This window comes from Solanum pennellii, chromosome 1 (genome assembly GCF_001406875.1).
Source record: "Solanum pennellii chromosome 1, SPENNV200".
In the NCBI taxonomy this organism is placed as follows: Eukaryota; Viridiplantae; Streptophyta; class Magnoliopsida; order Solanales; family Solanaceae; genus Solanum; species Solanum pennellii.
The window spans coordinates 107,088,414-107,157,706 of record NC_028637.1 but is presented as its reverse complement, the minus strand read 5'-3'; the positions used below and the strand labels follow the sequence as shown (position 1 = coordinate 107,157,706).

General features: G+C 33.1%; 8 protein-coding genes and 1 pseudogene across 18 annotated transcripts; 6 read left to right on the top strand and 3 right to left on the bottom strand.

Annotated features, from left to right (window-relative positions):
- Window positions 1-534: 534 nt before the first annotated feature.
- Window positions 535-4,717, top strand: LOC107012639 (UPF0496 protein At4g34320-like). Of its 4 annotated transcripts, XM_027919331.1 has the most exons (3): window positions 2,181-2,282; window positions 2,656-2,774; window positions 3,349-4,717. In XM_027919331.1, exon 3 carries the CDS (start codon window positions 3,392-3,394, stop codon window positions 4,502-4,504), a length of 1,113 nt encoding a protein of 370 aa, XP_027775132.1. In that variant the 5' UTR covers window positions 2,181-2,282; window positions 2,656-2,774; window positions 3,349-3,391; the 3' UTR covers window positions 4,505-4,717. The 4 variants fall into 4 exon arrangements, with proteins under 4 accessions (XP_015068019.1, XP_015068028.1, XP_027775132.1 ...); XM_015212533.2 differs by lacking the exons at window positions 2,181-2,282; window positions 2,656-2,774 and adding an exon at window positions 535-607; XM_015212542.2 differs by lacking the exon at window positions 2,656-2,774 and having other exon boundaries at window positions 2,170-2,282.
- An 814-nt stretch (window positions 4,718-5,531) lies between these two features.
- Window positions 5,532-8,839, bottom strand: LOC107011419 (probable 1-acyl-sn-glycerol-3-phosphate acyltransferase 5). 3 transcript variants are annotated; one of them, XM_015210929.2, is made up of 5 exons: window positions 8,522-8,839; window positions 8,099-8,241; window positions 7,239-7,986; window positions 6,963-7,093; window positions 5,532-5,977 (listed from the first exon to the last, which is right to left on the bottom strand). In XM_015210929.2, exons 3-5 carry the CDS (start codon window positions 7,808-7,810, stop codon window positions 5,568-5,570), a joined length of 1,113 nt encoding a protein of 370 aa, XP_015066415.1. In that variant the 5' UTR covers window positions 7,811-7,986; window positions 8,099-8,241; window positions 8,522-8,839; the 3' UTR covers window positions 5,532-5,567. The 3 variants fall into 3 exon arrangements, with proteins under 3 accessions (XP_015066415.1, XP_015066406.1, XP_027775125.1); XM_015210920.2 differs by lacking the exon at window positions 8,099-8,241 and having other exon boundaries at window positions 8,522-8,820; XM_027919324.1 differs by lacking the exons at window positions 8,099-8,241; window positions 8,522-8,839 and adding an exon at window positions 8,409-8,515.
- Window positions 8,840-14,476: 5,637 nt separating this feature from the next.
- Window positions 14,477-19,870, bottom strand: LOC107008204 (tyrosine--tRNA ligase 1, cytoplasmic). The gene is made up of 12 exons (XM_015207132.2): window positions 19,774-19,870; window positions 19,512-19,568; window positions 19,351-19,437; window positions 18,970-19,117; window positions 17,887-18,176; window positions 17,704-17,800; window positions 16,935-17,040; window positions 16,759-16,841; window positions 16,427-16,572; window positions 16,212-16,317; window positions 15,714-15,773; window positions 14,477-14,791 (listed from the first exon to the last, which is right to left on the bottom strand). The coding sequence occupies exons 2-12, from the start codon at window positions 19,547-19,549 to the stop codon at window positions 14,771-14,773; spliced, it is 1,182 nt and encodes a 393-aa protein (XP_015062618.1). The 5' UTR covers window positions 19,550-19,568; window positions 19,774-19,870; the 3' UTR covers window positions 14,477-14,770.
- Window positions 19,871-23,926: 4,056 nt separating this feature from the next.
- LOC107007899 (phospholipase A-2-activating protein) lies at window positions 23,927-42,127 on the top strand. 2 transcript variants are annotated; one of them, XM_015206734.2, is made up of 22 exons: window positions 23,927-24,142; window positions 25,218-25,549; window positions 26,561-26,664; window positions 26,911-26,979; window positions 27,464-27,524; window positions 29,789-29,928; window positions 30,673-30,862; window positions 31,288-31,349; window positions 31,709-31,797; window positions 33,353-33,425; window positions 33,520-33,579; window positions 35,240-35,386; window positions 35,507-35,545; window positions 35,628-35,656; window positions 36,308-36,394; window positions 36,784-36,949; window positions 37,874-37,951; window positions 38,172-38,308; window positions 38,797-38,873; window positions 41,295-41,364; window positions 41,511-41,576; window positions 41,691-42,127. In XM_015206734.2, the coding sequence occupies exons 1-22, from the start codon at window positions 24,083-24,085 to the stop codon at window positions 41,823-41,825; spliced, it is 2,271 nt and encodes a 756-aa protein (XP_015062220.1). In that variant the 5' UTR covers window positions 23,927-24,082; the 3' UTR covers window positions 41,826-42,127. The 2 variants fall into 2 exon arrangements, with proteins under 2 accessions (XP_015062220.1, XP_015062219.1); XM_015206733.2 differs by having other exon boundaries at window positions 35,625-35,656.
- A 1,200-nt stretch (window positions 42,128-43,327) lies between these two features.
- On the top strand, window positions 43,328-45,362 carry LOC107010374 (E3 ubiquitin ligase rnf-5-like). Of its 4 annotated transcripts, none has more exons than XM_015209655.2 (2): window positions 43,328-43,479; window positions 44,356-45,362. In XM_015209655.2, exons 1-2 carry the CDS (start codon window positions 43,385-43,387, stop codon window positions 45,008-45,010), a joined length of 750 nt encoding a protein of 249 aa, XP_015065141.1. In that variant the 5' UTR covers window positions 43,328-43,384; the 3' UTR covers window positions 45,011-45,362. The 4 variants fall into 4 exon arrangements, with proteins under 4 accessions (XP_015065141.1, XP_015065149.1, XP_015065157.1 ...); XM_015209663.2 differs by having other exon boundaries at window positions 43,368-43,479; window positions 44,321-45,362; XM_015209671.2 differs by having other exon boundaries at window positions 43,370-43,479; window positions 44,281-45,362.
- Window positions 45,363-49,231: 3,869 nt separating this feature from the next.
- Window positions 49,232-52,446, top strand: LOC107015203 (cytochrome c biogenesis protein CCS1, chloroplastic-like). Of its 2 annotated transcripts, none has more exons than XM_015215410.2 (7): window positions 49,232-49,625; window positions 50,428-50,647; window positions 50,738-50,849; window positions 51,130-51,405; window positions 51,569-51,691; window positions 51,778-51,861; window positions 51,949-52,446. In XM_015215410.2, the coding sequence occupies exons 1-7, from the start codon at window positions 49,322-49,324 to the stop codon at window positions 52,147-52,149; spliced, it is 1,320 nt and encodes a 439-aa protein (XP_015070896.1). In that variant the 5' UTR covers window positions 49,232-49,321; the 3' UTR covers window positions 52,150-52,446. The 2 variants fall into 2 exon arrangements, with proteins under 2 accessions (XP_015070896.1, XP_015070889.1); XM_015215403.2 differs by having other exon boundaries at window positions 49,233-49,625; window positions 51,521-51,691.
- Window positions 52,447-55,638: 3,192 nt separating this feature from the next.
- LOC107028240 (protein DETOXIFICATION 33-like) lies at window positions 55,639-58,479 on the top strand. Its single transcript, XM_015229283.2, has 7 exons — window positions 55,639-56,009; window positions 56,166-56,707; window positions 57,057-57,143; window positions 57,243-57,299; window positions 57,381-57,619; window positions 57,724-57,929; window positions 58,015-58,479. Exons 1-7 carry the CDS (start codon window positions 55,746-55,748, stop codon window positions 58,111-58,113), a joined length of 1,494 nt encoding a protein of 497 aa, XP_015084769.1. The 5' UTR covers window positions 55,639-55,745; the 3' UTR covers window positions 58,114-58,479.
- Window positions 58,480-59,641: 1,162 nt separating this feature from the next.
- On the top strand, window positions 59,642-62,039 carry LOC107002706 (annotated as a pseudogene).
- A 68-nt stretch (window positions 62,040-62,107) lies between these two features.
- LOC107002698 (4-hydroxy-3-methylbut-2-enyl diphosphate reductase, chloroplastic) lies at window positions 62,108-66,565 on the bottom strand. The gene is made up of 10 exons (XM_015200841.1): window positions 66,244-66,565; window positions 65,841-66,037; window positions 64,879-65,058; window positions 64,665-64,796; window positions 64,497-64,571; window positions 64,300-64,405; window positions 64,118-64,212; window positions 62,736-62,921; window positions 62,565-62,651; window positions 62,108-62,397 (listed from the first exon to the last, which is right to left on the bottom strand). Exons 1-10 carry the CDS (start codon window positions 66,503-66,505, stop codon window positions 62,332-62,334), a joined length of 1,386 nt encoding a protein of 461 aa, XP_015056327.1. The 5' UTR covers window positions 66,506-66,565; the 3' UTR covers window positions 62,108-62,331.
- Window positions 66,566-69,293: the final 2,728 nt, after the last annotated feature.

Sequence of the window (69,293 nt, the reverse complement as noted above, 5' to 3'; positions counted from 1 at the left end):
AGTAAGTAGAATATGTTCAATTAAAACCATAAATAAACTTTATATATCGAAAACAAGTAAATTATTTTCCAATTTTATAATGTGGTATCTTAAATTTGATGGTGAAGAAAATATTATTCACAATAAAAAGGTGTATTTGTAGAAATTTTTGCAATAATTGCATTTATGTCATCGCATAGGAATAAAAACTTCTTTTTTATCTTTTGACACCAAATACCCCATTCGTTTAATTTTCATTTGCATAGTTATTAATCGTGGAAATTTATGATGCATTATTTAACCTTTCTACCTAAACATTACGTACACAAAATTCAAAACCATTGCATTCAAACATCATAGTTGACACTTGTAACAATGACAACTGTTATCTAAACAACAAAAGAAGAACCAAAAAGATATTTAAAAAAAAAAGGGGGATAAATTAGAAAGCAACAACTTATGACTTTCATGGCAAGTCACTTGTCTTAGCTTGGTCTTTCACATAACTAATTTTGCCTATAAATATTGCTGCTTCCTATCATAATTTTTACCCAAAAAAACTACAGCTATACTATAATAAGCTACTTCTCAAGTACGATTGAAGATTTAACACACTTTGAGATCATTGGTAAGTTAATTTATCCATTAATTCCTTACTACATTGTGAATTAACGAATGATTTATCATCGATAAGCAACGCAAAACGAATGCATGCATTAGTAAAAGATTTGATGCTCCTTGAAAAACATCATATATAGCAATTAGCTAATCGAGACCTAAAAGAAAATGTAGCATCACTCAACGGTGTGAAGGTTCCTATACCTTTTTCTTTAATTTTACCAAGGAAAATGGTGCCTTTAAAACAAATTTTTTGACAATAAAATGTGTTGATGAGTTTGTCCCATGTATCAACATTCCTCTGATCATGACTAATATTTGGAGTTTGATTTAGATCTAATAATAATGTTGATTCTTATCGTAGTATATTACAGTTAGACTCATTCTATTTTTTTTTGATAAATGCATTGTTGGGTTCTCTTGTTATGTTGTCTTAGCTCCACTAATGGCAAATTAAATCTGAGCGACGTGCGTAAGTGGTACCAGTCTTAAAATTATTTCACATCAATTGTGAAAGAAAGGATGAAAATTTCTTTACGTGATCTGGAACAATTTCTTAGACTTTTTGTTCGATAATGAATAAGCTTAAATATACCATTAGAAGACCATAAAATAATCTCACTCCTAAAAAAAATAGTACCTTTAGAGATTATATTTTAAAATCGTCATTTAATCTTGGCCCCTAATAAATCTTATTCCTATAGTGGAAGTAAGTGTATAGGTAAAGGGGTGAGACTTTGAGAGTGGGATGATTAGATCATCAGTCTAGAATTAGTTTAAAATTATTTCTTTTCAAAAAAGTATTTTTTAAAATATTTCGACGAGCAATATATCAAAACACACCTAAAAGACACTAATACTAATTTGCATCTATGCATAGAATGAATGTATAGTTTTATATTATAATTTTGTTTCTTCATTTCCTTTCTACTCGTTTTCCGTTTCACCATAGTTGGTCAGATTAATTAATATTGATGAAACCATATAGTCCAAATTTGACTTTTTCTCAGCCCAATTGGTTATGGAATCCATTGCTTTGTGTTCAAGGTTGACTCTTAAGTACATCAACTACCCTCTAGATTATTAAATCAGTCAATATACAAGAAAATGTGCTACCCATCCCTGTAATTTAACATGTTATAGTTTGGTTGTTTGTTTTATATTTTAAATATTAAATTTATTTTTTAATATATTTTATAATAGAATATTTTTTTAAATATGCAGTGTCAACGTATAAGAATTAAAGTCGAAGCAAAGAACTTATGAGTCGTGGAGATCTGGAGAATGTAAAATGTAAATAAACTTTATCACTATCTCGTGAAAATAGAGAGCTTGTTTTCGAAAGATCTTTAGCTCAAATACATCAATCCAAATAAAAGAAGAAGAGCAAGAAAACATAGTACATTCATAAGAAAAACATTGTAAAGTCTATATGAAAGAAACAATAATAATAACATAATAAGATAGTAATTCCAAAAGACTACAAATGACAAGAACTACAAGATTACGATTAATACTGTGACATACACTAACAAGCTTGGTTTCGAAAATATATTTATTGAAACATTTTTTAAAAAAAGGACAAGGAAAAGGAACAAAAAAAAAAGACCCATGTTTTCTTGTATAGTCTCTCTCTCCTTTAACTCACTCTTTCTTTAAGCTGAAGTTTCACAGTTTCTTACTAGGTATCCTTCATCATTTTTCCTTGCTTTCCGCGTTAAATTAGAACTAACTCTGTTAGCATTTACATTTCTCTTTTCTCTTTATATATATGAAATTTTTTATACATATCTATCTAATCTACACTGAAAAATTAAGCTTGAACCACAAAGAACATTGCTTCCCGTGTTTTCCATCTCAAATTTAGTTTAATTAAACTCATGCGTGCAAGCTATTTGTTCTAATTTGTGTTGTGTCAACCCCAAAGCATTTTACTTGGCCCTTAACACTTTCATTTCTCTATAAGCTTCTTCCTTTATCCCTAGCCTTTAATCTTTATCTTCCACCTTTTTCTTTTATTTATAAATACCTGTTCTTTACCCCTCTTTCATTTTTCAGAACCCCATTCTTGAACGGAGTATCATAACTTGAAAGATTAGCTGAAAATTACATTTTTAGAGTTGCCCCATTTGAGATCTTGGATCAATTTGTTGCTGCTAGTTGGGGGGATATATGAAGTAAGAATCTGTTGGATAAAGTTTGGATCTTTTTCTGTTTTTGGGTATTGCATATTTAGGTGGATTTGTTCAGTTGATGCTGTTTCTTGTTTGTTTTGTTTTGTTTTGATGCTATGTTATTTTGTGAAAGTGATTGTTTTGGGGGTGGGACCGTTGTTTGGCATTCATTGTTTGTTCTCTAAACTCAGATTCTTTAATAAAGCTGAAAATCTTGAAAGTTTTACATGTATTTCAGTTGCCCATTTGTGATCTTGATTTATCTGTTGCTGCAAAGTTGGGGAATATATGAAGTATGAGTCAGTTGAGATAAACTTTGATCTTTTCTATTTATGTGTTCTGCATATTTCTGTTTGTTGTGTTTTTGGTTTAGTTGTTGCAGCTTCTTGTGTTTTTGTGTTTGATGTTATATGTATAAAAGTTATGTTCAAGTAGGAACTTTTTTGTTACTTTGTACCCATCCCATTATTTCCCTTTTGAATTTTGGAGTTTAGCTTAAAAGGGGATTATTTGTTTTGGGTTTCTGTCATAGTTTTATGTTGTGAAATTACATTTCTAAAATTTTGCATTGTTGCAGCTTGTGTAGAGATTTGTACTGAATTTGAGCTTTGAGGAAAAATATGGGAGGACACATGAGCAAAAAGCCTGGTGAAACTTCAGCTGCAATCGACAATCTGCAGTATAAAATTGAGCTGAATTCATATGAAGCTGCGTGCAGGATTGACACAGACTTACAATCCTTTGATACAAATCTACAAGCTCGAACCAGTCATGTTATCAATACCCTTGCTGATGGGGTTGAAGTTAGAGCACTTTCGTTTGATTCCTTGAGGGAAGTAACTGGATGCCTTTTGGAAATGAATCAGGAAGTTGTGAAGGTGATATTGGATTGCAAGAAAGACATATGGAAGAATCAAGAATTGTTTGAGCTAGTTGAGGAATATTTTGACAATAGCCTCAAAACTCTGGATTTCCTTGCTGCTTTAGAGAAATGTCTAAAACGTGCTCGGGATAGCCAGTTGCTGATTCTTGTAGCACTTCAACAATTTGAAGAGGAAAGTGGGGTTGAAGGGAATAGATATACCAAGACTTTAGAGGAACTGAAGAATTTCAGAGCTGCAGGAGATCCTTTCACAGAGGATTTTTTCCAAATATTCCAGTCTGTTTATACACAGCAAATGCTGATGCTTGAAAAGCTGCAGCTGAAAAAGAACAAGCTTGATAAGAGGCTTAAGTACATCCATGCTTGGAGGAAGGTGTCAAACATTATATTTGTGGCTACATTTGCAGCTGTTTTGATTTGCTCAGTAGTGGCTGCTGCTATAGCTGCACCTCCGGTCGCATCTGCTCTGGCTGCTGCAGCATCGATTCCATTGGGCTCAATGGGCAAATGGATAGATTCCCTTCTCAAGAACTATGAAGATGCTGTCAAAGGGCAGAAAGAATTGGTCAATACAATGCATGTAGGTACTTTTATCACAATTAAGGATTTGGACAGTATCAGGGTGCTTATAGATCGATTGGAAATCGAGATTGAATCACTCTTGAAGAAAGTTGAGTTTGCTATTGATGAAGATGCTGTTAAGGTTGCTATAGAAGAGATCAGGAAAAAGCTTGATGTCTTTATGAAGAATGTTGAAGATCTTGGAATGCAAGCTGATGTGTGTAGCAGGGATATTCGTCGAGCCAGGACTGTTATCTTACAAAGAATCATCAAACCCCCAAACCATTGAAGAAGATGCAGAAGGTTACAGCATGCTGAAATTCGCCTAAGCACTTTTAACATTTATCTGATTTTCATAGCTTGTGATGTTAAATATGTGAAAACTTAATCTGAAACATATATATCATGGTTAGAGGACTCCTTAACCTTTATGCCATGAATAATAAGTTTTTTATTGGATTCTTTTATAAAGTATATCAATAGTACTTCTTTTATGTGTTGTTCATTTATTCTTTTACATGAATAAATAACTCTCTACTATACATGTTAGTTTGATCTTCTGATACATGCTGAGGCTGCATTCGTCAATGCTTTTCTTTATTTTCTGATTTCATCATGGTTAGAGGGACAGTAGAAAATTTTCACTTTTTCAGGTGACACCATGTCACCCCTCAGTTCCTGCCTCAGTTTGGAATAATAAAATCTGATCGTTCTCTGAAAATGGAGAACTTACTCGATAGAAACATATCCAGTTTAGTTGAGCTTGTGAATTTCGAATAACAGATAGTTAAACACAAAATATGATACTAATCTTTCTTCATGTCGTACCTTCAGAACATTTAAGAGTCAACATGAGGACCATTGTTATTGTTATTAATACATGAGTCATGGTGATGGTCCCAAATCCTTTGAAGTTCTCATCAAGGATTTAGTCAAGAAAAGGAAATAAGAAATTTCTACGTTTAGTTTTTATAGCCAACATAAAAATAGTCAATACGTGATGAATATTCACCTCACAATATAGAGTTGAGAGTTTATCGGAAACAATATTTCTACCCCACAAAGGTAGGGGTAAAGTCTGTGTACTTCCTACCTACCCACAATCCACTTGTGAGTTGTGGGGTAATACTGGGCATGTTGTTATGTTGTAATAGTATTCACATCATAACACTAACTATAGAAACATGACTAGTAAGGATTCACATCACAACACTAACTATAGAAACATGACTAGTAAGGATTCATATAGCCCGAGGAAGGAACTTCAAGGGATCACAACAGAAACTGAATTCAACACAACAGCACAGGGAAAGTTGTACTAAATTAAGGCTCCCTATAAAAGGAAACTACATTCATAAAGATACAATGGGCGAAGGTCGAAAGTTGAAGTATGTGGCTGTTGTCAAGTATGCACATACAGAGGAAACATATATCTTGAACCAAATGGACGAGAAAAGTGTTAGATATGTACAAAGTGCAGTCGATGTTAGCACAAAGATGAAGTTTGCTAAACACTTGACTGTAGACAGCTCACTTTCTATTCCTTCGCGAGGGAAATGACCTTGTGAATGAAAATCAGACAGCAATTTGTCCTTGTCACAGAATGTATCCATCAACCATGAAGCAGCCTCATTTTCAGATTCTGGTATATCCGCAATAGCAATACAGCGAACGTGCATATGAACTTCAGCTGGATCAACCCCAAAAGCATTGTCCAAGAAAGAAGGGCAATGATGCTTGTAGCCAATTGTGATGTCATAAACTGAAAGAGCACGAAATAGACGTCAAAGAAGCATAATTGCTAGTCTCATTGAATGATCATTTATGGACTAGCAACCAAATGAAAGTATACTTGAGAGATAACTGCATGAAGAAATTCTGCTTAATTTGCATTTTAATGATAATAATCAAACCGATAGGAGATGGCCATGATGAATATAGCATGGCTTGTGCCTATCTGATTTTAATGTATATGCAACAAAAAGCATGGTATATTAGAAAAGACATCAAGACAGATATATGTTCGACAGTACTCTGCTCTCTCTTAAGTGGACTACCAGACAACAACAATTTATATCAAAAAGAGATAGAACTTCTATGTTTGATAAGTGAGGCGCTAATGCCACATACATCAGGAGAGTTCGAAAACAGCAAAGCTATTAAATCTATCCACATCGAACACCCTTGTCCACCCGGTCAGCTTTGACATGACAATCCTCTAATATACCAACTGAATCTTATCCACAGTACACCTACCAGTCTAAGAATGTTCCTAATCATGATGAGCAGATAATAACTTCACAGAGGAAAGCATGACTTATATTCTACCTCTATAATTACCAAATACCAGTAGAAGATGCGATGTTGCTCGCAAACAGAACATTAGATCTCCAGGAAAACGCAACAATTAAGTTACAACCAAATCTGAAGGCAATACTACTGAACCAAATGCAACAAAACACTGCCATATCTGAAGGCAATTAGTTATTGTACTGCCATTAAATTTAGTCCAAAAGCAGAATCCATCTAAATAAATCCATTAAATGCCTTATGCCCCCTTATTATTTAGGCAGGACAAATGAGGAAGTAAGAGCAAATACTTAGATTATCTTGGTGAGAACATGGAGGAATGACACTGGACTCAATTTAGCATCAGAAATATTAATCCTGCTTTATGGAAGGTCAGAAATAGGAAAACTATGATTAACATCAGCCAAATAGTTACACAAGGAAGAAAAAAAAATTACCTGCATCCAAGGAACCTCTCAATTCCTCCAAACATGCATAAAAACCCTTTCTCTTTGGAAGAAGTACATTGTTCAGGATCGGCAATCCGTTTTCAGAAGCATATTTTTTACTACGTATGCACTTCTGTTCTCTGTTTTAAAAGTAAGGAAGCCAGTAAGTTCTTTAACTAGTACTGGAGAGAAAATGCACTAATTTAGCATGCCATACGGGCACAATCTCAAACATAATTATATATCAGAATTTTAAATATAGAGTTAAAAGGGTATAGGAAATACGTGAAATCAGTGCCTTCTGGAAAAACAACAAGCCACAGTGGATCTTCAGGATCTTTATAGGTGCAAAGAATCTGACGCAGCTTCAATGCATCAGCCTCCCATCTTCTCTCAACAGGTATGAACTCCATGATATGAAAAACCCATCCAAACACAGGCAATTTCATCAAACTGCTCTTAAGTATATACCTGATTGAACCCACACATCCCTTGCGCAAAGCAAGATCCCACAAGTACATCCAATCAACCTCAGTTCGATGGTTTGCAATAACTAAGACTCGTTTGGCAGGTGGAACAGAATCTCCAGACATTACCACTTTGGTTTTGTTAATCTTTTCAAACCAAAAGGGCCACAAAGCTAACCAACATCCAAAAAAGAAGGATGTTCCCACTCTGCTATAATGGACACTGACAATTCGCAAGCCAGTAGCAGTCCAAAAGCCAAAATACACTAACACCATAAATGCAGAGAGTACTAACACAATTAGACAGAAAATACCCCTCATCATCCTCAGCGGGGTTAGATTACGGTGCCTTGGTTGCTTCCCAGAATCATCACCCATTTGAACATTCATGTAGTGGCAGATAGCAGAGTACGAGGACCAAAAAAGATAAACAACTTAAAATACAGACAAGTACAAAATTATGTATTTTCTGTTGAGCTTGAATCTGAACTTTCTCTCACAACTCATAAATCCATCACAGATTAGGCATCAAAATGTCAAACAAAGCCCTCCCTAACCTGCCTACCCTGTAAAAAATGAACAAAATGTTATTCTGTTAGTTAAACCGAAAGGAACAGCTCTACACTTGCTATAAACACATAAAAAATCAAACTTTGATATAAAAACACTGCTTTATACAGCAAGTATGATAATCTGTATTTGGTGTTGAGCTTAAATTAGAATTTCCTCTCATTCTGGGATAGGCATCAAAATGTCCCTCAATCCAAGTGGGATTTGGTCCATGTATCAAACAAAGACCTCCCTACCCCTGGTCCCATACACTGTAATACATGAACAAAATGTTATTCTGTTAGCTAAAACGAAAGGAACAGCTCTACGTTTGTTATAAACTCATCAAAAATTAAATCTTGGATGTAAAAACACTACAACTTAAACAGAAAGTTCAAGCTTTTTCAAGAAACACATACAAGAAGTGAGAAATGTAAACCTGAAGTTCAAGCTTATTCCTCATCAAAACACCCAATTCAGCAAAATCTTAAACTTTTCAGTAATCAGTAAAACATAAATTGTTGAACTAAACAAGAAGTGAGAAATGTAAACCTGAAGTTGCTGAAAACTTTGTTGAATTGAAGGATCCAATGTGGCTCGACTCGACTCTCAACGGTACACTTTCAGCGGAGAGACTAGTAGTGCCAGCACACTGTATGTGGAAATTGGGATTCGGGTCGGGTCGGGTCAGACCGTATCTAGTTGATGATGTGGGCCGGTCTTTTCATATAATGTCTAACAATTGCTTTTATTTTGTCCTCTCGGTGGTTATCAATGATGGCTACCTATTTTCTTTCAACCACATTCTCATTCTCATGATGGTGAGACTAATATTTTTATTTTATATTTATTTCGTTTTGCCGCATAATTATTTGTTGATTCAATTTAGGTTAGTTTAGATTGATTTTTGAAGAAAAAAAAGACTTTTTATTTTTTTTTATACATGCTAATGAATTCAATATTCATAAAACGATATTATACCTCAGAATCCTTGTACTTTCTTTATCCATGACGACATGTGAATTTTTTTGCCTAAATGACATTTTATTAGAATGAAAACGAAAACAATAATTGAATCTAAAAATGACAAAATAAAAAAATTGGCTCTACATTCACACGATAGAGATAAGATTTTAGTATACATTATCTTATTCAAATTTCATTTATAGAACTACACTAACTATATGCCCTTAAAACTAGATAAATATGCCAAACTTAGGAGCTGAACTATCTGGAAATCACCATGCAAGTGAAATTGCAATTGATAAAATTTAAATATGTGGTTCGGTTATTTCAATAACACAAATATAAGAAAATAGTAAATCAAAAATGGTGTTTAAATTTCTTGTGAAACCAAAGTTACTGAAAGCATGGTGACTAGAAATGGAAGAAATAATGGCATAAAAAATAGATTTCCCTCGTGATTTATTCAACAATGTATCACTTAGCTTGCACTGATCTAATTGCCCAGAGCTTTTTATTTGGTTCTGAATATTTGACATTCCTTTTCAGAAAGTCCAATAATTAGTTGGTTGCCATTAACATCTTAGAAGATTCCACAAAACCTTTATTACTTAGCTTTCAACTTTATGGGAATATCTCGATTGATGAAATAGTAGTTGTTCTTGTTTTTCTTTAGTAGCTTTAGTAGTTCCTGCATTTGTCATGTTTTAAGGATGATCTACAAGTGATAGTTAAGTTCTTATTTTGCAAGGTGAAATTAAAAGCAAGTTCATTCATATAATTCATATAGTATATTATGGTGTTCTCTTTTTACTTTGTTTAAGTATTGTAGTGTGCATATTACATAAAGTGAAGCAGCCATCACTTTTTTTTTATTTTTAGTTATTTTATTTTCAAATTTAATCATAATCGAGCTATATTTCAATAATAAATGGTATAAGCCCATGCAAACACGGGCTCAAGAAAATTTGTTACCATGTCATTACTAAGCTATTACTTAGCTTCATGAACAATAAGTTTATATTCATAATTATTTGTAATAATATGGTTTATGGTTGTCCTTAATCAAATCCTTAGATTTGGAGTAATTATTGACTTATCGTCGTCTTTAAAGCAGCTTCAAACCTAAACTGTATAGGTAGTTGTGTATCAATGAGAAGATGAAGTCTGTAACGCAAATGAAGCTCATTATCACTTGTCATAGTATACTTTTCTTTACGTTAAATGAAGTTGCAGTTGTTGGCTACAACAACACACCAAGATAAACAGAAAAAGTAATTATAATTGCTAATTAGAGCAGGTTTTTTATGAGTTTGGAGCCTAAAGGTATAAAATATTAATAATAATATGGTATATAAAATTTTATATTAACCAAAATGATAAAATTACTGGATCAACAGCGATTTCCTCCGCCGAAAAAAGCAAAATCGCGATAAATTTTACAAAATATGATTTTTTTTAAAAAAATAAATTAAAATCTAGGCAGCAATTTTCATTTTAAAATAAAAAATAAAAAATTTAAGTTTGTTTTAAAAAAAAATTAAGAAAATTTCTTTAAAAAAATTCTTTTTAAAAAAAAAAAAAGAAACAGCGATTTTCTTTTTAAAAAAAATCTTAAAAAATTCACATTTTGCAAAATCACTACAGTAACAGCGATTTTGCTTTTTTCGACGAAAGAAATTGTTGTTGTTACAGCGATTTTGCCGTTTTAGTTAATGTAAAATTTTATATACCGTTTTAAAATATATTTTATATCACTTCTACCACTTCAATTTGCATTTCCCTTGAAACAATGTTCTAGAATCAAGAGACCGTATATCAATTGCGAGGATTTGAAGTTGTGAGTTGATTCTTCAATAACTAAAACAGAACTCCAATAACAGAAGATTGTAATAAGCTGAATGCGGAAGAATATGAAACTTAAAAGATTAGATTGAACACAATATTGAGAATTAAATAGTCAATAAAAATAGTGATAATATCCTTTCTAAATTGAAATTTGACACGTTGATACCAATAGGGATTGACTCTTCTAATATAGTAAGATTAAAAAATACTATAACTCTATTAAGATAAATTGAAACTTTTGATCAACATCGGACAAGTAGTCTCCTAGACCATAACCATTCAATTCTTTCTAACTCTAGTCGTTGATGATCAACTTTACACGTCTAAAATTTAAATAACCTTATATACAAAATTTGCTATATCCCAAAAATCAAAGAGGTCCTAATTTTTCAATAATAATAAAATTATTATAAATTTTTTTAATTAAAAAATATACTATATTTTTAATTTATTTGTTATTATTTTTAGTTTGTTCTGAAACAGTAAAGAATATTTTTTTTTTATGGATTAATTTTTAAATTTAATTTCCACATGATAGGCTTGAGATCATAAGATTAAAAAATATTTTGATATATATATTTTTAGTTTAAGACCAATAAAAAATAAAAAAATTTAATTAAAAAGAAAAAAATTGTGATTTGACTACAGTAGAAACATTGATATATACTGATTTTCATACTATTAATAACTACAGAAGGCACATCTCTACTAAGTTAGAAGCTTGTTTGACATTATTAGCTCGAGTGTTATTCAAATTATTAATCTTTACATTGATATATAATGTTCAATAAACATAGCCTTGCAAAGTGGACGCAATAATAGCTGCTAAAAATCAAAAGATGAGCAAGAAGGAACAACTTCTGAAGCTGGCAAAACTCACAAAGAAGAAAATATTAAAAACTGCAAATTTATCAGATGTTTATAAAAAGAATATTAAAATTTGTGTAGAGAAAATATAAATCTAAAGTAAAGATGGCAGTTTGTAAAAGAATTGGCTTGGCTCAAAATTACCTAGCTTTCTACATAAATGTGACTGAACAAACAAAGAAATTTCTATAAGTAATTATCTAAATCTTAACATTATATATAAAAAAAAACTAACATGTGTAGAGGTTTAAATCTATGTGAATACAAAAAAAAATTTCAATAACCAATTTCTGGATCTTAAAATTATTTAAAAAACATGGGTATATGGTTGGTTCTCATCTATGTGAATTTAAAATAAATGAGAGTAGATATATGATTCATACATAATATCAAACAGTGATCCTCATGTAGAATGACTATTATTATTAATACTTGCTCTTTTCAAGAAATGTGTCCTGATCTCAACAACAAATCACTGCACTAAAAGAGAACTAGAAATCAAACTTCAGGTGAACAGTAATGCAAATCATGGAGTTTAAGAAATGACATTCATTGATCAAAAGGTTTTGGCTAATCAATACGACCATTTGAGATGCAAATAAAATCCAAAAACATGTGAAAGAAATCATGTCGTATAAGAACATTATGTTCCTAATGAAATGGTTAAACTTTATAAAAACATTTTGTTTCTAAACCCTATATTTAATATCGAAATGGAGAAAATAAGAAGACAAATTTCTAAATGACCCCATCAGGGTCGGGGGCGCGAAACTTTAAGAGAGAGGTCCTAATATTTTGTTTATTCATCATATATATTTTTATTTAAAATCTCTTTTTTAACTATTTTAGATGTGAAGTCATTAGCTATTGTTTTATAATTAATTTGTTTTAATAATTTCTTTTCAAATGATAATATAACGAATTCATTCTAAGACATTGCTAAATGTTAGAAAAGATTAAATCAATTTTAGTTAAAACTTCTTTCTCAACAGCTACAGAAACTGTTAATATTATTCTATAAGCAATATGTGTATTTGAAAAAGAATATAAGTAATATGTGTATTTGAAAAAGAATCAAGCCTTTTTATTTGATTGAATATTTTATTAGATAATTATCTTCCCTTAACACTTTTAATTCAAAAAATAAATATAAACCATCAATATTGGAATAACTATTACGTGTTAAAGAAAGTTCAAGGTTAAGCCAATATTTTCTAAATCCTCATCATCTAGTGATCTCAATATTATACCACTAACTAAGAAATAAAAAAAAGATCTACATGCTTCAATTGGTTCAAAATTATTTTGAGGTGAAAAATACTTTGATCTACTCTACGTATATAAAGCAATCATCTCTAAAAGATTTTTCAAGAGACTTTGTAATTTTGCTATCCATATTTTCATCAAATTGTTTCTTCCGAAATTCAGGTTTAGTTTCAATTTATATGCAATTTCCTCAATATCAATCATACCATTCATAATACATATAATTTTTTTAAAAATATATATATACAAGTAATTAATTTTAAAAAATAAGGTTTTGAGAATTACTTTAGTGGCCTAGGGGTTAAGATCACCGCAGAAAGAAATCATGTTGCATAAGCCGAGACATTCTCTTTGGCTACTCTGTGTACTTAAAGACCTATTCAACATGTAGAAACTAATACTTGCCAGATTCTTCATTTACATCACCTTTTTACTATGTGAAATAAGTAACTGTAACTTTTGCTGGGTGACATGTATTCATTGATTTATTGTTGTAGAACAGAAGAAGCTAATGAGAAAAAGGTAATGTATGCCAAGCAAGATCACAAACTGTTGGATCATAGATGTCACAAGCAAAATGGGCTGCAGAATTGATCAAAATCAACTACGGCCAACAGTTCCACCAATTGGGAAAATATATGTTAGGTGCCTTGTGCAAGCAGTCCTTGACTATGGTGATAGTGAGTTTGTCAGCAACAAAAACGACAACAGAACTCTGCATGCAACCCAGATAAACACACAATGGTTGCCAAATAGCAACTCATCCTAACATTTGAAACCATTTGTACTGAATCTATAATGAGAAATAGCAAAGCTATATCTGAACACAACCAATTATTTGGAAGCAAATTAGTCCTTTTTTTAAGTAACTGTTTTTTGAGATATAATATAATAAAATTCAAAAAAATAACAGCGATAATTTCGCTAATTATAACACTCGCTTTCGTTGTGATTTACCCGTAGAGAATCTCAAAAACCAAAGAGAGAATATGGGAGTCAGCATACTGTATACGGAAATTGGGCTACAGTTCGGACCGGGTCAACCCGTGTCTGGCGGATGACGTGCGCCGATCTTTCATATAAGGTTTAATAATTGCTTTTATTTTGTCTTCTCGGTGGTTATCGATGATGGCTACTGACTCTAATATTTTTATTCTATATTTATTACTACGTTTTTCCGCATAAGTATTTCATATGTAGGTCTAGATTGATTTTTGAAAAAAAAATTAATATTTTTCTTTTTGGTACATACTCATGAATTCAGTGATCATTAAACGACATTATACCTAAGAATCCTTAAATTAGGTACTTTCATGATGACATGCGAATCTTTTTGGCCCAAATAACATTTCATTAGAAAGAAAATAAACGCAATAATTGAATCTAAAAATGACGAAGTAAAAAAATTCACTCTACATTCACACAATTGATATAAGATTCTCGTATACATTATCTTATTCAAGTTTCATTTTTAGAATTACACAAAATATACCCGTAAAACTAGAGGAGGTCTAGCGAATACATTCTTTTTTCTTCTTCAAATTTTGTCCGATAAAGAAGACATAGTTAAAACACAATGCAGATCATCATATATGATAAGGTACAATCAAATGGATGACATATGCCAGACTTAGGAGCAGAATAAAAATACTATCTGGAAATCACCATGTAGGTGAAATTACAGTTGATAAAATTTAAACAAATGTGATTCGGGCATTTCAATAACACAATAATATATCAAAAATGGTGTGTAAATTTTTTTTGAAACCAAGTTACTAAAGCAGACAAGAAATGGAATGGAACTTCCAGACTGCCATCGACATCTCTCAATCCATTTACACCTCATTCAACTAGAGCTTACCTCGTTACCTTGTAGCTCTGCACAACAGAATACAGGAAAAATTACATCAGAAAGTTGGCATGAAACTAGTATTGAACACCACCCCGTTTAATACGGTCAAGACAATAGCCACAAAAATGATATACTATAGTGCTATTGTTTCTGAATGTTCAAATTTCAAATTTATCTTTTTAAGCTTGCTTACAATACATCTACACTGGAGTAAAATGTTTTGAGTGCATTTGACTATGAGAAACATTGTTTCTGTGATTGGGTACGAATGTGTTTTGCCATTCTCACCTAAATTGTGTGCTAGCAACAGAAGAAATGTACTCGACGAAGTATTCAATTCGATCATCCTTTTCGACGAAGGGGTAAATCTGACTCTTAACTCAGCCCATAATTCAGATTACTCTTTTCTTGTATCAAGAAGCCTCACTAGTAAGGAAAGCAATTACATCAGGTTCGGGGAGAAAATGAAGAGAGATGATGGTGCTTCTGGATTCAAAACTAGATATAAGAAACAGCATTATATTTCAGCTCTGGCTTAACTTTATCAGCATAAAGAATAAACATTGATGGCTTAGTCCGGGTTAAGGTGGGTTTAAGTGACGAAGGAATGATACAAGGGGATCATTGTAACCCAATCCACGACTTCAAGATGGTCTAAGAAGAACTACGTTTATCAAAACTCATGAAAAACATCAATAATCTATTCTATTTCAATCATAATTTACTTTTTCAATAATCTTCATTTTGATAAACAGAGCAACTTAAAATATACAGTAGTTGCACTTTCTTCAGGAGAGAATTAAGAAAATATATTCCCCTTTGCAATTTTTTTTTCAAACGAATAAGCAGTGGTACCCTGACCCCCTCAAATGACAAAGTCTAGTTAACACTGATGAGGCGTTTTATCCAACACACAGAACACTCAGGCAAATTTTAAAGAACGCATACCTTCACTCTTTTCATAAGGTCTTTGGCTTTCTGGTCATTCTTAAAATGATCACGCACCGGCTGCATATCACATTAAAAACTAGGTAAGGCGCACAAAGAAAGGTAGAATTCCAAATATATTGAACTATAAAAAAATAAAATTTGTGGTGCATCTTGAGAGACCAAAGAGTACAATATCTTAAATTTAGTATTAGTTGATATTAAATTGCTAATATGATTGATTATTGATTTATTTTTAGCAAGTAAAAATGAGATATGCCACAAACAAAGAGTTATTCTAGGGTGTCGGGACTATATTAATTGTATATATCAAACTCAACAAACTATTGAGGTAATAACATCAACAATTAAGATATCACTTTCACATAAGTGCTGCTAAAGTAAAAGTAGAATATAAAAATGAAGAGTCAATGCAAATGAACAGAGCAAAATTTGCAAATTTATCAAGTTGTAGTTATACAAGGACTATAGAAGAGACTGGATGAAGAATGTATCAACCTGTAATATCTTATTGACTGCTTTTGATAATGCAGGTTTCAGGTCTGCAGGATGCAAACTCCCACTTTCATAGTCAGCAGCTAATTCTTCAAATTTTGTGTAGGTCCTAGAGTGGGAAAAAGAAGAAAATGAAAAATGAGCCATATTGAATAAATGACTGTACTGTAGTTAGCAAATCAGCTAGATGGATTTGAGAAAATGCGGAAATGACACACCTGTCACCACCATTCTCAGCACTTCGCTCAATTTTAAACTCATTAAACCAAGGGAGGACGATATACTTGACGTACTCCAGACATGGATTCTTTTCTACAACCTTTGGTGGACAAAAAGCCTTCTTTATCTTGACATTTACTTCTGCCTTTGGTGTTCATGCATGGCACAGGAAAAAAAATACTTCAGTACACTAGGACATCGGAGGCAATGAAACCACCAGCTAGAAAAATCTATTACGAACACTGACACTCTACCTAAAAACAATTGTAGCACTGTGTTAAGGTGACAAATATATATAGCTAGACAGCCTAGAGGAAAAATCTGAAGATACCTCTTCATCCTCCATGTAAATGGAAGAAGAGGGGTCACTCTTGGACATCTTCTCTTGACCTTCCTGCAAACCAGGGAGCATATCTGCACGCCAAGATCACAAGGAAACAAACATATCAGAAGAGTTAGTCAAGTAAAAAAGAGTTTGAGTTTTAGAATAAAAAGAGACTATCATACGATGGGACAATATGATAGGCTTGTTTTTCCTCTTGATGTCATCACAGTACTCTCTTGCAAGTACATTAACCTTTCGCTGGTCCATGCCTAGTTGACAGATGTCAGCCTATAATCAACAAATATCCTTATTTAGCTGGTACAATCATAATTTAGACAAATAATTACCATTGTCACACAGACCATAGAACTGAACAAAAATACACATTGTTCACAGGCAACAAATGAACAAAAAGTACGCATCTCTCATATCTGTCCATCAAGAAGCATATGCTTACCCAAACTAGAAACTCAAGGCAAGCCAGCTATATGGATAGAAAGTGAAAACAACTGGCAATGCACTTTTTACTCATTTGTAACCTAGACAAGCAAGAAACATAATAGCATTGCAGGGTTTACCAAGACAAGTAAGAAGTAGATTATGATACTAGAGGGGTAGCTTGCATGCCTAAAAAAATACAGTGAAGCTGCTTCTGTTCTTTCTAATAAAATCTCACAAAAGATGCTTATATTTGACTTAACATTTTTCTCAAAAGTGTCTCTTTTTTTTCCACCCCAACCCCAGGAGGATCAACACTGTTCCCACTCATCCTCCAGCATGAATCGAACCCTCAACTTATCGGTTGATTGTGGAGGTGCTCAGCCACTCGAGCAAGCCTCATTTTCATTAAACTAATTGAGCAACTTAGATTCCCATTTCCCCTTTGACGTATCCAGCTAACTGAACAAGAAAAAAAATATATCAAAATAGTTAGTTATAAAAAGACATTACCTTAAGGAAGAATATGTCAGCACATTGCATGCACGGGTAAAAGATCTGGGCTGCAGTCAACTCATCTTGCTCAGACCGACCCATAATTTGGCAGCACCTTATAATGAAGAAAAAACATGTAAGCAATAACTGACTGCTCCTTTTCAGAAGAAATAAGGAAGGTTCAAATGCTTTAAGCTTTACCTTAAAATCCTTGGAAGCTTGTTCCTTCGAGCTATGTCCATAACAAGAGGCCAGTACTCATGAGCTCTGGAGTTAATCTCTTTTGAAGACCACAAAAATTCCACTTGATCCCCTTCAAGATTCATTCCAACAGCCTTCCATATCTCAATCAAATATTGACCAACAACCTCAATTTTCTTCAAATCACCTCCCATCTTGTTATTTAACTGGGCAAACCAATCTGCAATCCAGATCTTCACCTTGCAGCCAGCCGAAGTCAGTTTGTTGACATTTAGTGCCTTCAAAACTCCCTGTTTAGCAAAGAAAATGCAAAAGAGAAGAAAAAAAACAATCATGAGATGCTAAAAGGATAACATAACTGCACCGGAGCCCCTCCACTAATTTCAGTAGTTATCCTGCACAAATGTAACAGGAAGAAATAATGGCATAAAAAGTAGATTTTCCTGATGATTTGTTCAACAATGTATCACTTAGCTTGCGGTGATCTAATTGCCTAGTGCTTTTTATTACTTCATGGGAATATCTCGACTGATGAAACAGTAGTTGGTCTTGTTTTTTCTTTAGTATTTAGTAGTTCCTGCACTTGTCATGTTTTATCGATAATCTGCAAGTGATAGTTAAGCTCTTATTTTGCAAGGTGAAATTGAAAGCAAGTTCTAATGAAACACCAATAATTCCATTCACATGATGTATAGGTTTGTCAATCTAAATAATTGATTATCGATTGATTTCATTGTATGACATACAAACAGTTCATATGAAATAATTCAGGCTTTTTTGTCAATCATCACCCCTTAGAGCAAAGACAAATCTTCCCTTCCCCAAATCTGACAACCACTTGAAGTCAACAAATGAGTTTCTTTCTCTATGACATTTATTTTATGTTATTAACAAGTAAAAAAAACCTGCATCTGAAGGAAGTCGATTACTGATCAGGAAACAAAGGGAAAACAATCAGTTCAAGTAGAATTGTGAAACAAAGTAAGCCACACACATTCCACAAACCAGACACTAGGCAAGTGGCAAATTTGTATCATCTTCATTGCTGCAGTTAAAATGTGGGTGGAATTGAGGTTTACAAACCTGAGCAATGTGCATTCGACCAGAAGGCTCAAAACCATCATAGCAAATGGGTTGTGGCTTCTTTGCCAAAAGATTCATCAACTCATCCTCCTGTATGCATTCCTCCCCAATACTCCTAACAATCTTGAACTTTTCCTCCAAACTCATCCTAAAACATCAGTATGCGACAAATTCAATATCACATATGAACACGACTAAATTACAGCAAAGGAACAAAAAAGAAAATCCTATTTCACTAATATCAAACAACTAATTCTCTATTACGAACTAAGTGGAACATCTATCTGGATCCACTATATCTTTTTCAATGCACTTTCATTCCAATACTCAATAACTAGACATGAAAAGAAATTACACAACCCTGAGAGCATATTGACTTACTGTGAAGCTGAAATGGAAGGATTGGATGAGGAAGCTGTCAATGAGAGTGCATCAATAGCTTCTGAAGCTTCTTGGTTATCCATATTCCTGCATCCACATAGAATTACGGTATTAACTGATTTTTCTGATATTTTTTAAAACTAATTTGGGCTCAGACTTACTGGGAAGATGATTTTTCTGAAGCCTCTTTGTTATCCATCTATCTGTTCTTGATTTTTCTGCAGAGAACAAGAATTAGGGTTTAGGATTGGTTGGAGAACATTCTTAAAATATACAACAGATAGCATTTTGACACGTGCATGCGCAGCTAAGATTGCGGGTCAACACGCAATTTAAATTAAGAAAGAAAATCTAAAGATTCTAACAGAAGTAAAACAATTAAGAAAAATATGAAACAGAAACAAAGGGAAAGAAAACCAAAACCTTCAGCAATGGCGGAGATGGTAAAAGAAAAAGACGACTGAAAGAGACGAATATAAATTAGGGCTTTTGTTTGAAGGTTGTTTTTGGAATTACAAAATATAAAACAGGAGATTATAGTAAAATACATAGTATTAATTTAAGACAAACTGATATTGTACCAGTTTGGTACTAGTATTATTTAGGATTAGTTACGGAAATCTCACCTTTTAGTTTAATTATTAGAGATAATTGTATAGAATGATAAAGTAATAATATAAAATAAATATAGTAGTTATCGTTTGATTTATTTGGGTTCATAACAAACTGTTTGTTAATTCCTCTCTCTCCCTCATATTCTCCCTTGCCACTCTTCCTCTCTCGCTCGCTTCCTGTCGCTCGCCTCTCTCGCTTTATACAAATTGTGTTTCTAATTGTATAAAGTGAGAAAAAATTGTATATACACATGCAAATACATATATTTTTGTCATATAAACTTGAATTATACAATAAAAGCACTACCCTGCCCAAGTCTCTTTTGCCTTTCTCTCTTTCTCGTTTTTTACAAATTCGAATTGTATATAATTTCTCTCTTTTTCGTTTTATACAAATTCAAATTATATATAATCGCCCTATACACTTATAATTATACAATTCCTTTTATACACTTCGTTTTATACAATTCTCTGGCAAGTCTCTTTCTCTTTCTCGTTTTATACACTTCGTTTTATACAATTCGCTTCAATTATATATGTATAGCGAATTATACATATATATGTTTGCTATGGAGCGCAATTATTTAAATTTTGTTATAGTATGAATTTTATGTTTGCTATATGTGAAAGTTGCCCTAATTATTATCACTATTTCTTGTAAGTTTTAGAAATTTTCAAGATTCCTCATTTTTGCGTATTATATTAATGTATCTCGTGCATTAAATTAATGTATTTCACGTATCACGTTAGTGTATCTGGCGCATTAAACTAATGTATCATGTATAAAATGTATCCCACGTATCATATTGGTGTATATCGCGTATCAAATTAGTATATCATGTTTAAAATGTATATCTAATTAATGTATCATGCATAAAATGAAATGTATTTTACTTAACGATTAATGTGCCTCGTGCATTAATTAATGTATCAACGCTTATATTATTGTATCCTTTTTGAGGAGTTTTTGTAATTATAAACTTTTAAGGGATAGGTTGTAATTTTACTTTAAAAATATGTGATATGTATAATTTGCCCTACTATTTATTACTATTCAGTTTTATTTTTTTGTTGTAAATATAAATAAAAAGAAAATTATTGGTAGAATGGAAGGGTTTTAGAAGCCTTCAAATTTGGAGTTGTATACTTGTTAAGTGAGATCTAATTGGCCACCAAGATGTAGGGGGTGTGCACTATTTGGATTAAACAGAATAATTAAACCAAAACAAATCGAATTTATATTTGAAATTGATTTTTTGGTTTTTCAAATTGGCTTTGGATTAATCAATTACTTTGCTTTGACTTTTTTTAGTTTGATTTTGGATTTGAAAAAAATAAAAATCAAAAAAATAGTATATAGGTTTAGAATTAAGTTGTAGTTCACCGCCTTTTTCCCCTTTCTGGTTATTGTCTTTTATAATGATTATGTCTATATTTTATGTTTGATCAACAATAATAGTTATAAATATTATGTTTTATATTTTACTTTTGATTTATATTAGAAAGTATATTTAAGGGAATAAATATTAGTACTATTATTAACATAAATAAATAACCAAATCGAATAAAGCCGAATCGAATAGAGGAAAATCAAACCAAACCAAATTTATATTGGATCAGAGTGAGTTACACTTTGCAAAATAAAAAATAAAAAAATTCAAACCGCATAGTGCAAAATCAAATCGAAAAACTGATGCATAACCCTATTAAGATGAGTGGGCTCCATCGACATGTACAACAACATTGCCCATTTGGCCATAGATTTTCCAAATAATATTTAGGGGAAAAAACTGAAAAATAGTGTTTGTTCATACAATTTGTCATTGTTTGATAAAATATCTTAAATTTCGAAATACTATTTTTTTTAATATTTGAGTCAAATCTCATTATCTGAGATCTTTTGAAAAATGAAATTTTACACCAAACTTTTATTTTTTACAAAAAACATTCTCCATAGTAATGTTTGTGTTGTACTACATAATTTTTTACGTGAACACAAAGTAGTGATGAAATATTCAGCGAATATCAAAGTGATGATATGATTGTTGATAAAAATGATAAACAATCGGTTCAGGGTGATAAAGTGTGCTTTGTCTACTTCGTTATGTATGGAATCATGTTTGTTGTCATTCAGTTCAAACTACCAAATTGCTATAATGTGATGGACCCTAATTGTTATTTGTTACAATGAAGATCAAAATGACGTAATGCAAACTTATTATTAGTTTTTATAGTTTTCAGAACTTATAAGATATAAATCATATTTTTTAAAAAAATAAAATATATATTTTAAATACTATGACCAAACGCTAACTTATTATTTTTGTATTTTTTCCTTTTCTCAAAATCTCATTGGACTTATTTATAAAAAAAAAAAGAAAAAAAAAGAAAGAGTTATCCATCTTTCACGAATAAATTAATATTCTTTTTAAGTGAGAAATTAATATTATGTTTATTAATTTTCTACTAGAGGTAGACATTAAATGAAAAGAGCGATTTTGCAACTTCATATTTTTACTATTATTTTTGTATGGGAAAAAATAATATATATATACTGTGTAATCAATTTACATCTACTATACAAGAGATAAGTTATTTTATGATAACTAATCTATAGGATAATTGATTTTAAAATAAATTATTCTCAATCAAATAATTCTTTATATTAAGATCTAAACTTAGAAACATGTTAAAACTTTAACATATTTTTTACTTAGCAAATGACTTTAAATTAAAAGAGAGAATTTTTAGTCGTGAAATTAAAAGTTAGCTTGAATTTACGTTGTAAATAATGTTTACAATAATTATATAAATAAATATGATATGACTTTTACATAGGAATATACTGAAATATATATAATAAATTTTTTTTTTAACTTATTCAATTTTTCAATTTCAATTCTTCTTCTTTAGAAATTTGATTATTCGATTTAGTGTTCGATGAAAAAGTCATAATTTTTTGATTCATCGAAAAAACTGAAACTTTACTAAATAAATTTTAAAGTTATATTTTAAATTTTAAATTACATTCAATTGTACATAATTAAATGTATTTGTTTCAAGTTTATGTTTAGTTAATCACGAATAAAAGTTTTTTTTTCTCAATCTATTTATTTCAGCTTTATGTTTAGTTAAGTATTTTGATTATTTTGTTCTTGTTTTATATCTCATTTGCACCAAAAATTTGATTAAAAAATATCGTATAAAACTGAATTAAATTAAATTTACACGGCTCAGTATTTAATGCATATTTTTCAATATTAAAAATTAAACTGAATTTTAACAAAACTGAATACTCAACTCCTACTTTTACATGTATACATGCGATCAATTATTACATTTTCTTCATATTAGAATATGATCTTCTGATCAATGAAACGAGTCCAAAATTTTAAAATCTCAAATTTCAACAAAAATAATAATACTATTTTTTTTCCATATAGTCAAATTGCGATAAACATAATCACGAATATTGATATTGATATGAGGTAGCAAACGACCTAAAACTAAAAGTTAGTGTAGTTCCATAAATTGACATTGAACACCATAGTTATTTAGAAAAAATATATTAATAAATTATATATATTTTCACTTAAATATGTAATATAGCTATTAAAATAATAGAATTTAAAATACTGATATAAATTTTCACTCAAATTTTTATTAAATTTTTATAAATCGTTGATATAAATATAAAGCGAAAAAATAATTTTTTTTCAAAGCAAATATAATATAGCACATCTTATTTCTCAAACTACATATTTTAATGATAACAATTGAAAATATATTCTATATTATAAATACAATTACAAGGAGTGGTAAGTAAAAGAATTTTTTTTTACACATAAAAAAATTATTTAATTTTAAATAATAGATATTTCTATTTAAGTTTTCTTTCTTTTTCTTTTTCCCACCCTATAAAGTTTAAGCTTGCTATTAAAGAAGGGTAAATCAGGGGAAAACGAATATTATTTCCTTGAAACAAAAATAAGTAAATAAATAAATAAATCGCCGAGAAGGCGGAAAGACGGTGGAAAGAACTCAGTGGTAAGTCTTGGAGAGCAAGTGATTCCGTCTTCAATCTAGTCGGAACCCTAGTTTTCTCCGTCAAGATTACTATGGAAATCGATTCTGCCGAGTATCAGTTAAGGTGTCAGCTTACAGGTCACGAAGACGATGTATGAGTCCTTCTTTTCTTTTCTTGGTTTTACATGTGAATTTCAGCCATAGGAACTTATTGGTTGCGCAATTGATTGGATTATTGAAAACATTCCGTGATTCAAGAAAATTGACTTAGAACACATTCTCATTCAAGAAAATTGTTCTTGCATACCAGGGGCATGATGCTAAGTGTAATCTTTGGAATGTGGAAATAATTTTGTCTAGTGCTAATTTCTGTTTAATAATTATTGGCTTTACTTGTGAATTTCAGCCCCCAGGAACTTCTTGTTAGTAACAGTTCAGTTATTGGTTGCACAGTTGATTGGGTTCTTGAATGCTAATAATACTGATACAAATCTCCCGGGATGATTGACTTGGAATATACTCTTATTCAAGAATTTTTTCTTGCATATAAGCAATTTGTTCTTGCATACAAGGGACATGATGCTAAATGTGATCTTCGGAATGTATAAATATTTTGTCTTAGTTTCATGAATGATATGTGGTAATTTCTGTTTAATAATTCTCGGCTTTACATGTGAATTTCAGCCCTAGGAACTTAGTTCAGTTATTGGTTACACAATTGATTGGGTTCTTGAATGCTAATACTACTAATAACAAATCTTCCGTGATGATTGACTTAGAATATGCTATCATTCAAGAAATCTGTTCTTGCGTACAAGGGACATGATGCTGCTAAATGTAATCTCTGGAATGTGGAAATAGTTTGTCTAGTTACATGAATGATATGTGGTAATTTCTGTTTTATAATTCTTGGCTTTACATGTGAATTTCACCCGAGGAACTTATTGTTCATAACAGTTCAGTTATTGGTTGCACTATTGATTGGATTCTTGAACGTTAGTACCTACTAATAACAAATATTTTGTGATGATTGATTTATAATATACACTTATTCAGGAAATTTGTTGATATATATGTGTGTATATATATATTCTTGCATATAAAGGAACATGATGGAAAGCGTTACGTGGAAATAATTTTTCTGGATCAGATTTTAAATTATTTTTAAGTTACCTTTATTTCAAAATAAGCTTTTAAATTATTTTTATTTTTGTTTGTGAAAACTAGGTCCGGGGTATATGTATCTGTGACAAGGTTGGTTTTGCAACCTCATCTAGAGACAGAACCATTCGGTTTTGGTCTCCAGATGAATCTAATCACCGCAGTTTTACTACGTCAAAGATACTGCTAGGGCATACAAGTTTTGTTGGCCCACTGGCTTGGGTTGCTCCCAGTGAGGAGTTACCTGAGGGAGGACTTGTATCTGGTGGCATGGACACTCTTATCTTGGTGTGGAATTTGTCTACGGGAGATAAAGTTCAGACACTTAAGGGTCATAAGTTGCAAGTTACAGGTATTGCTTTGGATGGCTCAGACGTTGTCTCAACATCTGTTGATTGGTATGTGTATTTCTTACTTCTTACTGATGCTACTAATTATAGTACTCTCTCAGTGTATACGAGGTTTCTCATTTGAGTGACAATGGGCAGCAACAACAACAATAATAACATTCCCAGTGAAATCCCACAAAGTGGGGTCCGGGGAGGGTAGATTGTACGTAAATGACAATGGGCATTAAGTCAATAGTTTAATTTTACGGCACGTAACAGAAATAGATCTTAAAGGGGAGATAATGTGAACTCATCAGAGGCAAAACAAGCACTAGGTGATTTATCTCCGTCGAGCAAGTCTTGGTGAATGGAGTTACTAGGTACTTGTGCAGGTGAACGGTAGTAAGTATCCGTGGAATTAGTCGAGGTGCACGTAGGTGGTCTAGACACCATGATTACCGAAAAAGTGGAGATAGAGTGGTTTTAGACAGATTTCGAACTTTTGTTAGTATATGAGTGATTCAATGCTGCCTATATTACCTCATTTGGTTATTAAAAAAATTGACTGTTGAGTGTGGTCAAAGATTCTTTTTAGGAACTACTTAAAAATTGATTCTCTTTTAGGAACCATGAGGTTTTGACAATTGCAAACTGTATCTTTTAACAGTGGATGTCTAGCATGTGTAACTAGGATGTTTTTAGGTTAAGGAATCTAAGTACGGTTGGCATGTTTTTCTGTTCATGTTTGTTGGGTGCCTTGGGTATTTCCTATCTTTGCAATGTACAGCCAAGGTCTTGTCCCGATAGCATCCTTCTTGCGATGTGTTAAGGTCGATGGCCGCTAGTTGTTCAAATTAGTGGTTATGAATGCATGTCTAGTATTCCTCTGCTCAAATACCTCACTGGGTGCATGTCTTCATGGTGTTCCCCCTGTTAAATGTGGCTTGCTTACATGTCATTTTTGCCAAAATTTCCAGCTGGTTAATGTCCATTGCATGTTTTGAGAGGCATGCACATAATTTTATCAATGGACTTTTTTGTTTGAAGCTTTCACGTTTGTTTACATGTTCCTTTCCTCAGTACATTAAGACGATGGAGGAAGGGCCAAGAAGTTGAAGTTTTGGAAGCTCATAAAGCGGCAATCCAAGCAATTATCAGATTGCCCTCAGGCGAGCTTGTTACAGGTATCAAATGAAGTTTTACATTTTTAAGCATTTGTAATTTTTCTGTTCATCTCGACACCTTTTCGAATTGTGAAGTTCTTAAAACTTCGTTGCATTATTAATTCATCCAGATATCAAAGTTATTTGCATTTCTATTGAAACTTCTCCTTTTTAGTATCATCAAGATAATATGTAGGTTGATACTATAAAAACTATATTTTGTATCGAATAGCGTTGCCTGAATAATGTTGATTACGTTAATACTAGGCTCAAGTGACACAACACTGAAAGTTTGGAATGGAGCAGCATGTGTACACACTTTTTCTGGGCATACAGGTTTGATGCATGCTTTATTTATATGAATGTAACTCTGGGATATTTTGTGACATTCATGTATTTGTTTGTCTTTGTCATCTCTTTTTAAACCACGTGTGCTACATTCCTTCTCCATCGATTCAAGTTTTGTTGATGTCTCTCTTTAAGTATGGATGTTAAGAAAGCATTTGTGTAAAGGAAACAAATATAAATATGGGTGGTGTGAGGACTTTCATGATTAAAAAAGTTATGATTTTCTGAAGTAGCATTTGACATTTAGGCTGTTCCCATGAGAGTTTAATCATTCTATCTCTATTAGGTCATTATCGTTCTATCTTATAATACATATCTTTCTATGTGTAGAAGTATGATTACTTGTTCCGATTGGTTTCTTTATTTGTGGTGTACTCCATGCTACTCCTTATGCTTGTTTGTTGGTCTTGTCCTTTTCAAAAGTTTAATGCTGTGCTTGCGATATGCGCTTATGGAATGTTGCATCTTGCAGACACTGTTCGAGGCCTTGCCGCGGTGCCTGGTCTAGGAGTTCTTTCTGCATCCCATGATGGGTAAGGTTTTGCTTTATATTGTCATCTCTTTTTCTGTACAGTTGTTTTTGATCTTTAGTGCGTTATGCTTTGGTACAAAATACAAGAACTTCTTACGTGGGATCTCAATGGAATTATATATGTCTTGTTAAATAGTACGACAAGAGATGAGAGTCAAAGCAATAGTCTGTTTCTCATCTTGCCAAATGATAAACGAGTCTTATTTGATTTGGCATACTTTTGTTATAGAGTAAGCTGTGCGTCCTCTTCCTTTCCTTTTTGGTGTGGTCTTGGTTATGAAAAGACAGCAAAGATAATTGCACACATTAATATGTTGCCAATAGTGACATGTTAAATGTTTTTTTGGGAAGAACTGGGGAATTATATCATATTCGCTCTTTTTGTTCGTTGCAATGATTGGGCGATATTCAGGCTATTGTATAGAATATAGCCACACCTATCGTGATAAAGTTTCCATTATGCCTCGTTAATTATTTGAAATCTCAATAGCTTGTTCATTGTGAGGAGAGGGTGTGTCAGTAGATCCTCACTATGTTGCTCGGATACAGGTGTTGATAACTGGTACCGGTGTAGATCTAGAGTTTGGATTCTTCATCACATAAATTTAGGATTAAAGGGTATGGATTGGAATACAGGTACAAGTGCTGGATACAACTATAAATGTATGTTACAACATATATAAGTGTACTTTTTGACAATTAATTGCAGTTACTAAATTAAAGCTGCTATAAATTTACTATGAGCACTTAATATTTTTTATAAGTTATCTCTCGTGTAATCACACAGTATTCTAGTACTTTATGTGTAAATATTAATCAAAGTTCAAGCTAAATAACCAATCAGCTTATACTTATTCACCATAGGTGTATGCCGAAGCACCCAAGTTAGGTTACCAAATTCGGTGTAGATCACACACGCCACACGCACAACCAAATCGTGTGGGATCGGCACCGGTGCAACAAGGTTTTTTAAGGAATTGAGCAACATAGATCCTTGCAGTGAAAATTGATATCAATACATAGTGTATATTGTAACTTTGTATTACATTAATCATTTGAATATACATATGAATGAGTAGGACTTTTATTGTATTTTCAATTAAGACTCTTAGGGTATAGTACTTGGAGATATAACAAGTTAACGACAGGGTATAAACTTTATGGAGAGTTGTGATTCCAGAAAGTATGATAGGGGGTCAGAAGAGTTCAATGGCAACAGTATTTAAACTAGTGAAGAGAGGTAGAGTTCATTCCTGGAAGCACAGATGGACGGCAGCTTGAGCATTGCCTTTTCCAACCATTTTTCAGCATCTCAAGTAAGTGGAACATGATAGTTCAATCAAGTGCACATGTTTGAAGATGACCAACCTTGTGAGATCTGAGATTTCAGGTGGAATTTACAAGATCTAGAGGTAAAAGAACTCCAGAAACTGTATGGAATTTATCTATAAGCAGAATCATTTAGTTAGAATAGAACAGCTGGGAATGAAAGAAAAAGGAAGCAGTTACTGTTGATGAAACCCTTCTATACATGCTATTAAGAGAAAGGATACAGGGCCCAACCCTATCAGGTTGGATTCCTAGGATGTCAAGGAGTGTATATTTTTCACATGTTTGACAACAAGGGGATCAACAACAGGATACTTGAGAAAAGAAGATTAAAATTTGTGAGCTGGTATACCACATTTTCAAACTTTCAGGAGAAGGTGTGGGCCACTCTGTTAGTGAATTTGCGGTTGTGAGCAAGTTGTGGTGGTCAACACTAAAGGTTTTTTTAAGTCCGATGTTCAATCCTGGCAGTTGTAAAGACCTTCAAAAGGAGGATTACGATGGAGAACGTGGACATAGCTCCATTGACCGTTACGTTGGTGATTGATGGGGGAAAGGATTGGATACTGTTTGAAGGGGTAGAAAGTGAGTTTGTACAACTGAGATGAGAGATCACATCTGTTGTTTTTTGATAAACTACTATTGAACTCATGAGATCTCCGTTAGCACTTGACAAAGCATAGATGTCTGGGTGTGATTCATGAAGAATCAATTCTTTCTGTAGGTTCTCTACTTTTGTGTTTTTCCTTCTACTTTTCTCATCTGTAGGGTTCATACTTCATAGTTCATACCACCAGTTTATTAGGTGCATTGTTAAGATTCTGAAGTTATTCGGTTATCTCGCAGAGCCCTAGTTTAATCTTCCCGTAAGTTTTTTTGGTCCTTCTCCTTTCTAACAAAGTGTTATTCTAATCCGTGCATATCTCATTTTGACAGTACCATAAGGCTGTGGGAACTTAGTGGTCAAGTTCTACTGGAGATGGTTGGTCACACTTCTATTGTCTATTCTGTAGATGCTCATGCATCTGGGCTTATTGTCAGTGGCAGTGAGGATCGTTTTGCAAAGATCTGGAAAGGTAATACTGTAATTCACCAATGTAGTTGTGTACATTTTTCACAATGATCTTTCTGTATATGCAGCTGTTGCCATACCTATCTCAGCCTTTTGGCTAAGATCAAATACATGCAGTTCTATGTATTTGACCAGTAAAGTTTTGTTTCAGAAATGATGGCTGATAAAAACTATTTATTGTAAATTGTGAAGATCAGAATAGTGCATGCAACTGTTCTGGTAGTTGCTTATTCAAGTGAAGCTCTTTTGAGTTTAGCCTTTGACTTTGCAGTATTTGTTCTTTCTTCTTCTTTGCTCTTCTAAACTGGCATTGGTCTCCTCAATTAGGCACTAAATATTACATAATAACATTTAAATCACTGATGGAATAATTGGAATCTCTCCTCATTCTGTCGTTCATATATAAGGGGGGGGGGGGGAATGTATCATGACCACCATACCCTTTATTCTGTAATTTCCTGTATAAAGAAAAAAAACACTAATGTACTGGATGGTGAATGCTTGCTGGTAGTTACTGAGACCCCACATGGCCCTTTTTTTAAAAATTTTAATGTAGTTTCTTTGGCAAAGGACAGTTGCATTGAAGGAGTTCAGGAAAAACTCTCTTTCAAATACCCTAGTGCTAGTAGTCACTGCTGTATCCTTGCTGCAATTTGTAAATGTCCTCTATTTCGTTGATTTTTTACATTGTGATATTTCTTGTCTGAATTCTCCCTCTAATGGTGGACGTGAAATCACTGTGTTGCAGATGGAGTCTGTGTCCAAAGCCTAGAGCATCCCGGATGTGTTTGGGATGCCAAATTCTTAGACAATGGCGATATAGTGACCGCATGCTCTGATGGTGTGGTGCGAATTTGGACTGTCCATCAGGATAAGATTGCTGACCCGCTAGAACTAGAGTCATATGCTGCCCAACTCTCACAGTACACGCTGAGTAGGTTAGGCATCCAGACTCTTCTAATTTGTCTTTCTCGCCATATTTTTGGGATTCCGATTAATCTTGACTGTATCTCTTTCGGCTGGCATAAAGCTTTTGTGTGGTTAATAGTGTAAGATGAAATACTTTGGCATGCTGTGCTTGTTAATGATAATCACTTTGTCACTAGTTAACAATTTTCTATCTTCATGTTTTTATTTTCTCCGTTGCCCCTTTTTGGGTTCTAAAGGTGCTTGTTCTCTTAGGAAATTCTTAACACCTGGTTTAGTTTGTGCCTGGAGTTTGTCAAAACTAATCGTCTTTCTTTCTGTTTATTTTCTCTTACGTGCAGCTGTTGAATTAAAAGATGCTCATAAATGCGTTGCTTTTTGGATACCAAATTATATATTGGTGCTCTAATTCAAGTTATATTTCATTTTATCTTAGGAAGAGAGTTGGAGGGTTGAAATTGGAAGAGCTTCCTGGGCTTGAGGCCTTACAAATCCCAGGTGTGAATATGATAATGCCTATTGCTGTTGTCCTAAGTATCAATGGTTTCAATCATCTCATCATTTTTGATAAGTGTATCGTCAATTTACTGACGGACCAATTACAAAAAAGTGCCTGGAATTTGACTAGAAGTTGGATAAGTGACCCATCAAAAGTAGAAAAGGAAAAGAACAAGTAGTTGCTTATGTGATTATTTTTCTTCTATTTCTATATCCAAAACTAAGAACCTGCTCTAAAGAACCTAAAGGTAATAGGAAAAGTCTAATATCTGACACTGCCTGAAACCTTTATTATTGGAAGTGAAAGCTATATTGTAGTTCTCTCCTCTGTAACGCTTTTCTTTTGATGTGTTGATCAGGTACTAGTGATGGACAGACCAAAGTTGTCCGCGAAGGAGACAATGGAGTGGCGTATGCATGGAATATGATGGAACAGAAGTGGGATAAAGTAATAATAATGTTAATTATTGTATTTGCGTTCAATGATATATTCTCCATATATTTGGTCATTTTTGCGGGTGTGGCCTAGTAGTCAATGACGTGGGTTGAGAATCATGAGGTCTCAAGTTAAAATCCCAACAAGGACAAAAAACATTATGTGATTTCTTCCCATCTGTCCAGCCTTGGTGGATATAGTTACTCGTTATGTGCTGTTGGTGGGAGGTTTGCAGAGGTACCCTGTGAAATTATTCAAGGTGTCTGGGCACCACGGTTGTATAAAATCTTTTTGGTCGTTGTCATTCTTAAGTCTTCTTGGCCTTTTTATTTTGTTGTGTTTCCTTCTCGTTGGGGACACCCAGGGAGTTGGGAAGGTGTGATCCTCTGCTAGTGTATATTTGGTTGTTTCTTGTGCTTTACAACTAAAATTTTGGTCTGAATATGCATAGACATCCTTATAGCTAATTTATATTAGTTTATGTCACTGTCTGCATTTGTTGTGGATTTACGTTCTTTTTTTTTTTTTAACTTGGTAACTTTGTATTATATCACAAAACAGTACGACCGGGTCGTACTGTAACCTTATATACAAGTGTACTCCTGATTTCACTTCTCTACATCTAAATTGAGTCTAACACATCAATAATAGAGACAGTGTCATTAAGAGTATAAGTGATTACACCAAAAGACTAAAAGTAACATGCAGTTTAGTTTAACTTTCTGCACATTGTTCTCTATGCTCTCAAAACATCTTGAATTCCTTTCTTTCCAAACAACCCACCAGATAGCCCCCGGGATAATTCTCCATCTACCTCTGTCCTTAGCATGTACACCTGCTTCTTCCCAGTAAAGTAATGCCTCAGCCACCTTCCTAGGCATTGTCCAGGAGATGCTTCGAGTCTTAGGAATATTCTCCACGGATGATGGGTGTAGTTGCAATGTAAAAATAGATGGTTAACAGTCTCAGATGTTTCACCACATAGGAAGCACCTAGAACACAAGATTTTCCCCCTCTTCATAACATTGTCCTGTGTAAGGACTGCTTCCTTAGCCATTGACCAGACAAAAAAGGAGACTTTGTGAGGGATTTTGTTCTTCCATATTTGCTTCCAAGGCCAACTTGAGCACTGGTGATCTGTCTGATCCATCAACTTGTAGGATTTGTTGACTTTGAACACTCCCTTGTCATCTCCTGTCCACCAAAATTTATCCTCACCTGGCTGTAGTCTAGTGAAAGTGTTCACAATGTTTAAAAATTCAGCAACTCCCACTATTTTCCAATCAATAAGGTTTCTTCTAAAAATTAAATTCCATCCTTGTGGTGACCATAGATCTGCTATAGTGCTTTATTGAAACATGATTAGGTTGTAGATGTCTGGAAAGAGATCTTCCATGTTGCCTCATGCCAAATGTCCTCTCAAAATCTGGTCTTATTCCCATCCATTACTGTGTAGTCAAAATTGCACTTGAGTAGTTTCTGTTGCTAGCCTGTCTACATACTTGATGCGTTCGTCATATGCAATTATGCATGTTGTCGTTCTTATGCTTTTTGCTATCAATTTTAGATTGGTGAAGTGGTTGACGGGCCCAATGATGGCATGTCACGCCCTCTTCTTGATGGAATCCAATATGATCATGGTCAGCACTGCTTATTCCGCTCTACCCTCTTCACACTTGTCTTTGATATCATATTTTACTTCTAATCACCATTTAACTTATTTTTTGGATACAGTGTTTGATGTTGATATTGGAGATGGTGAACCTATTCGCAAATTACCCTGCAATCGTTCAGGTATTTTAATTTTCTGTTTTTGAGTTATTGAGGAGGGATGTTTCTGTAGTATCAGGAATTTGGGTCTTCCTCTCAGGTTTTCGTGGCATGACATGAACTTATAATACTTGGCCACATCTTCCTCTGAGTTTTTTTCTAGAGTTAGCATCTATGGTTATGTTTGTCTTTGTTCTGCATCACTTGGAATGACCTTGGGGACTCTGGATAGGTTTGGAAAATGTTTTATCCAATTGGGGAATGTATTTGCGATTTTCACTACTGCCCTCCGGCCTCCGATCATTATACACATGCCATTTTCTTAATGATGAATCAAAATTTAAAATCTATATTTATGTGAGTTTTCCTATTTGAAATAATTTAGGCATGAAGCCATTAATGGCAGGATTTAGGTTTTTGTCTTGGCTATTGAATTAAAAATTATCAGAATTTTTTAATTATATTAATTGCTGGAAGGAAAAAAAAAAAGAATTCAAGGAGCCAAGGACTTCTTGGACCTTTTTGTTATTGTTTGTTTATTCGTTTGATTTTTTAAAAATCTTTTTGGTGTTTATTATATCTAATTTAGTACAACTAACTTAAAAAACAATTATGTTTAAACTGTATTTTGTGGTTGGGGTGTTTTTAAGTAGGTCTAGGGGTGGGCAAATTACCCATGAAAATATGACCTGCCCAAAGCAGATTGGGATATTCTGTCGGGTCAATTTTCCACAATCCAAGTTGACCTATCTAAAAGTTGGATTGATTTGGGTTAAATATACTATCCATATTGACCAACAAAGAAACTTGTCAGTATAGGTTATTTAATTTTATTGTTTGATATGTTAAATATAGCAATAATATTGAACAAAAGGTTTTGTTAGTTTCTTTTTGTAGTTCATTAAATTATCAGAAAATAAGTTAAAATTTGGTCACAGTTGCCTGTTGTTTAACCCAGTTTGACTTGTCTCATCGCAGCCAAAGTGACCTTTTCGTTGATTTAGCCTATTCTCACCTGCCCAAATTCAGGTGAACTTGTCCATTTAACACTCGAAAGTAGGTTGTATCATTTACAAATAGTATTTTTTAGCTAAACCACATTTTAAATAGAAGATGAAACTCTAGAAGCAAGCTGAGGAAATTAAGTTTGAAAGATTTGGGAATTTTCTCTGGAAAAGACGTGTCCGTGTTATTGAAGATATTATTAAGTAAATAAATCAGAACTGTACTCTCTCTAGCAATTACCTTATAGATGAGATGATCCCACACTTAAATATGATATTAGAGTACGCAAAGGACCTCACCGCCTCCCATTATAAAAAAGTATCTTCACGTGCTCGGCCCATGAAAAAGAGTCAGGCTCGCACTTAAGGGGTCGTTTGAAGATGCGATTAAGTAAATAAATTATAAGTTTATGTGTTTCTTCTCTCAAAATGAAGTGTGTTTTATCCTTTCTTCATTCTTATGAGCTTTTTTTCTGTTTTACTTTTTAGGGTAATTGCACTTGTTCCTGCATGACTTCTGCATGGATTTTTGTGTTTTGAGGATTATGCCTTCTTTTTCTGTCATCAATCTCTATCTAATTTCTTAGATATTGAAAAAGGAGAGGGGGGGGGATAAGTTCTCTGTTTCTTAGACAACTCTTCATGACCTGACTCCAAAACTTCTTTTGAGTAATTGACAGATAATCCATATGACGTTGCTGACAAGTGGCTACTCAAAGAGAATCTGCCTCTTTCTTACCGTGAACAAATTGTGGAGTTCATTCTTCAAAATACTGGTCAGAAACAGTTTACTCCGGATCCATCGTTCCGTGACCCCTACACTGGCAGTAAGAAATATTTATTTGGTTATGGAATAATACTTCGATTTTGCTGCTGCCGCCGCTTTGTCCCTCTGTTTTCGTGGTACTTAAACATGTCTCATATTTGATCCTATCTCTTACTTGCAGGTAGCGCTTATACACCTGGTCAACCTTCAAAGCCAGTTGGTAAGTTTGAAGTACTTCAAAAATTAGTTGTTTCCGATTTTTTTAAAATCAACTTATTTTTTGTCATTATTTCTTGCAGCAGCGAAACCTACTTTTAAGCACGTCCCCAAGGTAATCTTTCTACACAGGAACCAAACAAGTTGACCAGACTCATTCTACAGCCAGTCAAATGGTCTCCTTTTACTGAATGTTCATGTGCATCTAGTTATAGAACTGTAGGCACAAGTGCAGCAAAGCATATTAAAGATGATCAATGTAGAATTAGTATGTCGTGTGATACAGTTAGTATATGTGGTTTTAGTGCTGCACATATAAGTTGCTTAATCTTTCTGAAAGGAATGATCAATATTTCGAGAGGTTTTTCAGATATGACAATTAGAAAGGTGCCAATTTGTTTTTGGCACTTCAAAGCAGTGAGCTCTTGTGGCTTCTATGCAGTCAAAGCTTTACGTTATTGTAGATCTTTTATGATAGGAGATAGCTAATAGATTTATTTGACTCTGTGGTATTCAGTGATCACATTAGCACAATTCAGTTTGTCTTTCGGTCAGGATTATAGGCTGTTCTAGTATATGATAAAAGGTATTATGGATTTTGATGGTGTAAACTTATTATACACTACAAAAAAGCTTATTGTACACTATCAGCCTGTCATATATTGATGAATTCAATGATACAAACATATGGAATGTATAAAACACAGGATATTTTGGTTTTGTTTTACTCTGATACCAGGATTTTTTTTTTCATTTCTTTTTTCAGAAAGGAATGCTCGTCTTTGATGCAGCACAATTTGATGGTATCCTCAAGAAAGTTTCAGAGTTCAATAATACTTTATTATCTGCCCCAGTAAGTTGTGTTTGTAATCGGTATAAACTATTTCTTGTCCTGCCATTCACAAGATGTAATAATTTTATACCCTGTTAGGAAACTACTATTGCACTGTGATGATATTTTAATTAACGTTATAAAAACAATTAAAAACTGACATTTTGAGATAGTGCTCAATATTTTAACTAACATTATAAAAACAAAAAAAAAACTGATATTTTGATATGGCTGCTTATCTTTTTGCTTTTTATTGATTGAGTTTTCAATTTTCTTAAACAGTGTTTGAAGTCCTTATGATCACTGAAATGCCAATATACCTTTTTTTACTATAAAGTTCAAAATATGAGATTTGATAAGGGTCAATTTTTTTTTCATTACTCACGTTTGTTCAATAAATCATCCTGAAGGAGCAAAAACATATGGTATTGACTGAGGCTGATATGTCCAGACTGGCTTCTATCATTCATGTTTTGAAGGACACATCACATTACCATAGTAGTAAATTCTCAGACGATGATGTTGTAATGGTGCTGAAGTTGCTAAAATCTTGGCCGTTGACGATGTTATTTCCAGGTGACTGTTCCTTCTGATATATAGTATTTAAATTGTTAGCAATATCTGAAGTGTAGGCATTGAATAATGAACCCACAAAAGCCAAAAGTTTGTTCCGAAAATAGCTGCACGGACATCCTGTTTTGTTTAAATTATGGAAATGATGTTCATCAGTTAAACACTACTATTCATTATGAATATTATTGAACTAGGAAAATCAAATTAAAGCAGGTAAAGATTCCAACAGAACAGGCCTTGAAATTGATAATCAATTCCTTCTAACCCATAGCATTCTTTTTGGCGTGGTTCATCCATAAGGAGCTGTAGGTGCCAAAACTAAGTAGTTTCAGGTGGTTGTCAGAGACATAAGCAAAAGTTGTACTCTTATAATTCAGCTTCTTTTTCTCTTTTTTTCTTGTATGCTCCATCATCCTTTTAAACAGGAGATGATCAGATTTCATCTCTACCAGAATAAGAAGATTAGTTTAGTTCATAAGCAAACAACTTGTATTTTATTTTCATATGTGTTCAAAGTGTTCCTTGTTTACCAAAATTTGTGTTTATGAGTTAGTATTGATGGGAGAATAAATCAAGAATAAGTGGATAATAAAACTACAATTTACTTAGATTTATTGAATACATCATAGATTATTCGAACTGTTTTATGTAAATTCTTCCATTTTTTGATCATAGAAATGGAAGTTGTTGAGAAGAAGCAACTCAAAAGAGATTGTGGAAGTTCTTTTTTTTTTCAGTTGCTATATGTAGGATTTTAAAGTTGTTTACTTGTTCCTGTGAAGTGGTTGATGCTATGCTAGATTACTAGTCCTTCGCTATGAAGGAACTCAAACATGGTTGCGATTGTGCAAATCCTAACTTGATTATTCTTAATTAAGGTTGTCTTCTAATCTTATTGTTCTGATATTTGTTCATTTTCGTTGGCAGTAATCGATATTTTGAGGATGATGATACTGCACGCTGATGGTGCTGCTGTACTTTCCAAGCATGTCAACAAGGGGAATGGTATTGAATTTGCTCTCTTTATGACCCATGCTTGTTGTTACTCTGTATCTGTGAGTGAGTTATAAATGGTGAATGATGTCTTCTGCCCCTTGCCTAACATGCAAAGTGGGAGGGGATGAATCTTGAGTTTCCTTTGTTAGTTTAGCCAAGTTGAAATGCTGGATTGCCAATTTTAGTACAATGTGGGTTTCGTAGTGATTTGTTTTCTAATTATACGTAGATGTGCTTATGGAGTTGATCAAGAAGGTCACAACCAGTCCTCCACTACCTGCAAATCTTCTGACAAGTGTTCGTGCTTTGACCAACTTCTTTAAGAATGCATCCTACCATGATTGGCTGTTAAAGCATCGTGGGGAGGTTAGTGATTTTTCCATGTTGAATGCTACGGCGACCATACTTGATAGGAATTATCTCGTTGAAAGTTAAATTTGTTCAGAGTTTTTTATTTTTGAGGATATTTTGATAAAGAAATATGGTATTTAATTATATTTGAGAATATTTCCATTGTGTTTCTTTGTATTTCTGTGATGGTAAATGCTTGGGTTATTGGATTGAGGACACTGGCATAGATGTTGTTTGATTATTTCCCACCAATCTAAAATAGAAAATCTTTGTTGCCTCCTGTTAGATGTAGATCCTCCGGGATTTCTTGTGCCAGGTTGAATAGATCTCTTCTGCTCAGCTTGAAAACTTGATTGTTAGCTTCCTTATTTTCTTCCTCTGAATATGTGCATAAGATTTTGTTACCCTTTTTTGCTTTATCCAATATTTTGGAGCTTTTATTTGACTTGAACTGGTCATAACAGTGATTTGTGTGTGTTTTTTTTCTTTTGCTGTCCTTGTAGGTTCTGGATGCATATTCCACTTGTTACTTGTCTTCCAATAAAAATGTTCAGTTGGCTTATTCAACACTGATACTCAAGTAAGTAGCTCAATAAATATTCTCCAAGTTTTACCATCCATGACAAATATTCTGTATCCTTGAGGATATTCATGTCTGCTGTTGCTTCATTCGTATTTATTGTGTTAGATTAGTTTTACACTTAAAAAATCCAAGTCTCCCTTTAATGTGAACTTCTCTCTCTCTCTCTCTCTCTCTCTCTCTCTCTCTCTCTCTCTTTTATAGTTAATGAAAACTAATTCATTAAAAGAGGGGCAAAAGTGTGCCTGTATACAAGAAGTATACCAATCTTTGATTCAACTAGGAACCTCTTGGGTGCATCAAAAGGAAATAAGGGAAAAATAGTATTTCTCAAGTGAACAAAATCTTTCTCAATTCCATTTGAAGCTATTACATACTGCTCTCTCCAAATGGTCCGCATTAGTATGGAGCAACATTTCATGTCCTGCATCTTCTCTTTCTTCTTCTAAAGGTCCAGCTAAACATTGGTTCTTGTACAGTGCCTTTCATCACTCACTCAATTCCAAACCATTTCAGAATTTCCCCCACGAGCAAGACGCTACCCAGAAATATAGAATCTAGTTCTTTCGACTTTGTTGTGCATTTATCTCATCTCTGTTTCTGTTTGTTGTCTACATTTATATATTAAGATCAGTGTCTTCTTTTTTCTGTTTGACCCCATGGAAGTGTAGTCAGAGTTAATTAGGTAAAACTTTCTCAGAGAAAAAGGAGCTTATTCTGTATTTTTTTTTCTTAATCTGTAGATTCATCCTTTTTTTGGGGGTAATAACTGTGAAATATTGTCATAGACAAAAAACAAACAAATACATCTAAAGAATATCCCATTCCTTGACTTCTTTCCAGGAAAGCTATCACACATGTGAGGCCTCAAAAAACAAAACCAGTTACATATTTTATGAATGAAAAACTACATCTCTTAGTTGTTTTTCATGTTCTGCACATGTCAATCCTTTCTCTAAGTTCTAGTTGTATTTGCTGTATGATAGTATCTCTATTTTCTCAGTATGGTCCCATTATGTCTTTCCAATTTCTAGCTATAAAGCTTCCAGTTCAGCTGCCTACTTTATCTTTCTTCATTTTCCTTGAATGCTTGCTCTTTAGTTTGAGTTGAGATGTTGCAACATCATGCTGTTGTAGAGCCAACCCAAACCATCTAGTGAAGTCGTCCCTTAATGCAGTAGTCCAATCACTTTCAAGCAAACAGGTGATGAACAGATTCCATGGTATTAGTCTTATAAATAGCAGCTATCAGTTTCTCAATGGGTTCCCATCTTCAGCGGTCAATCTTTAGTTAGAAGTCTCTTCTCTGCACTTCCAGCCAGAGAATGAATCTTTGTGTAGGAAATGTCACTGCACCCCATATACACTTTTCCAGATTCCAAACAGTCCTACTTTCAAGCAAAGATAAGTAACTCAGTACTGAGTACTTGCCGTTAGCGGCCAAGTAGTCTTATCATGTACCAGTTCACCATGTCACCTTTAAGTTTGTGCAAGGTTTTCCTGTACCAACTGCAATCCACCGGAAGGGTCTGCATCCAAAAATCTCCAATATGTTCCATGTATAATCCTTGCACCGATTTCACCCAAAGCATATCTTTCTTCTCATTTAACAGCCGCACAAGTTTACCCACAGAAGTAATGTTCCGTAGCTTACAATCCCTGATGTTGAGCCCCCCCCCCCCCCAAACCCCCATAGGTACTCCCTGCATTTCCGATCTACTGCCTTTAAGGCTTTAACACATTACACACTTCAGGGTAAGATGAATACTGAGCCCCAGAAGTTGTATAGTGATAAAAGGACTGAGTTGATAACATGTAGCCTTCTAACATATGATAAATGCCTAGCAGAGTCTGAACATATCAGTAGCAGTGATCTTCTCCAGTAGTTGGTAGTTGGTGAAACTCCAGTTTACTCCATTTCTTTGGAGAAAATGGTAAGCCCAGGTATCTTATTGGGGAAGATCCCAGGGAAAACCAGTCACAAATCCAAAAGGCTATTATTTGTATCACATCCTCAACACCAGCTCTAAAAATATTTGATCTCTCCAGATTTGCCGCTAGATCAGTAGTCATAGTGAAATGCTGGATGGCCTCCTTATAAATACATCCTTTTATTAGGTAGTGGATGCACGGAAAATTTGTATTGCATTTAGGCTTCTGGGGGATGAACTGATTGTAATCTAATCCTTTTGCCTTCTCTTTTTAGCTATTTCCACTTGTGTGCTACTAACTAATGTTTTGAAATGGGTCATATGATGTTTCAGACGTTATATGCATTGGAGCAGAAGTAGTTCTGCAGATGATTATATATATATATATATATATATATATATTTCTGCACTGCCTTTATTCTCATATTATCCAGCTTCCATAAGCTCTTTTGAGTTCTTGTTCTAACCCAGTAATTTATTGAATTTGCAGCTATGCTGTTCTCTTGGTTGAAAAGAAGGATGAAGAGGGACAGTCTCAAGTACTTTCAGCTGCACTTGAGGTTTTTACCGTTTAGTCATTGCTTCTGCCTTCCCCTTCCCCTTCCCCTTCCGAATTCTGTCTCCCCCCTCCCGTGCATTTTACTGTCTACTTTTGAGAAGCAAAATATTAATGCACTTTTGGTGGGGATATCTTATCTACCTGAAGATTGCTGAAGAGGAAAGCGTTGAAGCTGATGCAAAATTTCGGGCTTTAGTTGCCATAGGATCCCTGGTATGTTCGGTACTTCCATAGCTTCTTTTTTTGAATTCCAAGTGGGAAATATGCCTCAAACCTAGAATCTGTTTATTTAGCCGTCATTTAATTCATAATATCTCTCATTTACAGATGCTTGAAGGTGTTGTTAAAAGAATTGCAATGGACTTTGACGTTGCAAATATTGCAAAAGCGGCAAAGGCATCTAAAGACGCAAAGATTGCTGAAGTTGGAGCGGACATTGAGCTCATCACAAAGCAAAGTTGAGCTGGTTACATGGCATGGGTCGCAATTTAGGACATTTTTTTGCCAGAGTGAAGATGCACGATGTGGATAGTTCCTTCGGCCGCTAGTATGTTTGTTGCTGTAGGAGGGTTACCTTTCGAGTTTATACACGAAACAATGTCACGACTTCTCTCTGGAGACCAGATCTTTTCAGTTTTGTTATTTTTGTGGTCGACAACAATGGTGATACAAGTATATTAAAGGGGAAGGACAAAAAGGATGAATGTGATGATAGAGGGAGTTAAAACTTATAAAAGCAGTTAAGATTGGCAATGAATTCTAAAGCAGTGTGTCAAAAATTAAAATACAGAAACCACTTAAGTGACAAGAATGGTATATCCTCTCTATTCCCAAATATAAAAAATCTAAAACTTGCTATGCTACATGCTTCATTGCTTTAGAAAGTCGAATTTAATTTGTACCAAAATGGGATATATGGTTGCCTAAAATTTTATGACTTCATAAAGGATTCTAAAATCAAGCAGGAGTTCTCGTAAAAGGCCTCTTACCCAATTTATGAAATATGTGTCGTTTTGCATATAGTAGCCACTAGTATTTCGACTATAGTTAAAAGAATTTGGTTTATAAAAAAATGATTTTGGATTGTATAGGCTTTTTTTCCTCTCTTTTTTTCCCCTTTCTGTTAAAGCATTAAAAGGTGGAAATGGCCTCCAAAGGAATCTTTTTTTGTAACGCATAAAAAGCCATTACGTTATTGGGTGTACTAATGTTAATAGGCCGCAACCAATCTTGTGCTACTCTTATGATGCATAATATTAAATAAATATGACCTTTTAACCAAATAAATAAATAATTAATAGCCCACCTTAACACAGTTCTATACGTGGCAATATTTGTACAATTATCGAATTGTTATGCTCTCTTCGTTTTAAAAAGATTTACTTAATTTAACTTGGAACGAAGTTTAAAAAAAGAAAGAAGACTTTTTAATTTTGCGGTTTTAATTTAAAGTTATATCCAATGTATCAAAATATCCTTTAATCTTGTGGTCTTAAACGTGCCACGTGGAAAGTAAAAATTAAAGTGTTGCAAAAAAAAAAGGATTATTCTTTTTAAAACAGACTAAAAAGAAAATTAAGTTATTCTTTTTAAAACAGAAGTGTTGCCAAAAAAAAGGATTATTCTTTTTAAAATAGACTAAAAAAAATCAAGGTTATTCTTTTTAAAACGAAGGAAGTAATTCACTAATAGACCGTTCGTAATTGACCCTTGATTGACATCTTGTGCAATTATCAAAGTGTTATAATTCACTAATAGACAATTCATAATTGAGTATTTTTCTTTAATTGATTGATACATTATATTGAAATCAATAATGAACTTAGATTTGTTATACTAAGAAAGGCATTACCGACATACCTTCCACGAAATTATGTTCACGAAAACGTTGGAGGGACCATGTTTGATTAATTAAGATTGACAAAACTAGCTAAGCAGATCATTAGTGAGTATAGGTAATAGGTGACTAGTAAAATTAGGCACCTACCGACAATAGAACTGACAAAAAAAAAAATCACTTTATGGTATCAGCCAAACCCATTCCAAATTCCCTTTTCATCTCATGTAGTGTCTGTCATCCATTTGCTCCTTCAACATTCCTCCTCTCTGATTCCAGGTGGATTATCTCTTTCTGTTTTAGCTTACTGTGTCAAATATTGTACTATTTTGCTCGGTTATGATTAGATCTGTTTTGCTGCTTCTTTTTTGCCAGTTTTTAGGTAAGAGAATTTGATTGTTAACTACCCAGAATGTTTGACAAGATTAATTATGGGGAAATGAAGTAAATAATGTTTGAATTGACATCCTAGTAATAAATTTTGGTGGGTTCAAGTTCAACTATGCTGGGATCTTGTTTTGGAATTTTGTCTTAAATAGGGGTTTCTAATTTTTTCTTGTGGGTACTTTATCATTGCTTTTTTTTATTGGTATTAGTATTAAAGAAGTTAGATGATCAACATTATAGTGAAAGTTGATAATCAATCATTCATGGAAAAATCCTTTCTTTTTGAGAAGCAATGCTTCATTATAAAAAGGAACTTATAGAGGGCACAGCCCTGTAGTAGACTATGTCTTACTTAGCATTTCAGTAGGAAGATAGTTGAAGAGGAGGGTAAGCAGTAAGTTATCTGAATAAGTTGATGTTTACACCTTTGAAAGTAAAATAGTATGGAAATTGCTCCATGTTAGGTTCTTCAATATCCCAAGCTCTACTGTCTAATAACTTGAGATTAAAAAACTTTGAGGCCTTGGATAGGAGTGTGACATACTACTATTATATTATTTATAAATTTTCATTTCTTCTCTGGAAGGACATTTATGTTATTGTTCGTGGTCCTATGTAAATGGACACATTACGACTGGTTAACATTTTCCGCTCTGCCTTCTTTCTTGTCATTTCGTTCCGTGATGTATCTAGGTTATTTGAAGTCTGGCCTCCGGTTATGATTTGATGGCAGGTTTTTGATTCTTGGTTTGTGGATATGGATTATAGGGCAGGTGGATCATTGGATGCTTTGCATTCAGCAGATATGAATTCTGACTCTGGTGATTTTGAATGCAATATCTGCTTTGAATTAGCTCAAGATCCTATAGTGACTCTTTGTGGACACCTTTATTGTTGGCCATGCCTTTACGAATGGTTACAAGTTCATTCACATTCCCACGAGTGTCCAATATGTAAGGCTCTCATAGAAGAGCACAAGTTGGTTCCAATATATGGACGAGGCAAAGCAAGTTCTGACCCAAGATCTCGGTTAAGACCGGGAATCAATATTCCTAAACGTCCAGTGGGGCAGAGACCTCAAACCGCTCCAGCTGTAGATATGGACTACCTCCGACATGATGAATTTGATTCCGTAGGGGGACTCATGTCCATGCCCATGCCGAGTGCAAGGTTTGAAAACTCAACATTATCTGCTCTTGTTGGAGCTATTCCAGCTTTGTTTAGTCTAAATAATGTACATGGATTTCATGATGCTACTGTTTATGGGGCGACTAGCGGAGTTCCATACCTCTTTTCTGGTTCATTTCACGGAGGTTATGCTCATGGTTTCCATCACTCTAACCACCTAGATTGGACTAAGTTCTTTATGAAGGTGCTTTTCTTGATCGCCGGTTTCCTCTTAATTGTTTCCCTAATTTCATAAATACATGTGTATATCCTATAGTGTGCTAAACCTAAATATGTGTAGTAAAAACCAGTGCAACTTTCTTGCACGTCTTTAGGAGTTAGGGTTATGTATTTACTGTCATTAATTAGAACTAGTATGATCTACACCATGTTTTTCCACTCCAATAAAAAGATGGTGGAGCTTTTCCTTTTAACTGTTGTGTAACCAATTAAAAAGAGGGTGATGTTTGGGCCTAAGTGAATTCTTGATTCACATTATCTCTAGTTTCTCTTCTGTCCATTTGTAAACCCATAGGGGTAGTTTGGTAGCTGGTTAGAGTTATGCACGTATTAATAGTATTAATAATATATGTACATATTAGTTATGAGTGAATCTATGTTTTATGTTACGCGTGTGTTAGTTATTCCACCTTCTATCATGCATAAAATAATACATAGATTTCCTCTACACATGTATTAGTTATACGGAAATTAATGCATGGATAACTCCCCCCTCAACTTATGCCTGAAATCTCAGAGACACACTTATATTATACTAAGGTCCTATTACCCCCTGAACTTATTTTATTAATAATTTTCTACCCCTTTTCGGCCTACATGACACTATCTTGTGGGTCCAACGTTGGTTGATTTTTTTTTAAAAGCTAGTGCCACGTAGGTCGAAAAGGGATAGAAAATTACTTATAAAATAAGTTTAGGGGGTATTAGGACCTTAGTATAGTATAAGTGTGTCTCTGAGATTTCAAGCATAGATAAAGGCGGTGCATTTTTCCTTTATCTAGCTACCAAATGACTCCATACAATTGTATGAAGTTTTTTGGTGGGTAATATGTTTGGGCTTGGATTTCAAAGTAGAGTAATTCAAGTTAGACTAATGGCAGCCCGAAGTGAAAGTTTTGTTGGGCCAAAAAGGGTAGGTCCATCCTTTGGATTATTTACATCGTTTGGCCTTTCTTGATGTTACTCTTTAAATTGTGGCCTCACAAAAGGCCATTTTTGCAAATGCTTCCGCTAAATCATACACGTTGGGCTTCTCTTATATAATTGACTTTCTTTCTTAAACGATTCAGTGATTTTTTGGTAACTTCTAGTTTGATCGGGACATTACAGAAAGTGAATTTTTCAACAATTGTATTTTATTAATATATCAAGTTAAAAATATATCGGTGTCCTACAAGCTAAGTAAAAGCAATATTTGAAAATTGCATTTTCTCAACCTTGTACGTAAAGGTAAAGAAAACCCTTATTCTTTCTGTTTTAATTAGTGGATGGGAAAGTTAAAATATTAGCATTAAAGTAAGCAATATACGTTTAAACAACACGCGTGTCTTTTTGTTAGAAGTTAGAGATGATACAAATGTGAATAATCAGAATGAAGTTACCTTGTTGGAAGTGGTTGAAAGGGTAACGCTAAATTGCCAGAAAATTTAATCAGAAAATTAAAAAAATTATAATTTTTTTTCAATTTTAAAATAAACTCATCTTATTTTTTTAATTAAAATATATTAAAGTTAAAATGATAAAAATATTTGAAAAGGTAAAATAATATAAATAAAATATCATTCTGACTAAATTTTGATAATATTTTCTGGGTAAATTTTTTTTTCCGAGGTTTGAAAATGGTTTCATTACGCAAGATTAGAGACTTTTGTTGAAAGGAGTGTTGAAATTGGTTAGTGTGTAGTCCAATGGAAGTCTTACGAATAGCACATGTCGTGTGTATTATAATGCTAAGTTGTAGGCTTATGCTAGCACGTTGTGGATGGATTCAGAATATAAAATTTATATTAATAATAAATTAATATTTTCTTAGTTTACTATTTTTTTTTTATTTTTAAAGTTAAATTATAAATTATTGATTAATAATTTAAGATATATTTTTTAATTATATTGATATGTAAAAAATCGTAATTTGTAATACTATTCATAAAGTTTTTGAATATCTAAGTTTTTATTTAAAATATCGAATTAATGTAATCAAATTTAATTTTAAAAATTAATCAAATAGACTCTCGAAAACCTCAACATGACAAATTAAAGTGGACGAAGAAAGTATTTTTAGTACGTAATTAATTAGTCAGCCATGACATATGAAAATCAATGTGTACCCATTTTTCTAGAGACTAGTGTAATTGTAAATAAGTAAAATTTCGAACGCTCATAATCTTGGCTTTAGATGTTAATTTCAGGTGTAGAAAAACTCTATTTCATGATCTATACCTAATTTTGAACTTATTAATACATATAATTATCCATTCGAACTAACACACATAACTTATTAAATCATAACAAATATCAACAAAATTATTGAGTTTACGTGAATGTCAAGCGCCCTACCTTAGCTCCATTATCTTGTTTGTTCAATGCACAATATTGTCTAGGATTCTGCGACAAACAAATAAGTAAGACGAGTATTATTTACGTATATTTCCTTGTCTTTTTTCTTTATAAGAAAATGGTGTTAATTTTATGAGAATGAAAAAGTAAAGTTGTGCTATATATATTGGTAAAACAATATATAACTACTTTTAAGTCGCAACCCAAATCGAGACTATTTCTTTCCATGTAATTTTAGGTTGGACTTGATGTGCCTAATAATTATCTAATTTTGAGCTTTGATCAGTCTAATTAGAGACTTGTACGTATGTTGACAACTTGACATTGGCAATTCATGTGGTGTTAAAATGGTTTAAGCGATGTTATTATTCTTTTATGAGAATTATTATTTATAATTAAACAAGATAATATAGCTAAGGTAGGATATCCCACAAGTAAAGCAATACTTGGGAATTGTTAGAGTGCATTGCATATATTCCTTGTACGTAAAGGTAAAGAACAAATAAAAATCCTTATTCTAGCTGTTTTCACGGCAAGGTTGGAATCTTGCTTTTGCATAAATGGCAATTTAACAATATTAGTACCTAATTTCAAGGAACTAATCATTTATATTGTTATTTGTCCTAAACTAAGTAGTTTGAGATGAGGCTAATGTACATGCAAATGAAATTTCCCCCTTATTGGGAAATGGGAAGTGATTGAAAATGTTTTGATTTCGTAAGAAATGAGACTTTTTGTTGAAACATGAAAGGAATGTAGAAATTGGTTAGGTTAAAACACATGCATATGGTGATGGAGATAGTGTGTATTATAATGCAAGTTTTAGTCTTATGGAAGCACGTCATGCATGGTTGTCTTTGTCCATATGCCTTAGCTTGCGCAATTGTTGCATCGTTTAGTACATTACATATTTTAGGGTATTTCTCAATTCTTCAATATATTCAGTGTAATTTTGAAAATGGAGTGATTTAGCAACGGTGTGTGTAAGTGGCCTTAACCTTATCTTGTAAAACTAGAGATGTTACGTCCGAGCTGGCTCAAGTAAAACATAACATAATTGAGCATGTAAAATGAATGCAGTATTGAAGAAATCATGTTGAGAGAACAATTAAGAAGAGATCAATAAGTAGCACCAACAAATAATATGATAACAAAATGAACATGTAATATTAAAATTGAAGAATAAGATAGTAGAATAGTATAGTAATAACAACAGTACTACTGATAAGGAAATTAAACAGATCTCGATTATCTATCAACCTTCTACTCTAATAATGTGCGACCTCCATACTTTGATCCCAACAATAAGTCCAATCTGCTTTAGTTTCAACATCACACTTTAGTACGTTGACAAGAGTTTTGATCAATATGCGTGTCTGATTAAAAAAGACTTGTATATGTTTGCCCCAAAAATAAATGTGTGATATAGATAACCATCATTCGTAATAATCTTTTTAAAAAATGCAAAATGGGTTCATCAAAATATTCTTCTTATAGTTATGGAGAATGACGGTTTTAAATACGAGAATCAAAACATGTCAATTTAATTTTAGTGTGAATTTATCATCAAATATTGATTCTTCAATTTCTTTAATTGAATAAAATTTATGTACTCAATAATTGTATAAGAAATTTTATCACTCGCGATTTTAAGAATGTAAATTGCAAAAAATATAAGTAAAATATACAATAAATAGTATTATATAAAATGAGATAAATATTGTTGAGCTTGGACTCTTTAGGGAAATGAAGAGGAAAATTATGCATTAAATAATCCTTATTTTGTTTGCTTAAAATGTTGGCCAAGTAGTATAATTTGTGTAAAAGTACGTAGGAGTAAGTACTAAGCAATATTAACGAAGTAAGTACTACAAGTATAAATAGTTGTAGTACACACCCTTTAAATAATATATGTAGATAGATAAATTAACCAAAATTAGTCGTCACAACTCCACAACTAAACCAAATTAATTTATAAATCCCCACATCAATGGAAACACTTAAATTTTCAATTAAGCCCCCCCATTTACATAATCATTTATTTGTTCCTCAAAATTCAAGAATTTATAGCAAAAAAGGTGCAACCTTTTCATTTACTCTTACTTGTAAGTTCAATCCTTCATCAAAAGGGATGAAAATTAGCAAGAAAAAGAAAATTTCTAATTGGCCGGATTCCGGTGTAGCGCTGCCGCTTTTGGAGCGGAATAATGGCATTAGGGAATTATTGAAAGGACTATTGAATTTGCCTTTGGCAATTGGTGAGACGTTTGCTGTTGCTGCCTTAATGGCCTTAGGTAATCACAAATACTTGCACTCTTATTGCCTTCATGCATGCAGTTATGTACGAATTCAACTGAACTCAATATTATTATGTTTTTCAACATGAAAATTCAACAAAATATCAAAGTGCAATTGTTCAATAGTTGAGGCAATCAAGTTCAAATTTTGAATCTACCTCTACTTGCTGCTATTAGTAATTTCTCGATAAATAAGCCTCATATGTATAACTTCTGCAAAATAGATGCACACCTAAAAAGTCAATTATAAACTATTGGTGTTCGTTATATGAATCCTCAATGTTATTCCGTGTTCAATTATTCGTGTGTGTTTGTATACTTATGATCGCATTATTATGCTTTTAGTAAGAATTTTGACTTGCTGTTGTTTTTGGATTCAGAACATGCACGATAGACAATTAATGAGTTATTGGTTTGGCCTTTGATCTTTTGTCATTCATAATTTTGGAATTAGTAGTTCAAATAACAGTCCTACAGTAGTGCATACATGTGCTATAGGCACATCCGTTTTTATGGATTACGCGATTGGAGTTGTCCATCGATATCAAAGAGGAGAACAGAGAAAACAGAGCCTGCATTATTTCTATGGTAGTAGGACTCGAGTATATTGATGTCTATATGACTATATATGTGCTGAACATTATTATTATTACTCTCGGCTCCTAGAGCACACACTTTGTGGGACTGCACTGGATATGTTGTTGTTTTATAGTTGATAATTATAACGTCTGCCTCTCTATTTGAATATTCTGTTATGACTGGAGTTCATTCTATTTATCATTTTTTTCTTTACCTGCAGGAAGTTCTGTGGTTGGACAAGGCGAGGTTCAAGAATTTGTCTATCAGAATATTCCTGAAAATCATCCTCTCTTCAGCCTATTCTCTTCGAAATGGATCACCCTCGGCCTTGATCACATGTTCTCATCGCCTATTTTCATTGGGACATTGGGTCTGTTAGGTGCATCGTTGATGGCTTGCACATACACAACACAAACTCCACTTGTGAAGGTAGCAAGAAGGTCTGCTTTTGATTCCAGTTTGAGTGAATTTTTTTTGCTAAGGTCTCTCTAAAGGAGATTTAAATTAAAACATACTGATTAAATCTGCAGGAGGTCTTTCTTGAATTCAGCTGAGGAAATTCATAAGCAAGATGATGCAGACACTCCACCTAGAGCATCGGTTAAAGACTCGGGTGTCACACAAATGGGAGCTGGATATGAGGTATATACAAAACAATTTGTTCTGCTGATTAGCCTATGGTTCATCTTAGCCCTTAGTGTAATAACTAAAATGGTAGAGGATATGTAATGGGATGAGTGAATCAAGATACTTATTGCTCTACTCGTAGAACAGATGCTAGAGTGCAAGAATCGAGAATTATCAACAAGGCTGCTAAAGCACTTCGCTTTTCTTTTTAATTTTTTTCTCGAGAAGTTACTTCGTTAAACAACATAGGAAAAATTGGATTATATTAACATTTCAGCAACCTCTGCATCTTTAGGTATTCGTAAAAGGTCCAACTCTACATGCACTTAAGGGGTTGGCTGATCGAATTGCTTCAATTGGAGTACATTTGGCGCTGCTGCTTGCAATGTCAGGAGGAACTCTCGATGCAGCAGGTACTTTAGGAGAGGCTGTGACTGTTCCGCAGGGTTTAAATCCTGTTGTGGAGGATGTACTTACACCGTCAGGGGTTCTATCTTCTCCTTCTGATGATGCTTCAAGTACTGATATTCATGTCAATCGATTCTACGTGGACTATGATGAAAGTGGAGAGGTATGCACATTCAATTTACGTGAGCTAACTAACTACATTTCCCCTTTCCACAAACTGCTGAATAACTCATTTTTGTCCTTTCTATTTCTCCGTTTGTCTATAATATGTATTGCAGGTTTCACAGTTCCATACTGATATTTCTCTGTTTGACCTTAATGGAAAGGAAGTACTGAGGAAAACCGTAAGTACTGGAGTTAGACGACCAAACTCCAAACTCCCAATTGAGATTGACGGATCAAAAACTGTCATTGCAGACGCGATTGGTAGTCATAACTCAGACCTAAAGGTACAAGAAAAATAAATCCTCATTTGAAGTAGAAACATCCAAATAATTTTTATTTTTTATTAAGTGTGTTCTATGTTTGCCTACAGACTGATTCAGAAGCGCCAATTGTCTATGCTAGTCTTGGTTCTCTAATGCTTTCAACTTGCATTAGTTATTTGTCACATGCACAGGTGAAACTCTGTCACATTTAGACTACAAGTTTGACCTATTAAATTCAACTTCTGTATAGTTTTGACTTTTATGAATCTTTTCGATAGATCTCAGTCTTCCAAGATGGAATAACTGAGGCAGTTCGTGATAAGACTAACCGAGACAAGGGAGAGTCCTCGGACACAGTGGATCACTCACTTGATCAAGTCCCTGAGGTATTTGAATCATCTTGTACAGAGGAATCTGATAGTTTCATTGGCATCAGAATGCAAGTTGGAATTTGGAACAAGAAAGATTTTGATATGTAAGTAGCTGAAGTTAGTACAAAAATGAAGTCAAAAAAAGTTGATCACAAAATCTTGATTTGATAGCATGTGTAGGACAAGTTATAGATCAAATTATTGACTTTGTAATGTAATTAGCTGTCCAATTCTCTTGTTGTGGTGGGCTGATAGGTAGAGGTATTACAGGTGTATAAATTACTATGTATGATAGGAAAAAAAGGTTCTTGGGGATTGATTTTGCTCTCAAACAGTTGTATATAAACATGTAAATAGTAGTAGTAGTTGATCATACAAAATAATATAAAAAAACATTATAGGTAACCTGTCTTATTTTCCGGTTTATTAATTCCACTTTCTGCGGACGATAGTTGTGTTTATGTGGTAGCATTGGAACTCTGAAGGTTCAAACATTAATCGGTTGTGCCTCTGGTTATCAGGTTCATCTGAATCCAGTATTTTTGAGTGTAGAGCATAAATTTTATTTGTAAGAATTTACTACTGACATCGCAAACCATAACTTTAAAAATATAATGCATCATTATTTTCTCTGGTATAGTGTTATTTGTTGATAATTATTTCCAATTAACATTTTAATAAATGAGGGTTGTGTTGGTGGGGTTTTGGTTACTGTTATTCAACAGAGTTTGGTGGGACTTGTTTGTTCATAATATGTGTAAAGAATTTGAACACAAATTTGTTTTGACAAATGACAACCAATTTCCTATCTACCTATATTATGGCTGAGCTTTGACCATTTAATCATCATTTAATACACAATTTGAATTTGAATTTGAATTCTGTAACATGGTATTTTCATTTGTTTTAAATTATCGTGGTAATTAAGAGTGTGATTTAATAACAAATAAAAAAGGTGTAAATCTCAAAAACCATTTAAATACAATTTCTTCAATTTAAGTAGTTATACTTGAAATTTACTTTGTGCATGACATTGCTATATACATTTTAATATTTTATTTTTATGTATAATATATTTCTTAAAAATATCATCACACATTAATTGAATATGCTTGTTATGGAGGAATAATTTTACAAAAAAAAATATATTGTTATAATGAATGTCGATGTCATATAAGTAGAATATTGATAGTAAAAAGTAAATATAATATGGAAATCACTTGTGGAGAATGCTAACATTAAAACAAGATCTGACCAAACTCAATAAAATAGTTTACTTATATTGTTGAGAGATATCACATATCTTACTTGACAAAAAAATTTAGATGCATTATTTTTAAATACAACATATAATTTTTTTAACATTCATTATAACAATATATTATTCTTTTAACATTCCGAGTATAATTGAAAACAAAAATCAATTAAATTTCTAAAATAGTATAGTTATGTTTTTGTTTAAAAAAAAAATAAACTAAAATGACGTTTATAATGTGAAAATTACCAAAAAATTATCCTTGGAAGAAGTTAAATGGGACAACCGACTTTTCCTCTTATAACTTCCTTACTGACTTTTGTGTCATTCTATTTCAGTGAAAGAGAAAATGACAACACATTTCATCAAATTATATTTCCTAAAAGTTGTTACGTGACCAGAAAAGTAGTTTTCGTAATGACTTGGTTCTTAGACTTGAGTGAAAAAAATATAGGTAGACGTAATTAATTAATTACGTAAAGTAACACGTATGAAAAGGATAGTGATAAATTTCAAAATTAAGGGGTTGGTAAGATGAGCATGTGTATAGTTAGTTTTTGCTGTCTATAATTACGAGATGGATATCATATCATTATCAAATATTATATATGATGATAAAGTATAAAATAGTGTCAAAGTATTATAGAGTTTGGTAAGAGTTGAACTTCTACAAAGATTTTACGTTCTAAGTACAACTTGCATTACACCAACTATTTACACATTTACATCATCCAAATTACTAACTTATATATATATATATATACAGGGATCTCAACCATATATTATTTTATGATCCATATGTTATTAATCTAAAAAGTTAATGAACATTACATGAAGGAATAGTACTTGATCGGATCTTTTTTCATTTAAAGTATACTTTAGGAATACTTTGCATCAAATAAATAAGCGCGAAAATAAATAATTTCTCTCTATAATCGAAGGAGTTTGTTGTTAGGCCATCGAAACATAAATAGGGTCAATAATGGAACAAAGCCCCTTTAGGAAGTAACACTTGAGGCAAAAAAAACGCTAGTTTTTCTTTTCTCGATTTGATTTTCCTTGTCCGAAGTCCACATTAGAGGTTCGATTAAATCTGAATATAAAATTTTTAGATTTTAATAACAAATTAAAATGAACATACATACTAATAAATATCTATACGAAAGAGGAGTATTTTGCATTAACTTTATCAATCCAAAAGTTAGATAAGACCGTATAATTTTGAATCCATAACTTAAATTATATATATACTATCGACATTCTTTATGCTATTACGAAGTTTTTCTTTAGAAATCCATCATAATCATATCTATGTTTTGTTTTAATTGTAAATTTTTCTTTATAAATACTAGAAAAGGAAAGAATCATATTCAATTTTCATTCATAATAGTCAATATTCAATACATTGATAGATCAACCGAATAATATGATCAAAAATATATTATTACCTCTATATGCCTTTAAATAATTAGTACATCCAGTTGTATGGTACAAATTCTATATTCGAATTGATTTCAATACATTTCTAATACATGTATATGTGTTATAAATATGTCTATGTTAATAGTGCTACTACTTTTTTTGATATATATGAAAATAAAAGGATAGAGAAATGCTAACAGAAATACGAACAAAGTGGTTGAGTTGTATTGAAAGTCAACTATGCCTTTCACCAAATTTTTGATATATTTATTTTTTCCATAATGTATAATCTAATAATTAATTTTAAAGTTCTTATTTTTCATCCTAATTTCATGGATAATTAACCTCCCACCTTATCATTATCAATATTAATATGACACTACTATTTTTGCAACATTGTTTTATTCACACCTATATAGTTTGAAAAGGTTGCCATTATAAAAGCAAAAGTAAAAATTAAAAATGGCTGTCATATACTGTAATGTTTTCTAAGCACAAAAATAAAGGATTTTTTCTTTATGGTCAAAGTATTCATTTTAAATAGTTTGAATAATTTAGAAACTAATAGAAGAACACTAGTAGCTAAAATCTTTTCTAGAACAAGTATGCAAAACTGAACATCACAATTAATCTATCTACGAAGTATCTATTTGGAATACAATATTTATTGTGACAAGACCTCGATATTTACTTGCTAGCGAATTTTTTTTTTTGCCCTCCCTAGGAGCTTCCACCTCTTTTGCATTTTTAGTGACTCGAACTCACAATATTCAGGTTAAAAGTGAGGGGTGTTTACCATCTGAACAACTCTCTCGCCACTGTTAAATTTATTTTCCATACAACAAAGTGAAAAAAAAGAGTCAGTGTTTTATTCTTGTAGTCTATTATTAGTGACTTTTTATTGTATGCACGTAGTCCGTAGCTACCAACTTTATATATAAAATATAGTTGAATTTAACTAACAGATAGCATGTAATTGTAATTAGGAAAAAAAAAACAGAGGAAGAAAACAGGGGATTTTGTTACAATGGCTGTAGAACCATTGGGGAGTTTTGAACTGGAAAGGAGATTTGAAGGTGATGATTATGATGATGCTAAGAAGATGAGTAAAAAGAGCTTAAATGAATCCAAAAAGTTATGGGAAATAGCTGCTCCTGCCATTATCACCGCGGTTTCTCAGTTCTCCATTGGATTTGTTAGCATTGCATTCGTTGGACATCTTGGTTCTCTAGAGCTAGCAGCTATCTCTGTTGTTCAGAATGTTGTTGAAGGTTTTGTTTTTGGAATTATGGTATGTATTTGCAATGTGTTTGTTAAATTGTGTTATTATAAGCTTAAGCTGTTAGACAGAACGTACTTTTAATTACTTAATTATGTGTTTGATGTGTTCACATGGATTGAATGTTATGTTTGTTCTTTGTGTGTGTTTAAATGTGTGTTGTATTAGTTAGGGATGGGAAGTGCTCTTGAGACACTTTGTGGACAAGCTGTTGGAGCAGGACAATTTGACATGCTTGGCGTAAATCTACAAAGATCATGTGTGATTACAGTAGCGACAGCGTTTTTGTTGACACCTTTTTATGTATTCACATCACAAATATTGAAGCTACTACATCAGGATAAGGAAATTTCAGAAGTTGCAGGGAAGTACGCGATTTGGGTGATTCCTCAACTCTATGCTTACGCGTTGAACTTTCCTGTTCAGAAGTTCTTACAAGCTCAAAGCAAAATATGGGTTATGACAGTAATCAATATTGTTATATTGGTATTTCATATTGTATTGAATTGGGTGCTCGTGACAAAGCTCGAGCATGGCCTTCTTGGTGCTGCTATGGCAGGGAATGTCTCGTGGTGGCTCGTGGTTTTAGCTCAGATTTTCTATGTTATTGCTGGGTTTTTTCCTGAATCATGGACTGGATTTTCTATGTTAGCTTTCAAATCTCTCTGGGGTTTTATTAAATTATCACTTGCATCAGCTGTCATGTTATGGTAAGTTCTATTGATTTTTAGTCATACAATTACTTTTTATTCTTGAGTTATGATCAAAAACACATCTGAACTGTCACTTTTTTCACGAGTTTCACGCCTCAACTATCAGTTGTTCCATTTACATATCTCTACTAGCACCATCTATGTAATAAAATAAAACATACCCTCAACTATCAGCTTCAGCTGATAGGTGAGGTCATAGTTCAGATAGGAATAGTAAACAATTGATAGTTGACTGTGAAACTCCCGAAGAAAATGACAGTTTAGGTGTGTTTTTAACTATGGTCTTTATTCTAATACGATTGATATGATGATCCGATGATATATTTGACTTGTGAAACATTGGCAGTCTGGAGCTTTGGTATTTTACTGTGGTGATCCTTATGGTTGGCTGGTTAAAGAACCCGGAAATTGCAGTAGATGCTATATCAACCAGGTACTTAAAACTTTTGAATCTTAATTGAATTTGATTAGTTTTTTTCTAGGCTGATCACCTTTTTGTTATTCTTACTCTCTTTTCTAATGTTTGTCACAGTTTGGCGTTGCAACTTTGGGTACTAATGATCACTCTAGGTTTCAATGCTGCAATCAGGTTTACAAAAAATTACATGTTTGTGCTATCTATTTTACGCTCAAGTATTCCTCTTTGACACTTTGAATTCCATGGTTGCAGTGTTCGTGTTTCCAATGAATTGGGAGCTGGTCGTCCAAAAGCTGCAAAGTTCTCAGTAGTAGTTGCTGTAATTACATCAACTCTAGTTGGAGTTGTATTTACAGTTGCTGTAATTGCTACTAAGAACTACTACCCGAGATTGTTTTCTGATAAACCAGAAGTCATACATGAGACATCTAAGTTGGCATACTTCTTAGCTGCAACTATCTTTCTAATGAGCATTCAACCTATACTTCATGGTAATCAAAATTCATCCCAAATGTTAAATAAATAAAAAAAAAACGACACTAAAACTAGTCGTAGTGCTAAGTTATCTGAACGAACATTTCTTGTGCAAGTGCAGGGGTAGCAGTTGGTGCTGGATGGCAATATTCAGTCGCGATTATAAACATCGTTTGCTACTATATGGTTGGGCTTCCATTAGGTGCTTGTCTTGGTTACATTGCCAATACTGGTGTTAAGGGAATTTGGACAGGAATGCTCGTTGGTACCCTTCTTCAAACAATAGTTTTGACGTTCAAAATGTGGAAAGCTAATTGGCGAAAAGAGGTTTGAAAGTTTACAAATCTGAAATTTGATCCATTAACTAGACAGACTTATTTGGGAATATGAATGTATACTTTATCTGGTGCAGGCAATTCATGCTGAAGAACGCATCAGAACATATGGTGATCAGCCTAGTCAAGATGAGATTGAGCACATTGGTTCGCGTAGCACCGCGCCTATGCAATAAACAAAGTAGATCATACAAGAATCGTATAGGTATATAGTATAGTAAAATCGGAAAATTTTGCATTAGAATTGTTACAGGACTGCAACAAAAATTTGGTCACAATGGACCTGATTGCAAGTCTTACATTTTCGTACTTATATTTTTTGATGTTTACCAAACCCGATGAAGATGTAAAGAATTGAACTCTGCTACTTTCTAAATAAATTGTGTTGCTGTCAAAAAGGCGGAGCTAGGTGGAGGGTCGTGTATTGAAACGAATCAGTAGCTTTTTATTTTCTGCAGTTTCTGTATTTGTATTAGAACAATAAATAAAATCAACTTATGTATTTATTGGTTGTATTTAAAAGTCCTAGAATTTCAAAAGCCAAAGTTAAAGAAAATGAAAATACAAATTATAGTAATGGTAGATATTAATATGTGATCTACTAGCATTTATGAGAATTTACAAAATTCAAAATGCTGGCAATCTAGTCAAAAACTATATAAAATCCTTGTCAATTAGTATTATTTGCCCTTAATGTATGTTAGGGCTCTATATAACATCATTCAAGAAGTAAACTACCACTAAGATTTTTTTTTTTTATTGATGAACAGAGTTAATAGCCCTTTCAACAAATCATAAGGTTAGATACCTGATATTCCAAAGCTTTTATTAGAAGTTTAAAAATGCAATTTTTTGCTCTTCGTTGATGATTTTAAATACTGTTTTGTTTGAATTGTTTTTGTACTGAGTTAAGATCTGATGTTATAAAGTTTTCGCTAGTAACATTGCTGGATTCCCCTCACTGCAGTACTTTTTCTTATTGTATTATTTCCTTATATGATGTTATAAAGTTTTTCTCGTGTTATTTTTTAATCTCTGTTTCAAATTAAACTTAAACAAATAAATTAAAACAAATCGAGTAGCTTGATTGAGAGATGATCGGTGTCATTGCTTAGATAGGACTGAATCTACACTTCTAGGAGTAATTTTTTTTCTAGAATTAATTGAAGATTTGTGTCCTTTTTTAATTTTTTTTTCTATGAAAGGAAATTAATCAGAGAATAAGAACATAGAAGTAAACAAACCTGACCGAATATTTCCTATTAAGGAATATATTTCTTTGAAAAAAAACTACTAAAATTGCTGTAGAGAAAAAGATAGATCTGCCTACATAAAAAATCATGGAAAATTTAAATATTTGATAGATCAATTTGCAGTACTAAACATGGTATTCACTCCATCCCAATTTCAAATTTAAGAAATAACGAAATACTTTTGAATTATGTGATTACAAATTAAAGATGTGTATATTTAAGTATTGTTGTCATAAAGTTGATAGATAAAATATTGAAATTGAAAAAAAAAAACTTAATAAACATAGAAGAAAACCACTTTTTATTTTTGAACAAACAGAAAAAAGTAGAATAACAAACTTAAATTGGGAGTATAAATACTAATTAATTTGGTTGTTGCGGAGATAGATGTCAAATTACTTAATATATCAGCGGTAGAAACGTACACACAACTATGCATTTAAGAATAACTTTGACATTCAACATTATTCCACTTGTGAATTCATTGTGTTCTTGATCAACTAGAGAAAATATTATCCCCTTTTTTAATTATTCTTTTGATAAAATGGAGTGAACCGACTAAAAGTTAAGGCGAATTCAGAATCTAGAGTTAGTGGATTTTGGACGTATGATAACTATATATCTGAATTATTTTTGCATATATTATATACATAGTTCGAGCAAAAACACCGCTAACTTTGTATGATAGAAGAGCATCAGGTATGAAATTATGGAAGAAAGCAATGTACTTTGCCTATAGAAAACAGATATCAAAGAAATGGATGGATGAATTCAAAAAAGTATGGCACATAGCAGGACCAGCAATTATAAGTTCAGTTTCTGTATTCTCTTTGGACTGTGTAACTGCTGCCTTTGCTGGTCAACTTGGAAAACTTGAGCTTGCTGCAGTCTCTGAAGTTCAAAATGTTCTACTATGCTTTGTAATTGGAATAATGGTATGTAACAATGAATTCAGTTGAACTAACAGAACTTGCTCTAGATACGTCTCTACTTATATATGATATGATTCAAATTGACTCGTTTCATTGTTGAATTCTATGATATTAGTTAGGATTAGGAAGTGCACTGGAGACGCTTTGTGGTCAAGCAGTTGGTGCAGGGGAATACAACATGCTTGGAATTTACTTACAAAGATCATGGATTATAAGTATAGTGGTAGCATTGTTATTGACACCGACTTATGTCTTCGCGTCTCAAATAATGAAGCTCCTACATCAAGATCCAGATATATCTCATCTATCTGGTAAATTTGCAATTTGGATAATTCCTCAAATATTTGCAAGTGCATTGCACTATCCTACAGAGAAGTTTCTTCAAGCTCAGAGCAAAGTTTGGTTTATGGCTTTTAGTTCAATGTTGACATTGGGTATTCATGTGTTGTTGAATTGGATTTTTGTGACAAAGTTGAGTATGGGACTTGTTGGTGCTGCAGTAGTTGGGAATATATCTTATTGGATTTTGGTTGTGGCTAAGATTATTTATATTGTTTGTGGTTGGTTTCCTGAGGCATGGACTGGTTTTTCATTTTTGGCTTTTAAGTCATTAGCCAAATTCTTGAAGCTCTCAGTTTCCTCAGCTATAATGTTATGGTAAGTGTGGTGAAATGACTACAAATTCATATCTTGCTCGGACTCTCCAAAAATGTTAAGCCCATACATTTTTGAAGGATTCGAACAACATAGACAAATTCAGCTTTAGTATATCTGAGAGTTTGTTATATATCAATTTTTTTTTCCCTGATGAATGAATGTAATGATGGCAGTTTTGAGGTATGGTACTTCACAGCAGTGATCTTAGTTGTAGGAGGCTTGAAGGATGCTGAAGTTGCTGTTGACTCACTATCAATCTGGTAAAATATATTCCATAAATTCATTCATAAGTACCTTCATTCATTCGGAGGAATCTTTGTAGCTCAGTCGATGAGGTTCAGTTCCCCGATTTCCCCATTTGCAATCCCCCTTGTTTTAAGCATTCTGAATCCTTAGTATTCTTATTTTTTTTGGATATTGCAGCATTAATTTGCAAGTATGGGCAATTATGTTTATCATAGGTTTCACTATATCAGCCAGGTTAGCAGTTTCAAACAAGCATCTTCTTTTTTTTCTGATAAAAATTGATATTAGTAATTTGGCTAAACCTTATGTTCCACATACCAGTGTGAGAGTTTCAAATGAACTAGGGGCAGGAAATCCAAAAGGTGCAAAATTCACCATTGGGGTCAATGTGTTGATGGCAGCAATATTTGGATCTCTTTTTTCAGTTATCCTATTGACCACAAGAACACAGTTTCCAAGAATGTTCTCAAATGAGCCAAAGGTTATAAGTGAGACATCCAAGTTGGGTTGTATTCTTGCATTAACCACCTTCATTACCAGCATCCAAACTGTTCTCCATGTATGTATTTTTTTTATTTTTTACCTCACATTAAAAAGACAACTTAAATGTACTTTGGATACTGAATGAATGGAACATTTTGCAGGGGTAGCAATTGGTGCAGGATGGCAATTTCTAGTGGCGTTTGTAAACTTTGGATGTTATTATGGTTTTGGTTTGCCATTAGGAGCACTTCTTGGGTACAAGTTTAAACTTGGTGTACAAGGGGTATGGTATGCAATGCTTGGTGGCAGCTTGCTTCAAACAATCATCCTAATTGTTATTATTGGTCGAACCAATTGGCAGAAAGAGGTAATTGACATTGAGTTTACTGTAATTAGCATTGCATTGATAGTGTAAACTAAGAAATCACATAACTGCAGGCAGTTCAAGCGGAGATAAGAGTAAAGACATGGGGTGCACCAACAGAGACTCAGCAACATACGTGATGACGTCGCATATATATAGTTTTTTTTTAACAAAAAATAAGATGTAAAACCATTAATACTAGTAATCTTCTCATTCTAGGAAAAGCATATTACTGTATCGAAAAACGGACTCACTGGCAAATTGACATTGATTCTGGCAAGGTTTGAGAACTGGACAGCGGCATATTTATAATATTATAAAAACTTTGAGTAATACATCTACAAGAACATGTTATTTAGCATAGTTGAGCTAGCACATACAGCACATAGCCTACAGTTTTTTTGGGGGGTAGAACCAAATTGCAGCACTCCTATTATCTTAAAAGAGTTCCAATCTTGTTTAGGCCAATTGTAAGGCTTCCTCGCGCTTGATATCAAACACCTTGATAAGGACATCTTCAACAACCTACATAAGTCCATTTTCTCGTGATCACACTAGAGCCAATAAATACATCAACATGTTTCATAGATGGAAACTTGGAAACATATCACTTGGATTGGTAACATAAGAACTAGAAGGAAAAGGATAATTACAAAGCACAATAACCATAGTAGCAGCTTCAGTAGAATTACCTTATCGGGGGTGGATGCACCAGATGTCACCCCAACTGTAATAGGACCCTCCGGTAAGAAGTTCTCTTTCTCAACCAACTCACCATGCTATCAAAAGAACGTGGGTATGAGAACAAAAATACTCTCTTCAAATTTAGTTGCAAATCAGAATGAGTAAGTAAATCAGCTCACCATTAACTTGTAACTTATTTTGTTTCCAGGACCTACTCTCTGTTCACTGTCAATCCAGTATGAGGGAATTCCACGTTCCTCTGCAATCTCCTGTAGATGTGAAGTGTTACTTGAGTTCCAGCCACCAATCACTAACATAAGATCCAGCTTTTGCTCAACCAGCTTATACATTGCATCTTGACGCTCCTGTTATAAGTAGGGATAAGTAATAGGTCAAGAAATAATGATATAAAGCAACAAAATAAAGGAAAATACAGAAGGTCCTATAATGGTTTGGTAAGAAAGAATAAATCCAATGTTCAGACCTTCATGCAAATAAAAGAGGGCAGGCGGGTGCACAAAGCATCCCGCATTTACGCAGCATCAGGTGAAGGGCTGCACCCTAAGAAGTGTGATTTAGACAACCTACCCTAATGCAAGCATTAGTGGCTGCTTCCATGGCTCGAACCTGTAACCTATAGGTTACACGGTAACAACTTTACCGTTGCTCCAAGGCTCCCCCTTCTTTTAAGAAAGAAATAGATAACATTAACAATAAATGACTCTAGAAGACCATGCCAAAAATCCATCCTTCTACTGCCAGTAGCAAGAGAAACTTTGAGATGTATTATTAATGTCCTGTTAATCATGCCTAGCACAAACATGTCATGGTGCGTGCACATAGTAATCTTCAGTATCAGAGGTACATAGGAGAGGGAAGCCATATATTACGGGGGGAGAAAAGGAAACCAATGCAGGCATTTTTTTCATAACCGTAATTTCAATTAATTAGTTCCATCTAAATGGAAAGAGTACAAATTCTCCAACATAACCATTGTAAGGATAAGGCATCATACACCCAAACATTGTCGTCATCTGTTAGCATGAGGTGAGAAGACCAGTTGATAACCACTTTCTTATATCTTAGAAAGAGAAAAGACCAAGACTTATCCTAAATTGGATCACTCGTCTCCACTCCCCCAACCGCCCCAAACCAAAGAAATATGACTATCGATGTTAACCGAAAGACGAAGACTAAGTAGTTTAGGCTAGGAAATAAACAAATTACACTAAAGAGTAGGCTGAATTTACCTTCTTCAACATTTTACATCACTTTTAATAAAATATATTATTAGTTAGGTAATTGAGATCTAAAATTGATATATGGAAGGACGTACTGCTGAAGAAATTGAGGTGGGTACTATGGGAGGAAAATAGATACCAAAATGGATGTGCATCACATAGAATGATAGATGTAGAATATCGATTTGTAAGTCAGATTTTAACTAGAATGTCTCAAGGCAAAGAGGAAGAAAGGAACATATGATGCAATAAACAAGCACATAACACCGTCGTCTGTATGTAGTGAAATTTAGGGACAAGGAGGATGTAAGAGAACTTACTTGTGTGGCATCACATATAGTGTTGAAACTTACGAAGTGGTTGTTAACATTTTCCACCCCATATTTTTGCATCATGGTTCTCTCGACCAACTTCCCTGTATATCAAAAGAAACTAAATCACTACATGATTGCAGTCTGGAAAAATTCCATAATAGGGAGTGATACTCTGAATATAATCTAACCAATATCTTCTGTTTCTCCCTTCAACATCGTAGTTTGGTTTGCAATACCAGCTTTTACAAGGTCAACATCCGGATCAAACCCTTCAGAAACTGCATATTTAAATTTCTATACAGAAAAATATTCACAGAAAATATCAGTATTAATGCAAAGTACTGCAACTGTAGACTGCAGGTCAAATAGGCAACTGAGGCAGCACCTGCATAAATGCCTCTTTGGTTGAGCTAGAACCATCAAGTTTACCTCCAAGAATATAATCACAGACATAAGTTGCCTGCATCAAGGAAAAATTTCCATAGAATAAGCAAGATGAGATTCCAACTCATTATTTCAAGCAAAGAACACTTATGGTGTGACGTTGAAATACCTCTGCCATGTTCTTCACAATGATGTATTTCCCAGCAAAGGATGCAGTCGCAACAGTTTCCTCATGAGCATATTTACCATGGATAATGGAGGTATATTCTCCCTTCTTGTGCTTTTCAACCGTGTTCCAAACCTGTACTAAGTTTTATGAGAACTCTAATATAGTTCGAAGGACATAGAGGCCAACAATTCATTTTAGCAACTAGATCACAAACCTTAGTCACCCACGGGCAGGTTGTATCAACAATTTGTACGTTTTTGTCACTCAAAACCAACATTTCATCAACAGCAGCCCCAAAAGCAGGCAAAACCACAACATCATCCTTGTCAACAACATCAAAGTTTTTCTTCCCTTCCTCAAGTGGAATGTTCTTAACATCCATATCCTCTAGCCTCTGATCCAGATAAAGTAATTTTTCAGAATTTATATGAGATAAGATGAGAAAACAAATAGACAACTGGCATCAACGAGAACATAGCCTGCCTATGAAAGTACAAAAAGCACAAAATGCAGAGGATGGCATCGGTGGTATCAGAACTATACTTCAAATTAAGAATGTTCACCAGCTATATATCCCATTCGAAAATTCTGCACCAGAAACTAATTATACTATTTTAGCTTTTCAGCATCAAGACTAACTAAAAATCCTTTCTTCTCACATATTCCTCTTCTCAATTTTCATGCCATTCAAGGACTTTTTATGTCTAGAAGAAGGGAAACAGACAAATAAACCTGTCAAAGCAGAATGGGGCACCAGAGAAAACCTATACATGATTTGAGGTAATCACTATATGTAAGAAAGCTTGCATCTTCATAATAAAAAAAAAAAAAGAACTATATGTAAAAAGGATATTTTAAAAATCATTTATAGTCAAAGCCAGTACTCTTCTATGTGTAACTAGTCTCACATAAGAATGAAAGGCCATGTCTTAAAGCATGAGAGCAATAGTTCCTATCCTTAGCTGCAACTTGTTCTGAGTAAGCAACTACTATATATACGAAACCACCAACAGCCTAAAAGTCGAGGCATATTGAGGAAATTCCCAAGATATATGTAGAGCAGGGATGACCGGAGAAAAATGATGTATACAATTTCACAGTCTTCCTCCTACAATAAAGTAAAAAACTGAAAATCTTGAGCGATGGCATGCACATGTGAGGATTATAAGCAGACACCTTATTCACAGTGGGGTTGTGAATAATTTCATTAGTTATCCAAATCCTCTCTGTTGGAAACTGTTTCCTCGCTTCATAAGCAATCTGAACTGCACGCTCAACCCCCCAACAGAAACCATAGGACTCTGCAAGTTTTACGGTCACGTTTCCCCATGTATACTCAAATTCATTCTCCTTCAATTTCTTGATGATATCACCTGAAATTCATAGAGTAGTTATATATCATCCAATTCAAGAAACTGTTTCTTGAAGAAAAGAAATTGGAAGACTTTTTACCCAAACAAGTTCTCTAAATTCTCATGAATAATTTTGAATGGAAAATAATTGATGATCGGTAACAGAACCTACAGTAAGGATTTCAAGAAACTGAAATTAAGTTATGGATATGGAGGCAAGAACTTACTGGTATACTCGCGATTCATGAGTTCAAGAGTAGCTTCTTTGTGTCCAAAACCTTTACGATTGTAATTAGCACTTCGGGTCAGATTCTTCCGGAAAACCTTAGCATCGAACTCTGACTCAGCAGTAGCCGACGAGGAAGGAACAGGTTCGCCGGCGGAGCATCTGATGACGGAGAAAGGTTTCGGTAACCGGAAAGTTCTAGTCTCCGGCAAGGAGAGATCTGTGCGAGTGGATATACTAGAGAATTGAAGAGGAATAGCCATGGAAGGAGGAGAGCGCGCACGTTAGCGAATTGCGTTTGTCGTAGCAAAATGGGTGAAGTTNGAGCGAATTGCGTTTGTCGTAGCAAAATGGGTGAAGTGAAGTTAACTAAATGGTGAGCGCAATTTATCCTTCACCACATGCTTTTCTCGTTTGGTTCAATTTCTGTCTTTTAGTTAAAAAATTGGTAATTAGTAGTACATCGGCACTTTGATACCTAATATTGAAGATGAGAAGCAAAACACTAATAACAATTTGTTCTTACTATTACCTTCATAATCGTAGTGATTAATTTGTATTCCTTTTGTCATAATCATATTTATATTGAAAATTTAATCTAAAAAATATATATATATATATAATAATAAATTTACTGAATGTAATCTAAATTGTGACATATAAATAAAAACGAATAAATAGTTATTAAAATTACAAGTCCATCAAAAAAAATTGACTTCATTAAACAGCATCGACTATATTGACACATTGTGTTTCGTGTTGGAGGAAGTATCCAAAAATATTAGGCTCTCCCACTAATTCATTTAGCCGTATTTAGGCTGTAGTTAACACGTTTGAGAAATATTGTTAAATTTTTTATATTTGATTAATAAAAAAAAATTAAAAAAATACTTGAGAATAAGCTTCTTAAAAATAAAAGTTATTTATAAAAAAAAAATTAATAGAAGTAGAGTAATATAACTTCATTTTCATTTTTATTTGCTTGTTAGTCTTTTTCTTTTTTTCAATACGACTGTTGGGAACTTTCGCCATTGCAGTGATCTGGAGCTTTCTTATTTTTTAACAAAACAATTTTATTTATTTTGAGGCTACAAAAGAATTGGAAATATATACGTGGAATTTTTATAAATTGAGGAATTATTTAAGAAAAAAACTGATGGTTGTACGAGTCTTATTGTGGACTCAAGTACCAACAAGATCTACGGTGGTGACATCCAAACTTGTCGGAGAGATCTAAGCCGTTGTTCATACAATAAGAAATCAACGGATGCCACGTGTTTACATACTTTTTATCCTTCTTATCTATCTACCGTAAAACCTTGTTAAATTAATATTCAAGAAATTAATAATCTCTTTTAAAATAATATTTTTTTCCAATTCCAATTAGCATTAATGAAAATATCACACATTTCGTTAAAAAATATATTTTTCAAGAGATTCTTATATAAAATATATCCTCCTATTAAAATTATAAATTAACATTTTTTTAAAGATAAATAATATATCTAAGACAATTTATCGAAATATAGTTCTATAGTGTTCTGTTGTTTTTTTTTGTTAAAGTTCAATTCTAGTTGAAGTCCATCTCTAACTTTTGTTATTGCATCCAAAAGTTGTGGTATTATTTTTCAAATTGTACTATAAAATTGTAAAGAGTTTTAGATGTTATGAGTGTGTCCTTACGACTAGGTATTATACAACATTATTTTTTCTGATGATATCTTCAGTTTCTTCTAAACTTTAGACTTCTGAACATGTATCATTTTCCATTTGGGTCACCTAAGATATTATTGACGTATATTATTTGCGATAACTAAAATCATCAAGTTCTTAAATGACGTTTTCACAAGTTCATTTAAATTGCTTGAGATTTCGATGCCCCAATGAATTTTGCAGTGTTGAAAATAATTTGACATAGTTTCTTTTGGAACATTTATTGTCCAAATCGAAATTACAAAATTGATAGCATTCAAAATATTAATCCTTACTTGATTTGTTTGTCCCACCTCGTAGCCTTCTAATGTCCTATAATAAAATATATTGTGATAATGCATCTAAAAAACTTTTATTACTTCAATATCATAAGGTTGAATCTCAAAACACTTTTCATCAAATAAATAATACCTCTATAAAATAAGAACATTTCACAATTATTGATTTAGTGAAAATTTTACTCATATTTTTTTGATCATGTGAAGAAAAGCTACATAAATGAGTATTTAATTATGTTTTATTATACAAAATTTAAAATAATAATTTTATTTTTAAAGTGAAAAAGATACTTTGTCATACACAATATAAACATTTTTGAAATAAATTATAAGAACCTAATTCTTTTTTTTTCTTCAATTTCATATAGTTGAAAACCTTTTCAAAAAATCTGCATATTTTTCAATATATATAATGAGAGGGAATGCCGAAGGGTAATATGATTATGAAGTTGGAAATATATCTCTCAGATTTTCCAAAAAATAAAAATGAATAATTAGAGAATTAAGGTTTAGGGTTTTCATCAAGGAAACGCCCCCATTTTCATCGTCATGGACCGGCCGGAGCCGGAAAAACCCGACGTCGTTCCTTCTACAGCTCTGGCATATCTTGATCGGAACTACTGGTAAGTAAGTAGCAGTATGTTCGTTCTTTAGTCCAATTCGCTTTCTCCTTTTAATCTCCCTTTCAAATGCTCAGGGATAAGAGGTTCGCTCAAGAGGAACACTACGAATGGTTCAAAGATTATTCCCATTTCCGTCACATTGTTCTTCAACACATTAAACCTCAAACTTCTGTAAGTTTTTCTCTCTGTCTCTCTAATTGTATCTACTAAGCATTGATGTTTTATTGTAAAAGTGTAACTAACTTAGTTTTAGCTGAGGTGACATAAATAATTAATATCAACAAATTTTAATTAAAAAACAATTTAATAGATTGAGTGACTTTCTGAAGAAAGAGTGGATAGTTAAGTGACTTTTGAATTAAAAATCAAAGTTGAGTGACTTTCTGAGAAAAGAGTGCATAGTTGAGTGACCATCTGAGGTATTAACTCGTTATTGC

Coding starts and splice junctions, on each gene's coding strand:
- LOC107010374 (XM_015209655.2), top strand. CDS start 43,385: ATGGTATCAGCCAAACCCATTCCAAATTCCCTTTTCATCTCATGTAGT. Junction 43,480..44,355: donor TTCCTCCTCTCTGATTCCAG/GTGGATTATCTC, acceptor TATGGATTATAG/GGCAGGTGGATCATTGGATG.
- LOC107015203 (XM_015215403.2), top strand. CDS start 49,322: ATGGAAACACTTAAATTTTCAATTAAGCCCCCCCATTTACATAATCAT. Junction 50,850..51,129: donor AAATGGGAGCTGGATATGAG/GTATATACAAAA, acceptor CTGCATCTTTAG/GTATTCGTAAAAGGTCCAAC. Junction 51,692..51,777: donor GTCATAACTCAGACCTAAAG/GTACAAGAAAAA, acceptor GTTTGCCTACAG/ACTGATTCAGAAGCGCCAAT.
- LOC107011419 (XM_015210929.2), bottom strand. CDS start 7,810: ATGAATGTTCAAATGGGTGATGATTCTGGGAAGCAACCAAGGCACCGT. Junction 7,094..7,238: donor CCAGAAGGCACTGATTTCAC/GTATTTCCTATA, acceptor CTTTTAAAACAG/AGAACAGAAGTGCATACGTA. Junction 5,978..6,962: donor GAGAGGTTCCTTGGATGCAG/GTAATTTTTTTT, acceptor GTGCTCTTTCAG/TTTATGACATCACAATTGGC.
- LOC107028240 (XM_015229283.2), top strand. CDS start 55,746: ATGGCTGTAGAACCATTGGGGAGTTTTGAACTGGAAAGGAGATTTGAA. Junction 57,300..57,380: donor GGTTTCAATGCTGCAATCAG/GTTTACAAAAAA, acceptor CCATGGTTGCAG/TGTTCGTGTTTCCAATGAAT. Junction 57,930..58,014: donor AAGCTAATTGGCGAAAAGAG/GTTTGAAAGTTT, acceptor TATCTGGTGCAG/GCAATTCATGCTGAAGAACG.
- LOC107002698 (XM_015200841.1), bottom strand. CDS start 66,505: ATGGCTATTCCTCTTCAATTCTCTAGTATATCCACTCGCACAGATCTC. Junction 64,572..64,664: donor TTGTGAAGAACATGGCAGAG/GTATTTCAACGT, acceptor TCCTTGATGCAG/GCAACTTATGTCTGTGATTA. Junction 62,652..62,735: donor AAATAAGTTACAAGTTAATG/GTGAGCTGATTT, acceptor TTCTTTTGATAG/CATGGTGAGTTGGTTGAGAA.
- LOC107008204 (XM_015207132.2), bottom strand. CDS start 19,549: ATGGATAACAAAGAGGCTTCAGAAAAATCATCTTCCCA. Junction 19,438..19,511: donor TCAGAAAAATCATCTTCCCA/GTAAGTCTGAGC, acceptor ATGTGGATGCAG/GAATATGGATAACCAAGAAG. Junction 19,118..19,350: donor CCTTCCATTTCAGCTTCACA/GTAAGTCAATAT, acceptor CTGATGTTTTAG/GATGAGTTTGGAGGAAAAGT.
- LOC107007899 (XM_015206733.2), top strand. CDS start 24,083: ATGGAAATCGATTCTGCCGAGTATCAGTTAAGGTGTCAGCTTACAGGT. Junction 29,929..30,672: donor TTTTGCAAAGATCTGGAAAG/GTAATACTGTAA, acceptor ACTGTGTTGCAG/ATGGAGTCTGTGTCCAAAGC. Junction 36,950..37,873: donor GTTGACGATGTTATTTCCAG/GTGACTGTTCCT, acceptor TTTCGTTGGCAG/TAATCGATATTTTGAGGATG.
- LOC107012639 (XM_015212533.2), top strand. CDS start 3,392: ATGGGAGGACACATGAGCAAAAAGCCTGGTGAAACTTCAGCTGCAATC.